At 44.9% G+C, this 72089-nt stretch overlaps 1 protein-coding gene and 2 pseudogenes across 1 annotated transcript; 2 read left to right on the forward strand and 1 right to left on the reverse strand.

Annotated features, from left to right (window-relative positions):
• Window positions 1–17063: 17063 nt before the first annotated feature.
• LOC123123852 (uncharacterized) lies at window positions 17064–20283 on the reverse strand (annotated as a pseudogene).
• Window positions 20284–27660: 7377 nt separating this feature from the next.
• Window positions 27661–31573, forward strand: LOC123121219 (uncharacterized; annotated as a pseudogene).
• A 10835-nt stretch (window positions 31574–42408) lies between these two features.
• On the forward strand, window positions 42409–47388 carry LOC123123853 (U2 small nuclear ribonucleoprotein A'). Its single transcript, XM_044544487.1, has 8 exons — window positions 42409–42646; window positions 42755–42795; window positions 44621–44750; window positions 44842–45047; window positions 46103–46270; window positions 46592–46642; window positions 46740–46913; window positions 47020–47388. Exons 1-8 carry the CDS (start codon window positions 42565–42567, stop codon window positions 47023–47025), a joined length of 858 nt encoding a protein of 285 aa, XP_044400422.1. The 5' UTR covers window positions 42409–42564; the 3' UTR covers window positions 47026–47388.
• The last annotated feature ends 24701 nt before the right edge of the window (window positions 47389–72089 follow it).

A 72089-nucleotide genomic window follows, 5' to 3' on the forward strand; every position in this document is an offset into this window, starting at 1 on the left:
TTTGTGTAGATTTGGAAGATATAAACCAGATAAGTACATCAGTGGGCAAAAAAAGATTTAAATAAATTGGTGGTATAGTAAAAATTGGTGGTGGAGGTTTAAATAGAATGGTGGCGACGCTGTCAACTCACAATGGAGTATAGGTCTGTGCCGATTCCGATAGTATGCCAATCACAAAATAGTAGGTTAGTCATAGAAATACTGAATAAAAAGGAAAACAAGAAACGTTACTTAGAATAAAAAGAAGAATAAAAACGCATGCACCCGTCAAATGGGCTGGCAAACTTTGATTATAGTTGACGTTTTGCTAAGATTTGATTTGATTTGGATATGAGTAGTGGAAGGCAAGGAAAGTTTCGTATTAGTTGAGATTTTGTTAAGATTTCATTTGATTAAGGTAATGCATGACATTGTTTTGGGAAAGTGTTGATTTGTTTGGATTTTGTTTTCAAAAAGTGTCGATTTTAATAGTATGCCGAGCATAAAATAATATGTTGGTCATAGAAAAAAATAAAACATAAAAAAGAAACCAGAAAACAAAACATAGAAGAAAAAAATACGCGCGCACGTGTCAAATGGGCTGGTCAATTTTGACTATAGTTGATGTTTTGGTAAAATTTGATTTGATTTGGGTATAAGTAGTGAAAGACAAGGAAAGTTTGGATCTTATTGAGATTTTATTAAGATTTGATTTGAATGAGTTAATGCATGACATAGTTTTGGGAAACTGTCGCTTTGATTGAGTTAATGCACACGTCAAATGGGCTGGCCCAACTTGGTTGCGCTTTAGCAAAAGGTCGTGTGTACGATGCTCGCGGGCGTAATATAGGGTTTGCGGAGGGGGTGGTGGGAGTGACACGAGACTACTAACTCCCTGTTAGGAGTAGTGATTTGATTTGATTAACTTAATGCATGGCATTGTTTTGGGAAACTATTTATTTGTCTGGTTCTTGTTTTAAGAAAGTGTCAATTCTAATAGTATGCCAAGTACAAAATAATATGTTGGTCGTAGAAAAAATAAAACATAAAAAAGGAAACCAAAAGCAAAACATAGAAGAAAAAGAAAAGAATACGTGCACACGTGTCAAACGGACCGGTCAATTTTGACTATAGTTGATGTTTTAGTAAATTTTGATTTGATTTGGGTATGAGTAGTGAAAGGCAAGGAAAGTTTGATTTTGATGAGATTTCATTAAGATTTGATTTGAATGAGTTAATGCATGACGTTGTTTTGAGAAACTGTCAATTTAATTGAGTTAATGCATGTGTCGAATGGGCCGGCCCAACTTGGTTGCGCTTTAGCAAAAGGCCATGTGTATGATGCTGGCGGGTGTAATATAGGGTTTGCGGAGGGGTTGGTGGAAATGAGACGAGACTACCAGCTCCTATTAGGAGTAGAAACCAGTACTCTCAAGGAAACTAACCTACTAGTACTAACTTGACTAGGACACCAAGAGCTAGCAACACATACTAATTAAAATGGAAAGCGACTTTGTTTTTTGCAAGGATAACTTCCGATCTACTCATCAATTGTCAAGGTAGTACGAAGAACACTACAAGTAAAAACTACATCTAGGTCCCTAGACCACTTAGCGACGACTACTAGCACTGGATAGAGCAAAGGCGTGCGGCCGTCTTCGCCCCTACCTCATCGGAGCCGGACAACCCGTATTGTAGTAGACAGTCGAGAAGTCGTCGCGCTAAGGCCCCATAGGACTAGCCCACTAGAACAACAAGCACTGCCGGTGAAGAAAAGCGTAGATCGGAAGGATCCAACCTGTAGACATACAAACAAAGACGAAGATCCACATGGATCCACCGAAGAAAAATGTTGACCGACTCCCACGGGATCCGCTGGAGACAAACCTCGACACGCCCTCCGTCAATGATAGAAACACCACTGGGATAGGGACTAGGAGGGGAGAAGCTTATTCCATCTTTCGAAGGCCGCCGCTGCCTTGCCTCTCTGAGCAGGACACAAACCGTAATAAACTCAAAAGAGCATGAAAAAACTAAGCCCTCCTATCGCAAGGGTCGGGATCCACCATGCCGCCTTAACCCTAAGACCACAGGGGACAAGGTAGACAAGTGACGACACGGGCGCGAGGCAGGAAAAACCATAGCCAAAGGGTCCACCGGAAGACAGGAAACGATCAACATGGAAACTAACCTTGTACCAACCTTGCAGTAAACTAGTACTATCCGGTCTCCAAGCTGAACCTAAACCGTATCAACTAAAACTCGGTTAACTTACACTATGTATGCACGCAAACAAACTCAAGATTACACTAACAATCTCCCTCTAATCTTGACATATCGTCTTCTTGTGTTTCTCTTGATCTTGACTTGTCATCTCGTTGTGCTCCTTCTGATCTTCGCTGGTTTTAGATTGGTGACTTGACGATCCATCTCAACATATGATCCAGACTCCCAGTCATGTTGTAATTGGACTACACCACCCACACCTAGCACAATACATGTCGACTATCTTGTGGACTACACCATCCACCCATAGCCTCATGTAGAGGCATGTCCACAATGAAGAGGCTCACCTTCACTGGTTCTCGTCCCACTACACGCGTGAGCTTGCTCTCTTCCTCTTCACGTCTTCTCCCTTAGTGCTACAACACACCGAACAACCCTTCGACTGTGACCCACTTCATTTGAACCAGACCTCACAAAGACTACTGGAGTTCATGGCGACTGCATGTGAGTATATATGGTGGCAGCGCATGCATCTGGTCCGAGGCAAAGCTGTGCAATCTCCAGAACGTATTGCACCTATAATTCATGTGTTGCCTCTCAACTTTGTCCATGCAGCTGGAAAATCTACCGCTAGTTGGAGAGTAAACAAATGGTCTAGAGGTTTAGCTGGTCAGCAGGTATACTGAATGTTGATGCATATTTCTGTGATGAAGATTACTCAGGGTCTCGCGAAGCAGTTACTAGAGGGCATCGAGGGGTTTGTATTAGAGCTTCTATAACGCGTATGTTTCTTCTGTTGAAGCCACTGCATTACATGAAGGTCTGAAGCTGGCCCAAAGCATGGGGTGCCACAATATTCTCGTGAGAATGGACAACCCAATTGTGCTGGAAGCTTTACAACTATTGAAGGGCACTCGATGGTGGTGGCTCCTGTTTTATATGATTTTTGTAGGGTCTTGAGAGAGTTCGGGGAGCTGTTGTTGAGGATTGTAATAGAGAGTCTAATTTTGTAGCTATTATGCTAGCTCAATGGGGTCGTCAACACTTCATCTTTCTGGGTAAAGGCACCTCCCAATTTTTATTACTAAATTTTAGATGACAATGTAAGAGTAATTTGTGTTTTACTAAAGCTATCCACCAAAGCCTTCCCATAAAAAAAACATAAATCCTTAAAGAGAAGTTATTTCTCTTACAATATGGATAGTGGATCTTTATGGAGAATATGATGATCAAGATGGGTTTTGATATGACACTGGTAAACTTGATGATGGCATGCATTCGCTCAGTGAAATATTTTTGTGAGGGTGAATGACAGTGAGACTGAGTGTTTTACCCCCATCAAGTGGACTTCGACAAGGGGATCCACTACCCCTTGCTTTTTTTATTGTGTGCAGAAGTGCTCTCTAGTTCTTTGTTTTATGTGGAGGAAGTTGGTGGCATGGATGGGATCAAAGTGTGTAGAAATGCACCATTAGTTCGCCACCTTTTTTCGTTGACGATTCTTTGATTCTCATGATAACATATATGAACAATGCAACTTCGCTACAACAAGATGTAAATATATATTGCAATAATTCTGGACAATTGGTGAGTTTTAACAAGATTAGCATATTTTTAGTCCAAATACTCATGTTGACTTGAAAGCGGGCATTTGTGGTATACTTAATATCAATACGGAGGCTCTCTCAGATAGATATCTTGATCTCCTAGCTCTAGTTTGGGCTTGACAAAGTGATTGCTTCCTCTAGGGCTCTAACTTGAATTGGAAGTGACCACACACTCCCATTATGTGGGATTCTGGGGTTGAGATTACTCCTAGATCTATTACTTTTAGGTTTGAAAGGTGGTGGTTCATGACAGAGGATTTTAAACCTCTTGTAGAGAAAATTTGGTTTGAACTAGCCCAAGTATTTCTGTCGTTGAAAGGTTTCAATTTAATATTAGAAAGCTTAGAAAAATAACTAGGGGTGGACTGGGAATATTGAAGCTGGACTTAGGAACCTTTAAAATGACATGATGTTAGAATATGATGTTTTGGATATTAAAGCTGAAAGTGTAGAGCTCTCTACCGAGGAGCAAAACAGATTGAAGCAGATCCAAGTAGAAATGCAACAGATTTCTCTTAGAGAGAAATGGCCAAACAAAGGTCTAGGGATAGAGACATTTTTTTGAAGGTGATAGGAACAATGTGTACTTATATGGTGTAGTTTTTTATATTAAGAGCATGCTAGAGATAGCATGTAATTTCAGCAAAAATCTCTTCAAACTAGAGGACAGAGAGGGTTTCTCTCTCAATAGAGTTTTTTAGTACTAAAGAAAAAGTCATAGCCGAAGAGAATGTCTTGCTTCAAAATGCCTTTACCCACCTGGCCACCTCCTGTCACGCTTTCATGGCAGGCTGGATATTTTATCTTTTCTCGACACGCTATTTCCTCATCCCTTCATAAGCAGCTGGTCATTCTATTCCACATGCTTTTTTCCCACCCACCTTCTCTTTTATTTGTTGATGTTCTACCCCCACTCCAATGGATGTGCTCTTTCCTTACCTTCCATGTCTATCCAACTACCTTGATTTCGGTTACCTCCTCCTTAGTACTCCCCCAGTTCTTTCTGTCGGTGCAGATTCTTCTCTCTCTAGCCCCTCAGATGACTGATGCCTTAGGATCCTTCCCCTTTTCTGGGCATATGTTAGTGTATGCTCATAGATGAGAATGCTTTAATGTTTAGTGGTAGCATAACTAAACACATCCTCTTTCATGTGCTTTATGGAGCTCTCTACTATTTAACTTGTACCATTTGCTAACATTGCCTTTGATTAGTTTTCTTGAATATGGATCTTTTGTTCCCTCTCATTTACTTTACACTTTCTTTATTTATACGGGCTCATAGCTATGCCATTTTCTCAACATATCCCTGGATTCTGTCTAATTTGCCTATGTAACTGCCAAATTATCCATGAATAACTTGTGTGGTCCAAACTATGTGTAGGCATCTAGCTATGTTTTGTGGGCAGTCTATTTTCTCCACATTTGGTCATGTTAGATGTTCAACACTTCATATTGAACAGATGATCAAAATGACATGGCTAGATTCACCCTAAATATTGTTTCGATCATGAATTGAATCTTTGACAAATATATTATCATTAAAAGTGGTGGGGAATGTTTTTTTCTGCTGTACAAAGTAAAAAAAGATGAGATATTTGTAGATTGAAGGAAGTGTACACACTAATAGGATGATGTGTGATCATTTACTTGAGGCGTATACTGCATGTATTTTGTTAAATTTGGTTCGTTAGCAACTAGCTATCTCGTACATATCTGAAAAGTACGACTATGAGCTCAAATCCAAATGTTTCTCTTTGCTACTCAATGAACCCCTTGTATGCCCATGATAACACATAATGTTTCAAAATGATTTGATAAGCTAGCCTGTTCAGAATTCCCCTCTAATGGACTTATTTTAACCACTAATATTTAACCTCTACTAAGATCAAATGTAGCCAAAAACTTGATGGTGGCATTAGAATTTCCTGGCATGCCACTATTCTACAAACCACGTATCGCTTCTTTATGTCTGTATTGTTAGCATTGTGTTAATGCTGAGGGGATCCAAAACTGGAGCTTTGTGTACAAGTCCATAATACTAGTGAAGTGAATTTTCACTGTTTGAGTCGTAAAAAAATTGTGAGATATAACTTTAACGGCTTTTGCGTCAATGGCTCCTACAAATTGGTTTGACTGATGAAACTGATTGCTCCACAGGTGCCTAGAATTACATGTGGTGGCTGATCTACGAAAGTGGTTTTTGTTCTCGAGGTCCTTCCATTCTGCGTGTTGTGCATGTGGGGTCTTGTGTAAACACTAGTCAACTGGCTTGAAGACATAGTATTGGCCCTGTCAGCTAATCTCGTCGATCATTATTTTATTCTTGTAATGACGTTTTGTGGCAGGCAGCCGAAGTGTTGGCTGCGTCATTGTTTGCTTATGTGCCCGTTGTGCCAGGTCGAGATTTAAAATTTAAATCACTTCTTGTGTTGGTCCCATGACGCCCTTTGTGGCGTGTGTGTGTACATGCGTGTTGTTGTATTCTTATTCGATAAAACTTTGTGTCGAAAAGGTATCATTGCTGCAGTGATGCAAATTATGACTTCAATCTGTATTATGACTAGGCAGGTGTCTGAAACTCGGAATCACATTGCTGTTTTAACGGTATGCTGCTGCATGTGCTTCTTTTTCATAGCCCTTGATTATGATGCTGCTGCTGCGTAATATCCAACACATGATCAAAATTGATATGGATCGGAGGTAGTATTATTCATAGCTATGCTTTATGTGAAGTCTAATTTCTTCAGTTTTGGCCAGACCACTATGGAGAACACATGATCAAAATTGGAGGAGAAATGCAGTGTTCGCGTCATGGCAGCATCAGTGTAGTAGGACGAGAGAGAGGAGGCCGAGATGACCGACGCCGGTGATGACTCCAGTGTAGTAGGATGCGGGCAAGGAGGTCAAGAGGATCGGCGCCGGCGTCGATAGGGACGAATAGGAGGGCTCTAAGACAGAGGACGGAGGAGAAGAAATACAGTGTGCGCGTAATTGCAGCGTCGGTGTAGTAGGATCGTTGAAATAGAAAACTTGCAACACGAATATCGTGTGAAACTGTGTGATGAAGCTGTCGTCAAAGGAAATTTTGAACGGTCGACTGTATGCGATGAAATTGAAAAAATTCGTTCAAAATAGCTTCGAACATGAACACAAAATTGAGCATTTACGATCGACGAAACTATGAACCGATCACAAAAATGGAACCGTAACATCGATGTGCATCTATTTTTTGTAGAGCTTAACTCAAATCGAAGCATCATTATGTAGATTAGAAGGGAGAGGAGATTAGTGGAGGTGGAAGAAGAAGCACGTACACAGCTCGCCCTCCAGCCTCCTCTCCTGCGCTTGCTGTGGCTCAGCTCAACCTGACTCGCAAGAAATTGTCGATCTGAGTGTACCCAGCGAGCCAGCCCAGAGACGCTTTAAGTTCCGTGCGATGCAGGCCCAACAACAAACGCAGGTAACCAAACAACCCAGTTTTTTCCCGCGTCGGCCTGGTTGGGCCTTATCGGGCAACCAAACGCGTCAATTGTGTATATAAGTATTGCATTAAGTGAATGAGAAAAAGAAGCCGACAGGGCTGAAGGAAACCATGTAGTATATGTGTTCTCACCAGGAGCGAAGGCAAAACTAAACTTTCTCCCTGGTGAATGTGTGTGCGCGTGTGTGTTTTCTGCCCCTTGTGTGTGTCCTTGTTTTCTTGGGAGAAGAAGAGGAACTCAAGAGAGAGTTGTGAGGTAGAAGAAGAAGAGGTGATGCGAGAGGCGGCGCCAACAAGAACTAGTGAAGCAAATTACCATGGGTGTGGCTTGAGCCGCCTCGCCAAGGCCACTGTCACGGTGTTCATCCTCATGACAGACCGACCCATGAACGTCAGATGTCACTGTGCTTCAATCGGGGATGACTTACCTAAATGGCAGCGCGCTCAACACCAACTGAATGCACCTCATCGCATCATCTACCGACCCGTGCAAGCTGCTAAGACACTTAGTCAAAGGGGTTAATGTAGGCACATATAAGACATTTACCGGCTTGCAAGGCTATCCAGATAACGGGAGGCCTAACAGGAAATGAGGCTATTGGGCAGTGTTGCACCGTGAGAAGAATGAGTTGCCCTTTGGTCGCGATAGTCATTTTCTAGCTGTGAGGATTGATGTCGATGGGAAGATAGATGAGGAGATGAGATGACGAAAGAGCGTGAGACCGACTAAGATAATGGAGAGAGACGATGGCAAACTCTACTTGAATTTGGTGGAGCTTCCTTAAGCTGGTGCCGAGCATAACAGATATATGATGACTTTTTTTCTTAATCTTACGACTTAATGTATTTTTTTATTTTCTTTTCCATCAGACAACCTATTCTTATTTGATTTCCAACAACAAATAAATATCGTTGTGTAAAACTCTTTTTTAGTCACACGAGATAAGCAAGCACATCGATATCCAGTATCATTAGGTCGATAGTCGTTGGTACTCACACATCAAAAGAGAGGATGGATTTCACTAAAGGAGGGGGAAAATGCGTCGCCGGGCAGCCCATCATGTAAAAAAGAAGAATGAAAAAAAAGGAAACACGTACAAACAAAACATCTCCGTGATGAAAGCTTTTTTTGTTGAAATAATTATTTATATCGATATAATGAGAGTATTATTTATTGGACTGAGGTAGGATGCTTGTGTTTGTAGTGATTTCACATGTTAGCCCCCTTTTTTCCTGATGAGACATAAGAAAAGCCATTTTTTCCTGAGAAGAAAGAAAAGCCTTTTTTCTAGAGAAAGCAAAGGGGAATGAAAAAAAAAAGGATAAAGCGAACGGCGAGGGCCTTGAAATACGAAGGAGGTAATTGGGCCAGCCACCCACCTGTCGCTCAGCTTGGGCTTTTTGTATGGCTGAAAAAGGAAAATAGAAAAAGACAAGCGACTTACCACGCGCGAGATCCTCAAAAAAAAACATGCGCGAGGCAGGGGGAAACAACATATATGCACGTATGTATATACACTCATACTTATATACACACACGCACACCCTATCCCTATGAACACCTTCGAGAGACTGAATCGGCACATCATCTTGAGATTGATGGAATCGCAACTGACGCCTTTGAAGTCGATGGAAATGTCTCCTCCCACCCTGGTACTCCCATGGCTTTAACCGGAGTACCAAACAGATCTAGTCGTCCATACTGAAGGGTAACTTGGGCATTTTACAAAGGGTATTTTGGGATTTTCCACAACAGAGGTCAATTGTTTAGTTCGTAGAAAAAGGCTGTCGATCGATCCTGCATCCAGCCGTAAGGCCAGATTCAAGATTTCTGTTCACTCCATCAGAATTGTTATTGTCGCCCATGGCAATCTACACGCTCGGCTCTTGCCCTCGATGTCTACTTTGACTCTCGGCTTCCTCCAGGTTCAGGATGCGCTACTGGGCTTCACAAATCCGTCCATTATGTTCAGAGATTAGAACGTGCCGGCGTCCGGCCTGATTGGGGAGGACACAAGCATGGCGGCGGCAGCAGGCGAAGCAGCTCGCGGTGGCGGAGGTGTTTGCGGAAGAAAACGAGTGCAGCGCCGCGTTCGTAAGAACCAGTGGTAACAGGCGAGAAATATCAAAATACCATCAAGACAAATCTTTATCTTTATCTTTACCTAATATTAAAGGGAGGATTGTTCGTTGCAAATCCTCTCGCATGAGATCGCTTTTTGTCCGGTGGAAAAACAAGAATAAAAAAAGGTGCCCAAGTGGGAATCGAACCGGCAACCAGCGGGTGCTACGACCGTGCTCCTGGCCAGTACAACATGCTAACTTTAGTGGGATATTTGTAGCACAGGAGTTAAAAGAAAAAACTGGCAAAACATAAAAGGCAACATATCAAGTGAAAGCAGTTGTTCAGTGAAATCTGGAAACTTTACCTCATAACCATCAGGTCTAAAATGAAGGGATTACGTGAGAGGTGGGATTCCCCTTGGCCACTTAAACGCCTTTCACATAAACCCCCCTCACATGGCTTAATCTGCTTGTATGACTTCATCCCCTACCTCCCGTCCGATCTAATCCCTCGTAACACAAATCACCGAGCTAACGGGAGAGGCTAGCTATATTTCCTTTCAACTGACATGCGTCCTTTCCTCAGGAGCTCGCAGCTGCTAATTGTACTGAAACTGAAATTGATAGTAAGAAGATCTTCAAGGGCTCTGATTGGAAAAAGCTGACTGCCTAGGACGGATTCCAAACAAAGTATCATCTGCAATCCGAGCAATAGTGGTCCAATCCCACTTTCCTACCAACCATATTTGCATAAGTCCAAATCAGCTCCGCGTGTTGGCTGTCTCACGCTGAAGCTGTTGTCCGTAGCCACGGTCACCCCCCCCCCCCCCCCCCCCCCCCCCCCGGCGCGCTCGCAGAAAGTGCTGGTCGCGAGCGTCTGGTATCCGACGAGGTCTGCGGTGATTTGTGTAGATCGGTAGGGGATGAAGCCATACAAGTAGATTAAGACATGTGAGGGGGTTTCGGTGAAAGACGTTTAAGTGGCTTAGGGGAATCCCACCTCTCACGTAATCCGTCCATTTTAGATCTGATGGCTAGGAGGTAAAGTTTCCAGATTTTCACTGAACAACCGTTTTCACGTGATATGTTGCCAGTATAAAAACAGTTAGCAAAAAGTTGTGCGTGAGTGGGACCAATCACGTGACCTCCCGTGAGTTAAGAACGTCCCTAGCCATTGTAGTTCTTTAAAAAAAAATTGTAGAAATTGCAGCGGAAGATTTAAACTTTTTTGAAAAGAAGTGATTTTTTTTGGAATACTAAACTATTTTCTAATTTTTGGACAAAATTTGAAAAAATGTATCCATTTCTAAAATATGAACTAATTCTTAAAAATGCAAACATTTTTTAAGATTCTGAACATTTGTTGAAAAAGAAAAAACCTTGAGTGAGTAAATTGAGCTAGCTCGTACTTCTGTTTGTTACCTCCATCCATCATTATTAAGTCAGGTGCAATGAGTATGTCTGTTATTTTTGGGTCATTCATGAAAAATGCTTGATTTAATCTCCCCAGCAGATCGTTATAAAACACAAGCCAATGCATGCGATGGGTTTTCTTTCCTCCAATTGGTGCATTGTATGCGAGCCCGAATTATCCCACGTGGCAGCCAAAATATAATATTTACGTGGAAACGGATTTATCACGTGGTCACTGGCTATAGTTAGATGCATTTAATCTTCGCGTGAGGTCGTCTCTTGGTCGTAGAGTTTTGGCCCTCGGGCCCTTTAAATCCAAATGAGAGGGTTTGTTTACTTATCAAATTAAACAACCGCTTCTTATTTTCTTACACTAAATTTCATCAATTTATATACGTTTGCAAGTTGTATGGAAAACAATAAACCGCTCCAGGAATCGAATGAGTGTGAGGAGTGGGTCTGATTATCCCTCGAGAAACGAACACACAATTACTTTGTTACAGTTGAGTAGGAAGCATTTAACTCACATATCCCAAAAACAAAAAATTAACTCCCAATACTCTGGATGCTTTGTACACAGGATTGTCGGTGAACATGAGATAGATGGTATATTATGAGACTACGGGAGTATTGATATAACTTAATTTATAATTGCAATCCGACAATGTTTAACTTGGTCGTGTTGTAAGTTCATCGGCTGCACATTCACAACCTAGATTTAGGGTTAAATACAAATGATTATAAGTTCAAATATAGTAGGGAGTTCCCTTAGGGCAATTGAGTTTGTCAGTTAAACTACTTAATGAGTTGATATGTTGTGCTTGCGCATCCAATGTTTCCTAAATTGAAGTACATATCAATTTTCATTCCCGTTGCAACGCACAGGCATATGTGCTAGTAACCATAAAATGATTGATGCGATTACTGTTTTGCCCTTAGATCAAGGTACTCCGTGACTCATAGACTCAGTACTCTGTGGAACAAAAGATGGAGTACCGGATCATACTGGCCATTGGATTGCCAGAAATAGACAGCTTATATTAATTTAAGGGTACTGTAATAGAGCTCCGCCGAAAGACCTAAAATAAATTCAGAAAAATTGCGAGCACCAGAGTAAGTCTAGGACTTGAACTCTGATGGGCTGGGAATATCAATGGCTTTCTAATCATCCAACCACAAATTGGTTCACGATCAACTGCCGTTGACACGTACGTGGACGATGCGTTTATTTGATATTCCGGTACCTCCATACATATGTGTTTTCTTAGGGGTCTCCATACATATAGGTGAACATAACGATTTTTTATCCGTCCCCCACCCGCATATTATTTTCTGATCGACGAGGTAGTAGCAAAAGATACTTTAACCGTTTATATAGATCCATGAATTGCAAACAACAATCGACCATGAACATGAACAAATAAAGAGTGAGCTATGGGTCCCGTATATCCTACTAGGGCTGCAAATGAGTCAACTTCGAGCGAGTTGTAGTTGGCTCAGTTCGACTCATAACAAAAGTGGGCGAGCTGAAATTGAGTAAAGCTCAAGGCCGAGCTGTAGAACATGACTCGTGCTCAGCTTGTAACAATCTCGAGTCGATCTCGATCTAGTTTCGAGCTAAATGAGATGTTAATATTCATAAATCTATGATGATTACTCCAACTAGATAAGTCTCAACACGACATAAGAAAGCACTAAAAAATATTATTCCAATCAAGACAATAGTACTATAAATTTCTGAAAGTATTTTGACTTATTCTCTCACAACCGAAAGTCTTGTATCTATACCAATATAAAAAGACCCAAAGGGGCATATCCAACTGATCTCGGCCATCGAACTAAGTCAATCTATTGACCTAGACTGCTTCAATGGCGAGCGTTAAACATGTTTAACGTGCAACTAATGTCATACCAAATATTGCACTAATAACAGGATTAACACATAAATAATAGCATAACTAATATTCACGTGCAATTAATATATTGCCTAAATATTAACGTGTGTTGCACGTGCGCATTTACTAGTCGAAATAAGATAATGATTCACGACAGACATATAATTGGAAAACAAAGTATTGGCCAAATACCATAATAATTAAGGCCTAAATCTTCTTTGCATTTAATTAAGCTTCCATGTTTTCTTGTAAATAAAATGGAGAAAAATCATGGGTAGCATATATATGGTAATAAATGATCTTATTTCCATTATATATATGGCATGAACATTTAACATAATGATATTATGCCGAGCTATCGAGCTAAAATCGAGCGAGCTGGTATGGCTCAAGATCGGCTCGTTCCACAGTCGAGCTATATAAAGTGTTCAAACTCAGCTCCTTTATTTTCGAGTCAATCTCAAGTCGAGCTAAAAAACGAGTCGATCTTGAGCGGCTCACGAGCCTCGAGCTTTTCTTGTAGCCCTATATCCTACGGATGGACAAAGGAGATAACTCCATAAATTGTGCCGGTGTTGGTTGGCTAAGACAGGATAAACAAGGACATGCATGCTGCTGCCGCATTTCAATAGACGGGTGAAATTCATGCAAACCAGCTGATTTTCATATAAACTAGACGAAATTTATTACATATTAGACAGTTTTTAACTAAGCTCTACTCTAAATGATCGTCGGCGCCCATTCCCCATATCCGGCCATGAACCCTGAGAACTGAAGCTCCGCCTCTTGTCTTTGCCTTCTCCAATTCCGCCTCAGCACTCTCCAGCTCTGCCTCTGCCACCGCAGCCTGAGCGGCTAATCGACAGCCGATGATCAGCCCACCAAGCTTACCTTCAGCAGGAGGGAATGAGCGGTGCCCTTCTCGGGACCCGAGCGGCGGTGACCTACCATGCACTACTCTTTCTTGCTACTAGTGGTGCCTGCGAACGTGCCGACTTCGTGGTCGTGGTGGCGGCGCGCGGCATGGCGGAGCTGGCAATGTCCTCCTCTTCATCGCTCTTGCTGAATACCTCTTCCATCGCCTAGTCAATCTCCCTGTGGGCGACCTGTAATTCCGCCTGATGGAGGTTGTACTGCCAGCAGTCGCGGCGGATGTCACGGGCGGAGCGGTAGAGCCATCAATGAGGGGCCCTCCGCCATCAATGGCTCACCCAAGCAGGGCGGCGGTTTCGGGTGGTGGTGCGGCTCTGGTTGTGTGGTTTCCAATAGCAGACGTCACCCATCTCATAATATTGCTCCAAAGGATCAGTAGGATGTACAGCTGTAGAAGCAATGCAGGACTAATAATTACTCCATCCGTCTCATAATATAAGAGTGTTTTTGTTTTTGACACTACACACTAGTGTCAAAAACACTCTTATATTATGGGACGGAGGGAGTAAATCTTCATGAGGTAAATCTTTGTCATGATGTTGTATGGAGAACTTCCAAAATTAAGTTCACGAGCTTCTTCACCAAACTTAACAGTAACTTTTTCCTTATTGCAATCTATAATAGCCCTAGTAGCATTTAAGAAGGGTCTACCAAAAATATATGACAAAGTTTATCTTGTTTAGACCCAAGTACCAAGAAATCAGTAGGGTACTTAGTCTTACCACAGAGAACTTCAACATCCCTTACAATCCTTAAAGGTGAAATAGTAGCCCTATTTGCAAGTTTAATAGTAACATCAACCTCTTCTATCTCACAAGGTGAAATATCATGCATAACCTCTTAATAGAGAGAAAAGGAAATAACACTTATACTAGCACCCATGTCACATAAATCATGATAGCAATGATCACCAATCTTAACAGAAACAACAGACATGCCAACAACCCTAGTGGATACATCATCCCTAGGAATATTAGAAGATTGCTCACGTAATTGAGCATGCCCATCAACATTTTCATCTACAAGATCTTATACCATGGCTATTTGATGTTCAACTTTTTTTTTCAGAGTGTTTAGGTGCTCTAATATAACTTTTATTGTCCAATGTTGTTGCCATAGAGTGTTCCTTACCTCTAACAGGAAAAGGTAGCTTCTTAATATAAGTAGTTGCTAAAACAGGATTAAGGTGTGAACTTGTAATTCCCTATTAGCAATGATAGTTTCTTTACAAGCATTTTTAATGGGTTCATGATATTTAAATCATTTCTCCTTAGGGAGATCAACATGGCAACAAAAGATTTACAAAAGATGACAAATATTTCAGAATCAAGTTCATATTTAGCACTAAGTTCCTTGAAAACATCAATTTCAACAAGAGACTTAACACAATCATATTCGAACTAGATGTTAGCACCGAGTAGCCTAAAAGGAAAAACATGTAATGGTCGTTTGCGGCCTGGGTGGTGCTGTTAAATAAGCTTATTCGTATGATTCGGACTTGAATTAGTTCATTGTCTTTAGATAATTTAGTATAAAGACCAAGCGTATTATACAACCTGGGGCATCGTTTGATTTGTTGGGGCACGGCGCAACCAGAAGTTATTCAGCCTCCGGCTTCCCGCGGTTGTGCTCTTTTGGAAGGACCACCAGTTTGTGTTTCTTATGTCGATGCAGCCCCATGGTCCTCGCACCGGGAGGTCCGTAAGGACGAAGCAGCCTCTGGGTCCGGACGAAATAGAGGGAACGTACGATGCAGCCTCTGTGTGGACTCTAGGGAAGTCCACTATGCGTGATGCAGCCCCGGAGTCCGACAAGCAAAGGGATACGTTGTTTCTACCTCCAGGTCTATCCCAGGGTGTTTGTTTTATCCGAAATTTTTTAGTACATGAGATGCTATAAATCATTATGGGAACATGGAATATTTACTTTATTCGTATGTTGGGGTGCAACTAAAACATTGTGACTAAAAACATAAGAAAGAGCCTTACGCTAGGTAAATAGAAATTATGCATAGAAAAGACGTAGCTAGGCAGCGTTCCACACACGCTTCGTGATCTGGCTTGTCTTTCGGCTGCGGAGGTAGTAGGCCCCGTCCTGAGGACCTCATGAATGATGCAAGGACCTTCCCATGGGGGAAGAGAGCTTATTCTTTTGCTGCTTCTGTTTGAGGCGGAGGACGAGGTCATCGGTGTTGAACTCACGAGCCCGGACGCGTCTGCCTTGATACTGCCATACCTTTTGCTGGTAGATAGTTGTGCGTTCAAGGGCGAGGAACCGAGCTTTCTCCTTGGCGTCGACGTCATCTATCCTGGATTCCTCCGTGGCCTCCTCCTCGTATCCCCGAACTCGTGGGGAGTCAGACACCACAGCTATGTCAGAGGGGAACACCGCATCTACCCCCCGTACACCATGAAGAGTGGTGTATATAGACAATGGACCTGTTTGGGGTGGTCCGTAGGCTCCAGTGGATGAATGGGAACTCGTCAACCCATTTTCATTTTGCTCAGATCTAGAGGACGGATGAGTTCTCGTCAACCCATTTTGATTTTGCTTGGACCAACGGGGATATGAGACGGGGCTTCAAACCCTGCATGATCGACCCATTGGCGCACTCCACACGACACCAAGGAGTAATCAATTTGGATTCTTCTTTTGCGGCAGAACTCCTTGCGCATCTGCTGTAAAATTGAAGGCATTGTCGGTGATGATGTTGTGGACCTAGAACATGTGCATTATTCATCTAAAATTTTACGGCTGTGTTGGCCTTCGTGTTTGTGACGGGATGACGAGAAAAAAATTGACGGTTCTATTAGACACAACATAATGCACTGGGAAATAGATCATAAAGCCATCTTACGATGAAAATAAAGGATGAGCCACTTGATTTCCTGGAACAATTTCAAGGAGATATTTATGGTCCAATACAACCATTATCTGGACCATTCGGATATTTTATGCTGCTAATTGATGCATCAACGAGATGGTCCAATGCGTGCCTACTTTCCACGAGAAACCATGCTTTTGCAAAGCTGATCGTTTAGATCATTAAATTGAGATAAAATCACCTAAGCACAAGATAAAATCCATCAGAATGGATACATTTAATGATTATTACTGCCTACCTTTGGGCATTTATGTGAAGCATTCAATACCTTATGTACACAGACACACACAATACCTACTGTAGATAGCAAACTTCAGCTCCATGCTCAGCAGGCAAGAAAGGAGAAAGGTGTAGCAACAAGTCGGTCGAACATGAGGTGGCGGGCTTGCTGACGTCCAAACAGGTTAGGGCCCACCAACCTGGCGGAATCATCAGCTAGATCCAAGCGAGGAGGAGGCAAGTGGCAATGAAGTGGTCAATGGCGCCCGCAAGGAAGACAAATTACGAAGCATCTCAAGAAACCAAACACAAACCAATAGGTAAAATTCACATACTCTGTTTACTTGGACATCCCTACCCTGTAAGCAAATGTCAAGAGCAAATATCACATTATATGCCAACACAACAACATTCTTGAGGTATCCATCCCATATCCACGCTACTAGAGTCCATTTATTACTCACCGCAGTACATATTTTCGCAAAGCCAAGACGCAAACCACAATAGGAAATGTCACTAGCGGATATTGGAAAATATTCAGTTGAGAGTCAGGTCTCCATCCAACATTCAGTTGAGACTCGGGCCTCCATCCAACGACACATTTCTTAAGTTCATCCATCTACTCCATGCGATGGATATTCTCGCAAAAGGCGAGCAAGTGAATATACACCAGAGAAGACTGGTCACACAAGCCAGCGCTACCCAGCAGGCTCCAAGTGCTACATCACTAGTCGCTGTCGCTATCGCCGTCCGAACCAGGATGCTCAATACAAGTACTACTACCGCCGCCGTATGCTTGGCTGCTTGGGTGAACAACAGGCTGGTAGTTTTCACAGCCATAGCAACGCCCTGCAACATAGATAGAACAAATAAAGAGTTAGACAAATATCAAATATGAGGTTGCGACGGCATGTGTGTGAACAACACAGCTAACTGCACCTCACGCAAACCTCATGAACAACAAGGAAACATGGCAAAAGTCAGGAAAGAAGCAATAGGAACAAGTGTCAAGAAAACCAACAAGGTACCTGCGTCATTTTCCCCAACTATACAGCACATAATCACATCATTCTCGCTCCGAAAATAGAGGTCAACTTCAGAGAAGAAAAGCTTGGTACTGTCGGCATCCGCATTCTGCTGGTCCTCAGGCTGCTTAGCTGTGAAGTTATAATGGGCTCCGGCCCCTCCAAACTCGTAAAATATAGATATCACTTTTACCTCCACCAGCTCAAACTGAAAAAAAAAACAAAATGAAAAGACATGTTTTAAATGGATAATCAGGCTGAAAAGCCATCCCGACTGTCACAAGCTGACCTTAGTGTTGTTCGCTCTGTTGTATTTACGTAGGGCCACTTCCGCGTGGTAGCGTGCATCCTTTTGTTTGGCCGCAACTCTTCTTTCGCGGAGAGCGTTCCTCACCTCCGGAGGTTTCCTCTTTTGCATTACAGGTGTAATTCCGATGGAAGCCCGGTCAAAGCCACGCGTCTTGGGTCGGGGCAGAGGCCGAAACCTCAAAGCATGTTCCTCCATGTTGATACCTTCAGGAGTGCTCCTCTCCTGGGACATCCAACCATCTCGATTCCTGATTCATTATTGTGAACTGATTGTTATGCCCCAAAAAGAATCCACATATACCATGCTGTAATTTGAGAAATGTTAAGTGCATCATTTACCCAGATGCTTTTCTTTCATGATGAAGGTGCATGCAGAGTTCTCAAAACATGATTAAAACTCGTCGACTTTGTTCAGAATTAAAATTTGACAGATTTACCCATTTGATTTTTTTTATGATGAAGGTGCATGCAGAGTTCTTGAAACATGTTTAAAAACTTGTCAAGATTGATTAGAATTAAAATTTGACATGATGAATTGAACAGCTGTCAGGTGGGGATGCAGGATAGAAACTGCTGCATCGCAGAAACGGGCCGAGAACTACATGACACAACACAATGAGAGCAAAACATGAGGTTGCGATAATTTATTTTTAACGGATTGCTGAGTGTTTCAGCACAGTTCTAAGCCCGTCACAGATGCAGCTTGCAGTGTAGAATGTTAACGGGAGGGTTTGTGTTAACCAATTTCCTGGAAAAACCGTTTGTAATATAAGCAAAAAATGGACGACTTAATACTGAGAACCAGAGGATTTGGGTTATTGATCTTGCAATGACATTTCAGAATGCCAAGTGAAGATGCACAATGGTGTTGACAAAGAGCAATCCAAAAAAAAAAAGTAAGAGGTTAGGAGTGTTCAACTTGCATACCTCCCTTTTGAAGCGGCGCATGAGACAGCAACTTGATGGTGGTGTTGCTTCGTCTCCTGTGGCTTGGCATTCAAATTCTCTTTAAACCTGAACCAGAACACATGTGTTAAATAGAATATAGTGAAGGGAACAGAGTTATCGACACATTCTGTATATTTTATTCTAATTTCAGTAAATTTTAGAATTAGGGAATGTTTTTGGAATGAATAGACTGCTCTATTTTCAGTACTGTTCTTAGCCCATCACTGATGCACCCTGCAGTGTAGAATGTTTACTTTTTAAGAACAAAATCAGGCTAACCATATGGGAACAGGAGAATTGATGATACCCATTTTTCAGGGAAAAAACAGTTTGGAATATAAACAAAAACGGACAAGTTAACACTGGGAACCAGAGTATTTGAGCTATAGATCTGGAAATCACATTTCAGAATGCAAAATGACCATGCACAGTGGTGTTGAACATAGAGCAACCCAGAAAAAAAAACTGAAGATGCTAGGAGTTTTACCTCGCATATCTCCCCTTAGAAGCGGCGCGTGAAACTGCGACTTGGTGTTGCTTTGGCTCCTCCTCTGGGAAGGCATGCAGCGAATTCCCCTTATACCTTGAATTCAGCATCACAGTAAAATGAAGCAGAGTCGTCAACACAGTCTATTAATATTCTAATTTCAGCAACCCCAAGAATTCTATTAATAATCTGTTCTCAGACACATTTGCAATTTCAGCAAATTCAGAACCACAAGAATTTGTTCCGGTATACATTTATAATTTCAGCCCTAAGCATGTGTTCTTTGATTCATTTGCAATTTCAGCACATTTTGGAACGGAAACAATTTGTTCTTCAAAACAGACACACCTAGTGGCCTAGTTTAGAAACGAATCGAACTGAACTAGAGCAAATTGATAGATCAGAACAGCTAGACGGAACAGGGAGACATCGCAAGTTAGGGCTCCTTGACGTACGTAGGCAGCGGATCGTGGGGAGGAGAAGGGGGGCGCCTCGGGGGGGGCGGCGAGTGGGCGGTTAGGGCTCCGCAGGATGCGTCTGGGGACGCCATGCGAGGCGGCTCCCTCGCCCGCCGTGCCAGAACCGGCGGCCGCGCGCTCGTCCAGATCTAGCTGGGACAGGCAGGGGTGAGAGCCCCTCCGCCACCGGTCATGGAGTGGGGACGGGAGCGGGATGAAGCAGTCGTCCATGGACATGGTTGGTCACGGCGTGCCGGCGAGGCGACGCCGGAGGCGGAGGAGGGCGGCGAGCGAGGGTTTAATTTGGGGAATTTGGAGGAGCTCTGTTTTATCTGCGAGGGTTTAATTTGGGGAATATATTTGTTCCTTTTTTTTACTTGGACATTTCTTTTTATGAAAAAATGCAACCGTGCACCCAGCACCATGCACACTTTCTTTCTTTTTGAATTTTTGGAGTATCACGCTAGAAAGAGGGTACAGTTTTTTTAGGTTCTAAAAATAAATCAGTAATAGTAAGGAGTATATAGTACTCCTATCTCAAGATCGACCCCTCTTTGGTAATTGTGAAATCTGGAGGAGGCAAAGACGGTAAGGAGTGCGGAAGTGGGGTTATGGGCAAAAATGGTGACAAAATCAGAGCAAGACTGGAGCCAAGGGGCTGAGTTGGATAGATGGAGTGAGGTTAGCTGAGGAGTACAATAAAGAAAAATAGAGTGCACATAAACTGAGCCAAGGGGCTGAGTTGGATAGATGGAGTGATGAGTTGGCTGAGGAGTACAATAAAGAGGAATGGAGTGCACATAAATTGAGCCAAGGGACCGAGTTGGATAGATGAAGTGATGAGTTAGCAATAAAGAGGAATGGAGCTCAAGGTGTGCATGGTCGTCATATTGCGAAGGAGGAGATATGGAACGAGCATCGTGCTAGATTATACATTACGGCACGACCGGTCATACCTAGTCTTCTTTCCCCTCCACCGCATCCCCCTTCACCCCCTCACATACATTCGATCATGAGTTCATTGTGTTTGTTTATGACCTTTTATCTTTCAAATGTTTTTCTAATTCAGTTGTGTTAAGAGGTATTGGGTTCGGCGTGATCTCTCTGCATTGCACTATGCAGGGCACTCTATCGGTGTGGGAGCTTCTAGCACTGGGATTGACACTTTGACAGGGGCACACAGCTGCGGGGGCATATGCATCTGCCTAGCCGCACAATTGTTTCATGATTCTTAAACTAGTTGTATTCTCTGCATGTTTTTAAGTTTTAGTTTCTGAAATTTAATGAATTCCTACCAAGTTTTAGTAATTGAATCTTACTAAAGTTTTTAAAACCTGACAAAGCATGTTCAAAGTGACCTTATTTCAAAATCCTCGTTACAACAAACACGAATATGATGCAAACAAAATTTAAACTGGACTTTCGGTTCAAAGATATAATAGATTCAAATTTAGAAGCCAAGAAAATGGTATCAGTGCTCCCGCACCTGCTACCCCAAATCCTCTCATGTTTTCCTATCATACGTTTTAGAAGGATTGTTCATGTTTTTTAACTCACATCGGTACAACTTAAGGCTTTAGATCGCTCCAGACTTGTATGATATCTTCTAGAACAACACCATTGCGTCAGGCATGTCCCTCACGAATTAAAAAAAATTGCAAGAGTTGGACGTCATATCTTTTGAATTTAGACAGAAGCTAAAAACAAAAGAATGCATAGTTGTTTGGATGATTCACACAAATTTGCGAAAAAATACCATTATGGAGAGAAAGAGAGAAAGAAGAAAGATACATGTTGTCAAAAGAGGATGAAAAGTGAGTGTGAGCACATTTCTAAAATCCTCCAGAAAATAGAGACCAATCCTACACTAAAAAAAAGGTAGGAAGAAAATCTCATTAGTTTTTTTTTTGCATGGAAAATCCATTAGGTTCCGCAGTCGAAATTTCAATTGAAAAGTAGGCAAGCCTAAGGATTACAGCAGCAATTACGGTAGGGGATAAACAGTCCAGATTACAGATGTGGGAGAGACTACGTATACGACAGGCACGGCGGAGATGAAATTTGCAGGAGCAGAAAACTTACGAGTCGTCCTCCTGGTCAGTAGGGCCATGATCCGCCATGGCCGGCTGCGTGCTTTGATCTGCAGCAGTCCTATCGAATCCGCGCGCGCCAAGGGGTGAGGTCGCAGTGCGTCGACTGCAGGGTTCGTATATGATTTAGTATATATCAGCAATCGAGAGAGAGACAAGGACGGCCAACGCGTTCCCGATTGGTGCGGTGGACGGATTGACCCTCCTAATGTTCTTCGGATTTTAATCCGACTGCCGTTCCAGAACAAGCCATTGCTAAGGAAAGAAACGCACATATCGGGTGTCAGCTTCTAACTGTCACAAGTATAAACGTGTGGATCAGTAGAGATCAGACATAAGATGAGATTCCCGCAAAAAAAAAAGACATAAGATGAGATAGAGGGGGTGTTTGGTTCAGGGACTTTTTAGTCCCAGAGACTAGAAAAAGTCCCTAAAAAGTTCCTAGGAACCAAACAGGAGGGACTTTTTCTACAGGGACTAGAAAAAGACTCTACTGGAGAGTCTTTTTTGATTAGTCCCTGGGACTAGAAAAAGTCCTAGGACTTCTGAACCAAACACCCCCAGAGATTGAATAGGTTTAAATCATGTTGCCTTGTTGTGTACTCTAATTTTTACCTTTATACTTCTACACTATATACACCAAACAAGGGTCACATCAATAAACACAACGGAAATATTTTGGCGGCCGCTCTGTCCCAAGGACCAGTCATGTCGCCAGCCGTCCGATCCTGTGATGGTTTGATTGTAACAACAGAGTTTCCTACTCGCCTTGCCACCTATTCTCACCTGTGTTCCTCCTCCCCATGTCCCCCACGTGTTTGGTTTGGGGGAATTCGAGATGGGGAATGGGAGTTGAGGGATGAGGAGATTAAAAGTCCACTGTTTGATTGGAGGGAATGGGAGTTTAAGTGAGAAGGGGAATGGGAGTTGAGGAAGCCAATTCCCACCTATTTCTTCCCAGGGGGTACCCTGTTAATTCACGAGCAGAGTTTTATCCCACGCTAATTCCCACCGTATACCAAACAAGGGAATGGGAGTAAAAATCTACTTCCCATGACTAATCCCTCCATAAACATCCTTGTGCAAACTCGCATTCCCCTGCCCAAGCGTTTACCAAACAGGCTGGACTTGTCGTCCCATGTCTCCCCTGCAGCTCTCCCTGATGACCTCCTGCCAATATCGGTGAAGCGCTGGCGGCGACCCTTTTGCAGCACCATGCCATCTGAGCCGATGCTGCGAAGAGCGGGTGACATCGTTGTTGCGAAGTGATCGACATTTATTGCAACTGCTGCTGGCAACGATGCAACGGTCACACGGCGAAGACTGCCTGTCAAGATGGTGCAGGGTGTTGCTGCTGCAAGCAATGCTGCGAGACAGAGTTGGACCTTCATCGCGTCGTACGCTTGCAAAACCGGCATCGCCGATGGCGACCCCTTGTTGTAGCAGCCGGCATCTCTCCCTTGCGGCGCAACCGACGACCTCTTGTGGCACGATAACGGCTCCCCTTTGAAACGTCGGTGATATCTGTTACAACTCTAGTGATTGGGTGGTCAGAGCAACGGGGATGGCAAAAGCGGTAGCAACAACATCAATTGGGCTGCGGCTGCGAGGTGGGATTGCAGTACCGATGGTGGGCGCACGACTTGCAACATCCCTTGAAGCAACGACGAGACGCATGGTTGCAACATCCCTTGTGGCGACGTGGGTGGTGCTTCTTTGCAATGGGGGCAGCAAAAAGAGTACAACGGCACCTACATGTGAGAAAGATGAGCGGGAGAAAGAGAGGTGAGTTAGGGAATGAGATGCGGATGTGGGAGATATTTCTGGAATGGGCACGTTGTAGGGACCCACGCTAACGCGTGGCGAAAGCTAGAGGCCACCGAAGCTCATGAATTATCAATCGCTTGAATCTAAGAGTTTCCCCAAAAAATCAGGCTTCTGTAATTTTCCACACTACCCCTCTGACCCCAAATGAGCCACCACTTTATTCTCTGGCGCATGTGCCACTCCCCAATCCTAGGCATCTCCAAGGGGGTCCCTCCCTCTACCCCCATATGTCTGGATGGACAGTCCAAAAATGTCTGAACACAAAAACGGACGCCCAAGGTGTTCTCCCAAACTCAGCTCATATGTCGGGACTCTCCCAGAACCAGCCATATGTGGGAGAGATATGAGGTTGTCCGGACTGTCCAACACGTCAGTTCGGACATGCGGCCCCTACCCCAAATCCCACCCCCGCGCAACAGCCCCTCTCCTCTGTTGCTCCCACTGCCTGCGCCCGACATGGTCCTACATCTACCTAGAGCACCCACCCCCGACACGATAGTTATTCTATGTCTTGCACGGCTAGACATGGTCACTACCAGTCTACTTGGGTTATTTGCTCTCGAGAAATGCATTGTTGATATGAGGATGATCTGCATATGGTAGAACTGTACGTGTCTTTGATGAGTATATCCGGATGGCAAAGAGCACGCACATTGAAGCAATTATCAGAATTTTCCATTCCACTGGTGAAGGTTTTTGGCAAAGAGTACTTGAGAGAACCAAATGTCCTGGATGCTACCAAGAGAACCAGATGTTAAGATCAATATTAATAGGCACCATAGAGGATTTACTGTAGTTGGTAAACAATCCAATAAAGAGATATATATTGAAGACAGATATTGTCGGCAAGGTAGTATTTCATGGTGTAGTTGTGCTCATTGATGGTGTAGTTGAACTTTGGAGCCTTCCCATCATGAAGTCGCGCACATTGATATTGTTGCAAAACACTGGCATGCCAAAGAAAAGCTGTCAAATCCACATGTCTTGTGATGCAGTTAATTCCATTACATATGATGGTTCGCTCTCGGCATGACCTTGGCAGTGCCCTCACTAGCAATTTGGACAATTCTTCAATTCCCAGTTCATGCCATTGGCGGAACCGAGCATACCGGAAAACCTGTTGCTTCTCCAAGTGCCAAAAGTTGTTTCCACGACATTTGATTCTCTCAAATTCTCTTTGCCAAACACCTTCACCATTGCAGTGGAAAATTCCGACCATTGCTTCAACGTGTGCGCTCTCTGCCACCCGGACATACTCATCGATGACGCCTACAATTATACCATATAACCTAAGTAGACCGCACGGCGACCGTGTCCAAGGGCGATGCAGGGTCGGGGACGACGACCATGTCCTGAGGGTGGTGCTCTAGGTGGGCGCAGGACAGCGTCAGGCACATGTAGTGAAAGGAACATAGGAGAAGTTGTGGCGCGGGGTGGGGTTTGGGGTAGGGACGCATGTCCAAACTGACATGCGGACAACCCCATCTCCCCTCCAACACAAACATATGGGTTGGGTTCAGGGGAGTCCGGAGATATGAGCTGGGTGAACTTGTCTGGAGTCCATTTTTGTGTCTGGACTATTCGTGTAGACATATGAGGGCACTAGGACGTCCTTGGAGATGTATAGGATTGGGGAGCGGCATGTGTGCCAAAGGAGAAAGTCATGGCCCATAGGGTATTGGATGTGCTACACGTCGGCCGACTGATCCTTTTAAAGACCAGCAGGCTCGCGAGTCGCCGGATCTGGCCCCATCGAGCGGTTGAGCACCAGTTATGTCTTTGTAACAGAGGAGTTGTTGCAGAGATGCAATAGAGGTGTTGTTGCAGAGCCTTCGCAAAACAGATATTGTGCATATACCTTTTGCAACAGATATGATGTTGCAGAGGTGTTGTGTCAGCATGTCCCCTCATGCATCTGAATCGCCTTCTACAATAGATGTGTTGTTGCATAGACTTTTGCAACAGAGGTGGTGTTGCAGAGCCGTTGTGTCAGCATTTTCGCTCATGCATTTTAATCGTCTTTGCAACAGAGGTGATGTTGCAGAGACCATTGCAACAGAGGTGTTGTTGCAGAGCGTTCGTATCAGTGTTCTCTCATGGATCTAAAGCCCCTGCCGTCGAGGAGCTCTAACGCTTGTCGTGTTGGCCGGCGGAGCAGCACGCCACCGCGCCTTTCTCCTTCCTCCCCTCCTTCCCCCCTCTCTCTCACCCCGCTCCATCTCGCTCTCGCAGGCCCAGTCGGTCGTCGTTGCTCCATCGCCGGCTTCCCATCAAAGCATCACCGCGCTCCAGCGGCGTAGCACTGATGCGGTCGCGCAGTCACAACAAGATCAGGTGTAGACAACGACGGCTCAACAGAACGAAGAGATGCAACGAGGTCGGTAGGTGAGAGATGACGAAGGAGACGAGGCAGTTGCGTACGGGACAAAAATGTGAGGCTAAGGAAGAGATAAGACGAGGGAGAGAGACATGGGTGGTCCACTTGGCCATGTGTCGAGCAAGGGAGGCGGCGGATGCGGAAATCAATTGGTTGAACAGAAGCGTTTTGGATAAGGTATTGGGGTTTGAGACTTAATTAGTGGCTAGACAAAAAAATAAAAATGATAATGTGGCAGGTTGTATGTACTGAGTTGACATGTGTGATTAGGTGGATGAGTTACATGTGCAATACTTAGAGCACATCTAGATATGCTTTAGCGAAATTGTATAGATATATATGGGATGTGTCTTGTTGTGTTTTTGATTGATGTTACCTTTCTAACGAGGGTAAGAATTAGAGTAGTACAAGTCAAGGCAACATGATTTAAACCAAATCATTCTCTATCGCTCCTTGTCTCTAACTCACGGGTTTATATATTACTCCCTCCCTCATATAATATAAGAGCGTGTAGTGTTAAAAAATGCTTTTATATTGTGGGACGGAGCAAATATCTACCACGAATAATAGCGGAGTTAGATGGTGCAGGAGATCAAAGCGCAGGATCAGAGGGAATTCATAGTCGAGCAAGTTAGGAGAGAACAAAACATTGTTAGTCACTTTTTAGCAAATTATGGTAGAATAAAGAAGCGCACTGCAATGTGGCTTCGTTCAGGACCGGATGAGGTACCCAACCTTTGTAATGCAGACTTTGCTGCCGCTTGATGAATGAATTTCCTTTTCCTCATAAAAAAAAAGAAGTTTGAAGTTGGTACCCGATCTCTGCGTTTCTTTCCTTAGCAGTGACGAACGGCAGTCGAATAAAAATCCGCAGAACATTAGGAAGGCCAAACCGTAGACAGCACCAATCGGAAACGCGTTGGCCGTCTCCCTCTCTTGGTCGAACCGTAACGAATCATATACGAACCCAGCAGACGACGCGCTGCAACCTCACCCCTTCGCGCGCGCGGATTAGAAACTGCAGATCAAACCATTAACCACGCAGCCGGCCATGGAGGATTCGTAAGTTTTCTACTCGAGTACTCGTGCAATTTATCTCTTACGTGTCCGTCGTATGCGTAGTAGCTAGATCTGGACGAGCAAGGCGAGCGAGTGAGGCAGAGCCCTAGCTGCCCTCGACCCGCTGCCTGTTATGTACGTCATCTCTGGCGATGGCTCCCGTTCTGCCTACCTGTTCGGATATATATAAATTTCCAATAGCTACATGTAAGTCGCCTCACTTTTGAATTTGGGTCAATCGATTTTAGATTGATGAAGAAACAAACAGCCGGAGGGGAGGAAGAAGCTCGCCGGAGAAGCTCCACCATTATCTATCTTAGAGTGGCAGGGTCCACCATGTCTATCTTAGAGGTGTTAGGAGAGGGGGAGAAAATTCTTCATGCCGGGGTTAGAGGGATGGACGGTGGAGGGCGGCAGCACCGCGGTGGGAGGATGTTTTGTGGAGGGCGTGGCGGCGAGGCTGCGCGAGTGCCGGCGGTTCGGCCGGTGGTACGTTCGGAGAAGGAGGAAGAAGAAGGGCCACGCGCCATTGGACATACATCCGACATCCCAGAACGAATGGACTTACCTGTAGCCACGCCCATATAAATTCCTCTTATTCTGTTCGGTTCGGTTCGAAACTAGGGCACTACGTATGTCTGTTTTGAAGTTTTGAACAACATATTATTTCCGTTGTAAAATGTGCTTAGATTAAAGTTTGTCTTCTTAGCACTGAAGTTAGAATGTAGAGTATACGGGACATATTCTTATATGGTCCTAATTCCTAAAGTTTGCTCAAAGTACAAATGTAACCGAGAACAAAGTCATATGATCCTAAAATTTTCCGGAAAGTAGAAATGTTCCGAGAATAAAATAAATTAGAATATTAAGATTCTAAAAATGTATTCTTACGGTTGTAAGAATTTGCTGAAACTACTAGTAAGTATTGTGTTGATGAAAGTTGCTGAAACTATAAGGTAAAAACAAGTTATTAAGAATCTGAAATTAGAATATTATTAATAGACTCTGCTTCCTTTTACTGTGATGCTGAATAAATCATATGTTATGGTTCAAGGTATAAGGGGAATTCGCTGCCTGTCTTCCCACAGGAGGAGCCAAAGCAACAACAAGTCGCAGTTTCACGCGCCGCTTCAAAGGGGAGATATGCAAGGTAAAACTCGTAACATCTTCACTTTTTTTCTGGGTTGCTCTCTGTTCAACTCCACTATGCATGGTCATTCTTCATTCTGAAATGTAAATACTCTGGTTCCCATTGTTAACTTGTCCATTTTTGTTTATATGCCAAACTGTGTTTTACCTACAAAATGGGCAGCATAATTCCTCCCGTTCCAGATGGTTAGCCGAATTTCATTTTTTAAAAGAAAAGAAACTAACATTTTACACTGCTGGGTGTATCAGTGATGGGCTAAGAATTGTACTGAAAAGTGCAGCAATGCTATCGGTTCCAAAAATATTTTCTAGTTCTAAAATTTACTGAAATTGGAATAGTAATAGATAGATTATGTCGACGACTTAGCTTCATTTTACTTTAATTCTATTTAAGTCATATGTTCTGGTTCAGGTTTAAAGAGAATTTGAATGCCAAGCCACAGGAGACAAAGCAACATCACCATCAAGTTGCCGTCTCATGCGCCGCTTAAAAGGGAGGTATGCCACTAGTAGAAAACAGGGCTTTCGTCACAGCCGGATCGGAGCAATAGTCCCGGTTGCGTTACGAACCGGGACTAATGTGAGCATTAGTCCCGGTTCGAGCGGCTAGGGCGTTGGGAAGGCATTAGTCCCGGTTTGAGACACGAACCGGGACTAAAGTGTGCGAGCCCTTTAGTCCCGGTTCGTGTTACAAACCGGGACTAAAGGGGTTCTGAAATTTGTTTTTTGTTTTTCTATTTTTTTGTTTTTAGTTTCTGTTTCAATTTGCTTATATCTTTTAGGATATTTGATGTTTTTGAGTGATCCTTTTTGCATTAGATTCAAAATTTTGTCTAGTTTCTGTTTGTGCCATTAGTTTCAAATTTGAATGATTTAAATATAAATTTGTTCAAATTTTCTTCAAACACTAGATTGTGAATAATTTGAGTTTAAAAATTGTTTTTAATTTAAACTTTTTTGCTCCTAGTCACATGTCAGATTGTTGTCATAGTAAGAATTATTTGGTTATTTTTAGAATAATATAAATTAGGATTTTAATTAAAACAGTACTGCTTTGCTTATATAGTTGTTTTACTCCTTTAATTGTTGTTTTCAATTATTTTTAGTTAGTTCTTTCTGTAGATTTTAACATGTTGTAGTAGGCTTCTGTTAGACAACAGTAGATAAATTTTTATAATTAATTAATATTAATTTTGCTACTGTTTTGTATTAATAGTTGTTTAGCCTATATAATAGTTGATAGAATTAGTTTTGCTATATTAAAAAGTAATTCTAAAAGGAAAAAAGTTATGCTCAAATTTCAGTTTTTTTGAATTTTGGTTAAATCTGATCAAACTGTGGTCAAACTACTTATTCAAGAAATATTAGTGTTACTGAATAATTATTCAAGAGTATTAATGTTACTAAATAATTATTTCAGTTTTTTTGAATTTTGATCAAATCTAGTCAAACTGTGGTCAAACTACTTATTCAAGAAATATTAGTGTTACTAAATAATTATTGGTTTTAAGAATACTAGTTTCAAACTCAAACAGTGTAACGTGTGACTTCATGCTCAACTTCAACTCCTAAGGGTTAATAGGATTGACAGCTTACTATTGTCATGAAAACAACAAGTGTAGACTTGGAAACAAGGGGGATTCTATCTGTTTAACACCACTGTGCATGTTCATTTGGCATTCTCAAATCCTCTGGTTCCCAGTATTAAGTCGTCCATTTTTTGTTTATGTTACAAACTGTTTTCCCTGGAAAATGGTTAACACAACTCCTCCCGTTAACAATCTACACTGCAAGCTGCGTCTGTGACGGGCTTAGAAATGTTCTGAAACACTCAGCAATCCGTTCAATAAAATTAATATTGCAACCGCATGTTTTGCTCTCATTGTGTTATGTCAAGTAGTTCTACTTCTACCCCGTTTCTGCCATGCAGCTGTTTATATCCAGCATCCCCACCTGACAGCTGTTCAATTCATCATGTCAAATTTTGATTCCAAACAATCTTGTCAACTTCTTAAAACATGTTTCAAGAACTCTGCATGCACCTTCATCATCATAAAAGAAAATCAAATGGGTAAATCTGTCAAATTTTAATTCTGAACAAATTCGACAAGTTTTTAATCATGTTTCTAGAACTCTGCATACACCTTCATCATGAAAGAAAAGCAACTGGGTAAATGATACAGTTACTATTTCTCACATTACGGCATGGTACTTGTGAATTATTTTTTATAACAATCAGTTCACATTACTGAATCAGGAGTCGAGCTGGTTGGATGTCCATAGAGAGGAGCACTCCTGAAGGTATCAACATGGAGGAACATGCTTCGAGGTTTCAGCCTTTGCCCCTACCCAGATTTACGGGTGACTTTGACCGGGCTACCGTCGGAATTCCAGTTGTAATGCGAAAGAGGAAGCCTCCGGAGGTGAGGAACGCGCTCCGCGAAAGAAGAGTCGCGACCAAACAAAAGGACGCACGCTACCATGCGGAGGTGGCCTTGCGTAAATACAACAGAGACAACAACACCAAGGTCTTCCTCTCTCTTTCTCTCTTATCTCCGAGTATGTGAGGTCATGACAATTGGGATGGCTTTTCAGCCTGATTGTCCATTTTAAACATGTCTTTACATTTTGATTTTTTTTTTCAGTTTGAGCTGGTGGAGGTAAAAGTGATATCTATATTTTACGAGTTTGGAGGGGCCGGCGCCCATTATAACTTCACAGCTAAGCAGCCTGAGAACCAACATTCTGCTGATGCTGACAGTACCAAGCTATTCTTCTCTGAAGTCCACCTCAATTTTCGCTTTTCGGAGTGAGAATGATGTGATTATGTGCTGTATAGTTGGGCAAAATGATGCAGGTACCTTGTTGGTTTTCTTGACAGTTGTTCCTATTGTTTCTTTCCTGATTCTGGCCATGTTTCCTTATTGTTCGTGAGTTTTGCATCAGGTGCAATCAGTTGTGTTGTTCACAATCTCATATTGATATTTGTCTAACTCTTTATTTGTTCTATCGACGTTGCAGGGCGTTGCTATGGCTGTGAAAACTACCAGCCTGTTATTCACCCAAGCAGCCAAGCATACGGCGGCGGTAGTAGTACTTGTATCGACTATCCTTGCTCAGACGGCGATAGCGACAGCGACTAGTAACATAGCACTTGAATCCTGGTGCCTAGCATTGGCTTGTGTGGCTAGTCTTCTCTGGTTTATATTGACCCGCTTGCCTTTTGCGAGAATATCCATCGCATGGAGTAGATAGATGAACTTGACAAATCTGTCAGTTGGATGGAGACGCGTGTCGCAACTGAATGTTAGCGTGTGTTACTAATCAGATAATGACATTTGCTATTGTGGTTTGCGTCACGGTGAGTAAATGGACTCGAGTGATGTGGACATGGGATGAAAACCTCAAGAATGTTGTTGTGTTAACATGTAATGTCATATCTGATCTTGCCATTTGCTTACAGCGTAGGGATGTCTAAGTAAAATAGTATGGGAATTTTAAATATTGGTTTGTGTTTCGCCTCCTCCTCCTCGCTTGGATCTAGCCAATGATTCTGCCAGGTTGGTGGGCCGTCATGCCCCATATATTCTGTTCGGGCATCATGCTAGCCCATCACCTCATTATAAACTAGGGGGATTCTCCTGCCACACATCTGGCTAATAGATCGACGCAGACCTAGCAAACTCATGAGCCACGACATATGCCACTCTCAGACAATGCTCGAAGATAATCTCTTCAAAATCCTTCAGAAGATCAATACAATATTTGTAGACAGGCCCCAGTGGGAAGCCGTGAGTATCGAGGCAGACATAACGATGATGTTTATATGATCAAGCATACATGTCGATCAAGAGTTGATGAAGAAAGAAGTAGGAGGGTTGGCTTTTTGTAGGGATGTGTGCAACATGGTGGTATGTAGCTGGATCAAGACCGTTGTCACGCAGCATGCCAGCATCACCTTTTTTTTAGTAATAGCATCACCCTTTGTAGTGTGAATAAACACACAAAACAAAAATGTACTCTCACCTACATAGTGCCAGTTCATGCCCGGCGAAGCTTGGTGGCCATTTCTTATGGAGCCAACCATGCCGAGAGGATAGCATTGGTTCCTGTTGTACCACCTTGCTATCTTTGTTTAATAAACCTATCCATGTAATTTATTTTTGTTGGTTGATCCCAGTGCGTCCTAATTGTGCTTGAAGAGTAGCAACCCAAGCATCCAAAAGAGCGCATGTATATATCTAAAAAAAAATATTACAGTGGACCTTTAACCATACAAACACCTAACAAACAAGTTGTTAAAATATTTTTCACTACAAACTCAAGGAAAACGCATATGGTCAATCTAAATAGTTTTTCACACAGGTACTAAAACGGCCGTTTGTTCAGTGAGCCAGCTAATCCAAATAAAAAAGGTTTAGTTTCATCCTCTTTATATTTATTCGAGTAAGATTGATGTATTTCTTTATACAGCTTCTTGCTAATACATGATGTAATCGCTAGCTTATATATTGATGAACAATGCATAAACGATGGTGATATTTTTGGTGAAATTTAGATACATGACAATACTCACCTTCAGTTTCGTCCTAATACCTAATGAATTAATGTTCAAACAACTACATATACTATTACCATCTCCATATTTGCTCTTGATCTGTTTGAACTCTTGTTCCTGTAAATGCAATAGACTAAAATAGACACTTTACACAGGTGAAGCATATGGAACACATCATGAGCGCTTCGAGAAAAAAGATGTTACAGAGCCATAATTCAGTACACTTGGAAGCATAACTTATTACAGTGGAGTGATTTGGTGAGTTGAGTCCATCTCATTCAGGGTCCGGGATTTCCCTAAGCAAACTACGACTACTCTGCTGTAACATCTTCAACATCACTGAAGGGATCCATCCATCTCTGGGATTTTCTTTCTCCAACAAGCGCTCATATAGCTTTAGGGCTCATCAGCAGATGGACCTAATTCCAGTTGAATAAGACAATCATCGTACTTTGAGACGTCTTTGCCTTTCGACAAAAGTAATTTGACCTTTTCTCTTTTCTTTATGAAAATGGCTACTTTAACTGGATCTGAAGGAACACCAGTGTTCCATTGGTACACCGACAGCGCGAAATCTCTGAAAACATCGAATCGGCGAGCCATCTCGTCATGGTCATACTTCTTGTTATGAGCCTTGCACCAGCGCTGATAATACGCCCACTGGGCTTCATCCGACTAAAGGTCCTTTTCCGTCGGGGTATCAACATCACCATCATCTATGGCAGTTTTATAAGCGTTAATTAGTAGCGTCAAGCAGACAGACACAGCGAATTGCATGCAATTTGGTTCGCCGCGAGCACAAAGAAGTTATGAGATTGGTTTACCTGGCGAGGAGAGCTCGTAATCGGCGCTGGACAAGTTCTTCTTCTTCTTCGCTGCCGGGGCGCGAGATGTGGCGCGAGATAGGAGGGATTCCTCACGGCCACACGCTGAGCGGGAGCGCATCGAAGCGGCGCTAGATGGGGCTGCCGCAGCGGCGCCAGCGCGGGATGCCACCGGCGGGAGCTTCGATGCCATGGCGAGAGACGAGGCGTGGCTTATCATCTGTTGCATGTTTGTGTTCCTACCTTTCAGTGTTCTTGTAGATTTCAGGATCACAAAACCCTAGACGGCCCCAACCCCGGGTTAAATATATAGCTTGTAAACCCTAGCCTCAACCCCAGGGAAGGAAGTACGTGCCTGCTAATGGGCTGGGCTAGAATCGGGCTAAATAGCTTGGATATATATATTCTATTCTGCATGACCTTCGATGAACTCTAAATGAGCCGGCCCATGGAAAGCGTCGATACATTATGCATGTATCGTTAAGCTTAAGTTGATAGAATCCCCTATAAAGAGATATGGGTTGTGTAGTATTGTTAGGCTTAAGTTGATAGAATTATTCCATAGAAAGATAATATAAGATGGAAAGAAGTACATTTATTGCCATCATGTGTGCTCCATGATGATGAACATAGAAATCCACGTTTATACATACGTAGAAACATTGCCGTAGAAAGATGAGATGGAGACACATCATGCATGCTGCATTCTGCTACACACATGGAAATACACGCTGATACAATTCTAATAAGACCTGCTTATTGTAGCCGCGTATAGTGCATTCTACAGTACGAACACTCATGATGATACTACTGGATAATATGTGTATACACCCTAGCACGGCTTGAGGGAAGATGACGTGCGTTGCAAGGCTTGAGGGCAACACGCGCTTCAGGTGCGAGTTTGTGCCAGATCTCGGGGGATCGCGGCTGGATTTCCGGCCAGGAGTCCTTCTCTGGCGAGCGCACCGGCTGGCCCTCCTCGACCTTGACGGCAGGGCGGTGGACGAGCGGTGGCGGCGAGCCGACGATGACCTTGAGGCAGGTCAGCTGATCCGCTTTCCATCTCACCTGGCCAGGATCGCCCCCTACGACGGGAAGAGGCGATCGGTAGTGAGACTTGACCGCGACGAGCTCGCCGGCGACCTACTGGGGCTACCCTCGCCGGAGCAGAGAAGATGACCTGCGTTGTATAGATCGCAGCTGTCGGAGGCATGTTTTCTACCTTACAAGAGAGGTACCATTGTCGAGTCGGGGATCAGAGCGCTGCTGCTCGACGACACCGAGCGGGTCGTGGACAGCCGTGGACTCCGGCCCGGCGAGGTGATTGCGGTACATCGCGTTTTCGACTTCCCGTGTCATGTGGTACACGTTGATTGCGATCTGGTGGTAGGTGCGGTGGTGCCCGGGGGGGGGGGGATTTGAGGCGTGCGGCCGCCATGAATGCGGGGGGAAGGTGGAGAATAAATCCCCTCACCCCGGGGTTGGGCCGACGCACTTGGAAACCGACTCCACAAACCATCCCACCCCTACCTCGTCAGATCCAGTAGAGAAGAAGGTGAGGGAGGTGACAAATGGCGGATTGGAGGATGAGGATGGAGAGGGCCATTGTCAAACTGGCCAACAGAGACGAGGAGAGGATGGAGAAGGCCAAGGAGATCGTATCCTGGTTCCCGTCTCAGAAGGAGATGCGCCGCGCAGCAAAAAGAGTGTTCAGAAACCTGACGGTGGAGGAGGACATGCGGCTCACCCCGAACGGCTTCACCACACCGTTGGGCGGTCCGGTGAGCTCGCTGGCTGCTCTGGTGTGGGCAATGGAGGAGACAAAAGGAGAAGATCTGGAGCAGAAGAGGAAGTGGTGGGCGTTCCGCTCGCGCCGCCGCTTCCCCGCGGGTCCAGAGGAGTTTGTGGTGGGCGGAGTCATGTCGTTTCCGGCGCCGGGGACTCGCTGGGTTCCAATCTAGATTGAATCCAGCGAGGGGGAAATGGAGCAGGACTCCGAGGATGCAGAGATGGTGGTGGCCGAGGAGCTGGAGATCCCGAAGCGCAAGGGGGAAAATATGTTTCAGAGTTACCACGCAGGTCGCCGCGTTTTCTCCGTCGATCGCCGCGCATCCGCGACCTCGCCTCCCGCCCGGCGGAGGATTAGGCTACTCCCCTGCCGGCAATCGCTTCTGGTTCCTGGCCGGGGAGGAGTCTGATGAGGAGAATGGGTACTCATCAGAGGATTCAGGTATGTTTCGATGCAAATCTGATAAATATTTGCACTCCGTTTCTGAAGATTATATTCAGACTAGAGTGAAGGGCAGTAGAGGAAAAAATATGCAAAGAGGGGACAATAAGAAACTGGTTGGAGATAAATCTATTAAAACCAATGATAGAGAAAATCTTGATGTTGATGTTCTTGTGAGAAATGATAAAAAAGCCAATGAGGCTCTGATGAAAAAAAAATGCTATGAGTGGAGAAGATGTTAAATCTAGAATGAATTCGATTATACCCATCCCAGATTTTTGGTCGGAGATTGGGTTGGATTCAGACATTTTGGTGGTTAAAGCTGATATACACAGCAGTAAACCATGGGGGGAGAGAAATGACATTAAGAAAATGAATAAGATTGGAGATGGGATTGTTGAGGACTGGCCCTTGACCTAGGCCCAACAGGGGTGACGAGCTATTCTCTTTTTTTGGGGGGGGGGAGCGGAGAGGTCCAGTGGGCCATCCAGCTCTCCTTAGAATATATATATACCCACCCCCCTAGCAGAGAGCGAGAGAAGAGGAGAGGGATCCAAATTAGGGTTTGTAGGGGAGTGATACATCTATTTTTGCATCATGTTTTCCTGCTGTTATTTATGATGTTTTTATGCATAATAATGCTTTTTGGAGTAATTCTAATGCCTTTTCTCCCATAATATGCAAGGTACACACAAAGAGGGAGAATTCCGGCAGCTGGAAATATGGACATGGAAAAGCTACGTCAGGCTACCTATTCTGCACAACACCAAACAAGGTGAAACTTCACGGAGAATTTTTATGGAATATGTGAAGAATATTGGAGCAAATAAGTACCAGAGGGGGCCCACCAGGTGGGCACAACCCACCTGGGCGCTCCAAGGAGCCTAGGCGCGCCCTTGTGGGTTGTGCTCACCCAGGCCCACCTCGGTGCCCATCTTCTGGTATATAGGTCATTTTGACCTAGAAAAAATAAGGAGAGGACCTTCGGGACTGAGCGCCGCCGTCTCGAGGCGGAACTTGGGCAGGAGCACTTTTGCCCTCCGGCGGAGCGATTCCGCTGGGGGAACTTCCCTCCCAAAAGGGGAAATCATCGTCCTCATCATCACCAACAACTCTCCCATCTTGGGGAGGGCAATCTCCATCAACATCTTCAACAACACCATCTCATCTCAAACCCTAGTTCATCTCTTGCGCTCAATCTTGTTGCCGGAACTATAGATTGGTGCTTGTGGGTGAGTAGTAGTGTTGATTACATCTTGTAGTTGATTACTATATGGTTTATTTGATGGAAGATTATATGTTCAGATCCAATATGCTATTTAATACCCCTCTGATCTTGAGCATGATTATCATTTGTGAGAAGTTACTTTTGTTCTTGAGGTCACGGGAGAAATCATGTTGCAAGTAATCATGTGAACTTGATATGTGTTTGATATTTTGATAATATGTATGTTGTGATTCCCATAGTGGTGTCATGTGAACGTCGACTACATGACACTTCACCATATTTGGGCCTAAGGGAATGCATTGTGGACTAGTTATTAGATGATGGGTTGCGAGAGTAACAGAAGCTTAAACCTTAGTTTATGCGCTATTCCATAAGGGATCGATTGGATCCAAATTTTTAATGCTATGGTTAGAATTTATTCTTAATACTTTTCTCTTAGTTGCGGATGCTTGCGAGAGGGTTAATCATAAGTAGGAGGTTTGTTCAAGTAAGAACAGCACCTGAGTACCGGTCCGGTCCACCCACATATCAAATTACCAAAGTAGCGAACATGAATCGAACCAACATGATGAAAGTGACTAGATGAAATTCCCGTGTACCCTCAAGAACGCTTTGCCTATTATCAGAGACTGTTTTGGCCTGTCCTTTGCCTCAACAGGATTGGGCTATGTCATGGACTTAACACGGCAAATGCACTAGCAAAAGGATTTAGGTGTGGAGCCATCATAGCTAGGTTAGCTTGAAGGGGTTAAACGGGACAAATGACACAGAGAGATTGCACGTGAATTAAAACTCACAACCGGAAGCCTGGAAAATTTTGAAATCTCGACAATTCACAAGAAAATCTTACCATGGAAGAAAACTCAGCAAGTGACCGCATATATGTCGAAAGTTTAAGGTTCAGATGGATTTTCCTTTTTCTCCGTAGAAACTCTCAACCTTTCTCTAAACAAATGACCAGGTAAAACTGGTTTTCGAAACCCCATAAGATCAGTAGCTAACGTGAGTAACAGAACAACAGAAGACAATGTTGATGTGTCAAACCATAACTAAACATGTGTTTTGAGTAGTAGCTAGAGGTATGCTACACGTCGGCTGGCGGATCTTTTTGAAGTTCCGTCGGATTGCAAGCCGTCAGATCCGGCGTAATCTCTTGGTGAGCACTGTTCTCACTTTTGTAATATAGAAGTTGAGTTGCGACACCCCTTTTGCAACACAAGTCTTGCTACAGAAACATTTGCAACAAAGGTTGTGATGTAGTTTTTTTTTGCAACAAAGGTCTTGTTGCCACATTTTGTTGCAACAAAGGTCTTGTTGCAGAACAGAGGTCTTGTTGCTGACCTTTTTATAATTTGTTTGCAACGGAGGTTTTGCTGCAGATTTTTCTTGCAACTGATGCCTTGCGGCAGAAACTCTCTGCATCCCCGCCTGTTCACCTTCTTCAACCTTCGCTCAGGGGAGGTGGGATGACGATGAACCTAGTGATTTCCACCTTATCGGTGTCGAACCTAATGAATTTGCCCTTATCCTTTAATGTCGAGCAGTGTGTTCTATGCTTTGCATGTCAATGGAGTACGGGTCCGCCGATCTCGAAGAAGAGTAAAGTTGTTGTTTGTTTTATCTTTTTTTTAGAATTACTTGTAATTTTATTCATACACATAACAATTACAGATATGCTGATTTAGATCTAAAATCCAAAAAAAATGAAAGTAACTCCTATGACTAAGTTTTTTTGCCAGGTCCTATGACTAAGAATTACAATAAAATCTTTTGGAAACACCTTCCTCGTGGTAACAATCTCTGCTACTTCCTTTGTTCCTAAATATAAGTCTTTTTAGAGATTTCATTATGGACTACATACAGAGCAAAATGAGTGAATTTACACTAAAATATGTTTATATACATTCATATGTACTCCCTCCGTTCCTTTATATAAGGTGTATTTGTTTTTTTGATAAAATTCCAGAATGTAAGGTGCATTTCTTCTAATTCCTCGTAATTCCCTTGTTAGCCCTCCAGAAAAGGGAAAGTATCTCTGTCCTGATTGTTTGTATCTCTTCTTGTAGCAAAAGAAAAAAATATCTCTCTGTCGATTGCATGTGTATCTCATACTTTCCTGGACTAATTGATTTACTTGCCACTAACCAATAAATTTTCCAAGGGTAATTTCATCCTAATATGTCTATAATTATGTTCCTTGGTCACCGTGTCAAAAATAATACACCTTACATAAAAGAATGGAGGGAGTAGTTTGTAGTGGAATCTGTAAAAAGACTTATATTTAGGAACGGAGGGAGTAAAAAAAATACTTCAAAGACTTCGCTAATTGATTCGCTGCCAAAGTTTGGCATTGCCAAAACTAGAAGTTGCCAATTTTTTGAGAGATGGGTAAGAACCAATTGGTAGCCAACCAATTGAGAGATAAATTTTTAGACTTGCCAACAATTGGCGTGCCAATTATTGGCACCAAACCAATTAGGCTCTGGAGGCCCTTATTTTGGCGGGTTTTTTTCTTAGTAGGGGCGGCGTTTGGCAAAATCACTAATTAAGAAGTAATCCTTCAAAAGATCTCCTCAGGTTGAGACAAGTGGCAGTTTTTTTTGTAGATCCATTTATTCAAAATGTTTTATCTCATAAACCGCGCGTCCAAATCTCGAACCATTTTCACCATTGGATTCCTCGCATCGTGATCTTCAAAACTAGATCCCATGTTGATAGATTTTGATGAACATTTTTGTTCATGAAAAAACGAACGAAAAACCGCAGTGGGAGCATCTTTTTTTCCATTTCTGAAAGCCGTTCCCGAGAGGCACGACCATGCCTCTCGCGAAAGCAAAACAGTGCCTCTCGTGGAAAAAAACACGTTAAGCCAAACCGTGACTCAAACGGAAGATACCGTTTCAACTGTGCTTCCAATAGTAAAACACATTTTTCTATTTGCTGACGATTCTCTAATTCTCATGAAAGCAGATGTGTTAAATGCAACTTCCTTACATCAAACACTAGATACCTATTGTCAAAGCTCAGGACAGATGGTGAGTTTAGCCAAGTCAAGCATTTTCTTTAGCCCGAATACAAGTGTAGTTTCAAAGGCAGAGATTTGTCAAATCTTACACACTGATACAGAAGCGCTCTCTGATAAGTACCTTGGTCTCCCAGCCTTAGTGGGTGCAGACAGAAATGATTGCTTCAGGCACTTTGTAGAGAGAATTAAAGTTAGACTGATGGGATGGATGGAAAAGATATTGTCTGTTGGGGGTAAGGAGATTTTGTTAAAAGCGGTTGCTCAAGCTATACATGTTTTTGCCATGTCCGTGTTCAGCCTACCTAAAGGAATATGTAAAGAGATCACAGATATAATTGCACAGTTTTGGTGGGGTGATGATGGCATGGTGGAAGCTTTGTATCCCAAAAGGTGAGGGAGGTATGGGTTTTCGGGATCTTTATTCTTTTAATCTGGCGATGTTGGCTAAACAATGTTGGAGGTTAATTACTGACCCAGACTCACTGGTTGCAAGAGTTCTGAAGGCTAAATATTTTCCAAATGGCAGTATCCTAGATGCTACACCAAAAAATGGATCCTCGTTTACATGGCAAAGTATTCTGAAGGGGTTAGATACCTTCAAAAAAGGTTATATTTGGAGAATTGGGTCTGGAGAGCATGTGAACATTTGGTCGGATCCGTGGATACCTTCTAGCCCGGATAGAAAGGTAATCACGCCACGGGGCCAGATAATATTAACTAGAGTTTGTGAACTAATTGATCCTACGAGTGGAACATGGGATGAGATTTTGATCTCAAATTTATTCAACCCGGTTGATTCACGTAGGATACTCCAAATACCTATTCACTTACAAGGATTTGATGATTTTATAGCATGGCACCCAAACAGAACTGGGATTTTTTCAGTTCGAAGTGCTTATCATATGCAGTGGATGCATACTTTTCGGGTGCATGCAAATATGATGGGGCGCCCAAGTGGATCCACCCCTTTGACTGTATGGAGTACTCTCTGGAAGCTGCAATGTCCACGTAAAGTGTAAAGTTCAGATTTTTGCGAGGAATTATTCCGCTTCGTGCTATCCTTACTAATAGGCATGTTGGTTCAAATGGTGCATGCCCCATCTGTCATCAAGGCGCCGAGGACATCCGACATCTGCTATTCTTGTGCACTAATGCATGGTCCTTGTGGTCCCATCTTGGGTTAACTCATAGCATTGACCAAGCGATACATGTTGACAGATCAGGTTCGGCCATCTTTGAATATATACTCTCACTGCCGGATCAACAAGTAGCTATGCATCCATCTTTGAACTTCAATCAGGTTATAGCCGTGGGAGGTTGGTACCTATGGTGAATCAGAAGACAAATAACGCATAATGAATCGGTTCCACCACAGTGGAGATGGGCGTTGTCAGTGCTATCCATTGCGAGCAATCATCAGAGGGCGTCATCGCTCACCCCTAGTTTCCCTAAAGCAAAATGGAGTAAGCCAGACCCTCAATTTATTAAATTGAATGTTGATGCAGCTTTTTATCCAGATGAAGGTGCGGGGGCTACAGCGGCCATACTACGGGATGTTAGAGGAAACTTTGTGGCGGCACAATGCAAATTTATCCCTTTCGCTGCAGATGTGATCACTACAGAAGCTTTGGCAATGAGAGACTGTCTAGTTTTTGCTAATTCTCTTGGATTCAATCGGTTGGAAGCGGAATCAGACTCCCTACAGGTTATTAACTTCTGTAATGGTCAAACTAGATGGTGGGACTCAGCGGCTGCAATCTTTGCGAAATGTGTGGATACTAGTTCCTTGATCGGGAGGGTCATTTTTAAGCATTGTTATCGTTCTTGTAATCAAGCAGCTCATGCGCTAGCTAATTTTTTGTTTCTGTAATAAATCTTCTTTTAGTTGGTTGGATGAGCCTCTGGCTGTGTTGTCAGTAAGCTCGTAGACGATGTAAACATTGTTTAATTTTAATAAAGCTAGCCATGATGGCCTTCCCTAAAAGAACACATTTTTTTTTCGTTTCCAAAGGCTCACATCCAGCTCGTGGGGTGGGCTTAAAATCACAGCAGCCCGCCAGTCCGTGAGCTTTTTCTTTCCGTGGGTTTAAAGGTCTCGCGGACGACCCGCAACGCAAGCCCAGGCCCAGCCCATCTCCATAGCGAGAAGCCGCCCGCCGCCTCTCCCTCCCCTCGGCTTCCGCTGCTAGGGTTCTTCTTCTCCCCCTCGCCGACTGCCACGCCTCTCTTGGCCACCCGCTCCCCGCTCCAAACCGCCGCCGCCGCCGCCATGGTGAGGCTCAACGCCGACCTGATATGGAAGAGCCCGCACTTCTTCAACGCCATCAAGGAGCGCGAGCTCGACCTCCGAGGTTCCTTTCCCCTTATCCCCTTCCTCTCGCCCGTCAGATAGATCTAGGGCTCTGCCTTCATTTTCTCCCCTGTCTAACCGGTGGTTCGTTTGGTCTTCGCGGCGGCAGGCAACAAGATCGCCATCATCGAGAACATCGGCGCCACCGAGGTGAGCTCCGCCACCTACCCGTCCTTCCTCTCATTGTAAGCTGTAATAGGGTGCGGGCTCCTCGACCCAACCTCCCCGGCCGGCGGAATCTGCTTCTAGGAAAATTCGTACTACTTCCTTAGAACGGGTCCAGAGGCAGAAGCTGTTTGAGCTAGGTAGCAAGTGACGCGGGAGAATTTAGTATGCGGCCTATCGATTTGCTTGGCGTCCCTTTTCCAGTTAGTGATGCGGCAGTTGAAGAGGCTAGAGAGGCCGGGAGGGGTAATGCTGCACTGTATTTCAAGTTACCCCATGTTGCTGACGGTTTCGGTGCTAGCCAAGTGACATTTCTTCTCATGGATTTGTAATCCCTGACCATGTAATAAGCAGGACATTTAACCTTTATGAGTGGGTATTGTGCTGGAGTTGCTATCTGTGTTGTGAGTACTGTTTGAGCTTTTTAGCTTAGTGTGTGCGCCCGAGAGTGGTGATTTTGTTGTCACTGTTCAGACTACTGCTTTTTATTACTGCTATACCAGCTACGGTTGAGAGGAATGACTGGTACTGGAATGCATCGTGTAGTAATTGTACAAGAGGTACACATTATATGCGTGCTACTGCTATGCAATGTTATGCTGGGCTTGCAAGGCGTGATATAGGTACTGTTTGAGCATTTTACTGTATTCTTCTCCTAAGAGTGGTGATTTTGTTGTTACAGTTCAGAATAGTGTTTTTTATGCACTGCTATACCAGCTAAAGGTTGAGAGGAGTGAAGCATTAAACTGGCATTGTGTAGTAATTTTACAAGTGGTACATATATTAGGATTGGTGCATGCACAAGTTGCTGCTAGGACTGTTTATATACTTGATCACCACACCTTTTAGAGTTCTGGCTATCGATTTGCTTGGCTGCAATTGAAGTGGCTACAGAGGCTTGGGGAGGTAATGCGGTAGTGCTTTTCAGGTGAGTGGATGTTAGTGCTGGGATTATCTCTGTTGGTACCCAGATGCTAGCCGAGTAACATATCTGCTGGTGGATTCGTAATCCTTGGCCATGTAGTAAGCATTGAGTTTACCTTTATCAGTGTGTGCTATGCAGTGTTATGCTGGTGTTGCAAGGTTTGATATTGGTAATTGGGTACTCTTTGAGCACTTTTGCGTAGTGTCGACCAAAGAGTAGTGATCTTTCTGTTACAGTTCAGAATAGTGGGTTTTATACAACAACTATACCAGCTAAGGTTGAGAGGAATTAAGTATTGGACTGCATCGTCTAGTAGTATTTGAGCATATTTTGCGTAGTGTCCACCAAAGAGTGCTGATCTTGCTGTTACGGTTCAGAATAGTATTTTTTATGCACTGCTATACCAGCTAAGGTTTGAAGGAATGAAATATTGGAGTGCATTGTGTAGTAATTTTATAAGAGGTCCATATTGTAGGGGTGGTGAAGCTGGATGCTTTTCCTCCCCAACAAAATAATTTACTCTTCACTATGAGCGGTGCAATTATAGAATTTGCTGCTAGGAATGTTTACTGTTTATATACTTGATCACCACACCTGTGTTCTGGTTACTTTTGCTTTCTTGTATGTAGTTGTCCAGGACACGACAGTTCTCTATATGAGGCTTGTTATTGTGTTACCAGCCTACTTTCTTGTACTGACTCTACCATCAGTGACACCTCTTGGCGATTTTTTGTATTACCGATGGCTTAATATTTAAAATGTTTAGCTTGATTTGAAATTGAAATCATAGGGTTTTCTTTATCTCATTTTGAATTGTTTGCAGTTGCTCCAGTTCCTTCTCTAGCTGTGTTTATATAACTGTCTTTGTTCCTTTTCTGATAACAGGACCAGTTTGACACGATTGACTTGTCAGACAACGAGATTGTCAAGCTTGAGAACTTCCCTTTCATGAATCGCCTTGGCACTCTGTTAATCAACAACAACAGAATTACACGTATCAATCCGAACCTTGGTGGTAAGAGGAACAATATCTTGTCTTGTTGCCATGTACTTTTGCTCCATACCTTGTCTGTTTCTTCAATTCTCTTTGCTTTGCTGTCATGTAGAGTTTTTACCCAAGATGCATACTTTGGTGCTGACGAACAATCGCCTCACAAGTCTTGCGGAGATTGACCCCCTGGCCTCTCTTCCAAAGCTGCAATTTCTCAGCTTACTGGATAATACCGTAACTAAGCAACCAGATTACCGGTTATATGTGATCCACAAACTGAAGCATCTGCGTTTGCTGGACTTCAAGAAAGTGAAACAACAGGTTAGCAACCACCAAATTCTGATAACACTATTATGTTTGATATTTGAATCATCTGTAGTCAGGCTTGATTTCTTGGTTCTCATGTTGTCCAAATATACTTCTGCACAGTGCCAATGATTTTGTTCTGAATGACATCTGTTTAATTTCGCTGCAGTTTTCTCTCATTTGATAGCTAATCATAGTTTCTAAAGTCAACATCCTATGTTTGCATTTTCTTTAATGGTGAAACATCATTTACCATTTGTGTGCCACTGTGCTGCATTGAACTTTGCTTGGTTCTTCATATACGGGAAACCAACTGGTCATGATTTCTTCAATGAACCCAGAAATCTAGCGATATAATGTCCGGACATAATATATTGCATGTATCTACGGCCCACATACATCTGCCCATATATGTTTTACTTATCTAAGATATGAGTTAGTTCAAACGAGCTCAAAATTTAGCAGCATTGCAGGCTTATGTTGTTTATGGCTTTATGGTAATCAATAGACTATGTCTGCTCTAAGTCATGTTTATTTTAATTGAAGAAGTATCAGTTGAGAACACCATCTAGATGCATTCGTGCTAGCCCTTTAGAGCATCAAGTCAAGATAATTCTTGGGACTTCTAAAAGAAAAAGAGTAACTGTCATTAATTGACAGTTTATGAGTTCTGTCAGCAGCTAATACTCTTTTCTTCTAATCGTTTTCTTCATTTCTTTTTTAATGGAGCTAGGAGTTGTTGATTTATACCATGCCATAATCGTTTTATCATGAAGTTTTTTAGAAGTTGTAGATATGCACAGAAATCCTGTCGCTGCTTGATTTGTTGATTTATTCCCCACAGGTTGATTCATTTCCTTCGGAATGATTTCCAAAATGATTTTGGAATTGACCGCAGAAGTGCTGGCAGCAAAAGGGGGAAAAGAGCAACTCTTTTAACTGATTATCTGTGAATTAGATGCATGAATGCCATTGAATGTTTTTTGGTTGGCATGTTCACTAGCATTTTTTGCCGTGCCTGGTTTTGTGTATGTTTCTGAAATTTTGTATGAGATTTTGTGTTTGTGTAGGAGAGAGCTGACGCAGCACAAAAGTTCCACTCAAAGGAGGCAGAGGAGGCGGCAAAGAAGGTTGCTGCCAAAGCTTATACTCCAGTAGTGATGGATGCTCAAGGTACCACAAAAGACCAGGGCCCTAAAGTAGTCGCTCCAACGCCTGCACAAATCACAGCTATCAAGGTACTTGACTCCCTCTTTCTGTTTCGTACACAGGCTGTTCATGTCATTATTGGAAGTTGAGTAGAATCCCTATTACTTCTGCATTCAGGGGGAAAATTATGGTCTGGTCTTTTACCCGCATATGTTTGGTATGGGCTTGATATTTACTTTCATATGTTTTAGTCTTACCATGATGTCCATGTCCGTCCCAGGTATTGAGACATCATTTGTTCTCAGTTACCGTATATATGTCGTCGTTAAAATGCCAGTATCTTCTATTTTTCCTTTGTAATACATCTGGCCGTGAATTCGTGTTTAAACAACTCTTTTATCTGTATGTAGGCTGCTATCATTAACTCGCAGACGCTTGACGAAGTTACAAGGCTTGAGAAGGTAACATGCCGTGTGTCATTTAGCTCCAGCGCTTTGTGCAGTTTGAAGCACCCTATGCTATGTACTGACACGCACTCGTTCGTCACCATGATATCAGGCGCTGAGCACTGGCCAAGTTCCTGCTGAGTTTGCGCTCCCCAAGCCTGACACCAACATGGCTGAGGCGTCAGAGGAAGCTGAAGCTGAGAAGATGGAGACAGATGGTCAGGACCAGGAGGAGGATGGGGCTGATGAGCAGAAGCAAGCAGATGAAAGCACCCCAATTCAGGAGGTACTGATATTTGCAGTGTGTTTTCTGCCTTTTACCTCACACATGGTACCTGTTGGTTCAACTGGCTGCTTCTTACCTGCTTGTGTTTGTTTAACCTTTGCCGCAGGATTGATGTCACGCGCATACATCTTAATCGGCCAGTTCTCGTGGGGGGGATGAAACCATGTGTGGTGACTCGGCGCCTAATCTCACAGAATTCTTGGTGAACGCTCTCCTAGTGTCGGTATTGCTGTATCTTGTGGATGCTAACAACGATTTTCAGTACATGGTACTGTTGTCCGAGTTGAGGAAGGTTTACGCCCAGCGGACCTAGATGTGTTGGGGTGTTTTAGACTGTAGAAGATGATGCGTTGCGTGCTGAATGAATGTTGCTGAGACTCTACTCCCGCAATGTGTTGACGAGGCCAACTTGCTTGGGCTCCATTGTTGTTAAATTTGTTGCGCTACCTATTGATAGATGGTTTTTCCTGTTGAATTTGGATCTTGCTGGGGTTGTAATTTCATCAGGAGAGGTAATATCTGCATCAGTTTTTCAGGCCTTTTTGCTAGCGCATGTCCGAACCAACCTTGACACACAACTTGACGAAATTAACTCAGTTATTTGGAAGCATCATAATTGTTTTTTTCTTCTTTGGGCCCAACCTGCTCGTTGATCTTGTACTCCCTCTGTTCTGTGGAGAGATTTCATTGTGGACCATATATGGATGTATGTAGATTCATTTTGGAGTGTAGATTCACTTATTTTGCGTCGTATGTAGTCCATAGTGAAATGTCTACAAAGACTTTGTATTTAGGAACGGAGGAAGTAGTTAAGTCACTAGCACGATCAATACTCTCTGTTCAATTCAGTTGGGTTTAGGGTTTAGGGTCCGGTCTACCGCGCTTGGTTCCGACGCCCTCTCCTCCGTCAGCCCGCGCTGGACTGGAAGAGCCGCCACCAGGTCAGCTTCTGCCTTCCTCCTTGCACGCCAGGTGCTTGCGTTTATTCCCACCCGCTCCACTTGGTCCTTCCTAGCAAGCTAGCCACCGCTCACATCACTTATTGGAGGCATCATCATGTGGAAACATCCGCAGAAAGCACGTAAATATGCCAAGTGAAGTCCACACACACAAATATTACTCCATTAGGCAGCATCAAGCGACCCAACTTGCAGCGCGTCGCTGTATGTAGCCGCAAACGCCATTTCCTTAGTTACCCTTTTAAAGGAGAAAACTCATATATCAATGCGCCCATGTATGGACGAGCTTGGAATGACACAAGTTGGGTCCTCGGTCAGGTCAAGTAGAACATGATTTGATTTCGCAAAAAAAAAAGGTCAAGTAGAATATATAAGCTGATAAGCATGAATGTATATAAGCAAGTAGCTAGATTTAGATCATACATTTAAGGCAAGTGCACCGAGCTATTTAACTTGGCCAAGGCAAGCAAGTAGGAGTGTAGTATCCTGGCAGGCATCACCTACAAATCAAGTCAAGGCCATTATAACACACCCCCTCTGTCGCAGGAGTAGCTGTAGTTCAACTACTACAGCGACATATATTTCGGTTGATACTACTCCCTCCATCGCATAACATATAAGACAATAACGAAGTGATTAAACTGGGCGAATAAGGACAAGACTCGTGTATATTGATGTGCCTATGGACGACGAGCTTGGGACGACTCAAGCTGGGTCTTCAGCCAAGTTAAATATAATATGAGCAAGTTCCGCCTACCGACACTTGTGGTGGTAGTGGTATACATATATAAGCAACTAGCTAGAGGCTGACCATACGTTTAAGGCAACTGCACTGAACTATGCATCTGGTCAGGTCAGGCAATTATATGATTAAGCCAGACCCTCGACACTTGTGGTGGTATACACTCGATGTAAGCACCTATGACAACAGCGCAGTTACCCAGCTTCAAAGGACCCAACCTCTCACTTCTGACTTCTGAGTGCAGTGTGTTGGATCGGCTGTAGGTGTGAGGGAGCAAGAGCCATAGGCAGAGATCGATGGGCATCTCAGGTGCTGTGGAGTGGTGGGAGGAGTGGCAGCTGCGCATCCTCGTCCTCGCCAGCCTCTTCCTCCAGTGGATCCTGTTTATCTCATCTACCCTGCGTAAGCTTGCTCTTCCTTCCTGGTTCAGGTCCTTAATCTGGCTAACGTACCTAGGCAGCGATGCTCTAGCCATATACGCCCTGGCTACCCTCTTTAGCCGCCAGCGGAAGCAGGATTATGGTTCTGCAAACAGCGATAGCATCCTCGAGGTGGTTTGGGCGCCCGTTCTCCTGGTCCACCTTGGTGGACAGGACGGCATAACCGCCTACAACATCGAGGACAACGAGCTGTGGACTCGGCATGTCCTCACTGCTGTGTCCCAAATCACCGTAGCCATCTATGTGTTTTGCAAATCATGGCCTGGTGGCGACAAGAGGTTATTGCAGGCGTCAATCTTGTTCTTCGTCCTGGGGATACTCAAATGCATAGAGAAGCCCTGGGCTCTCAAGAGCGCTAGCTTCAGTAGCCTAGTCAGCTTAGCCGACCCTTATCTCAATCATCGAAGGATGGCGAGAAGGGCAGCAATCAAAGCTGCTCGACCTCCTTGGTTGGTGCGGTATCAGCAAAGGCTGAACTCCCTCTTCCCGGAGGCGACGATCAAGGCTGATTCGCTTTCGAGGATGGTAAGCAGGATAGGCAAGGACATTTTGCTTGAAGACTATGTGCAAAAAGCAAGGGCTTTTGTCCTGGCCGACTGTCGTTCTCAAGCCAGAGTAGAAGGTGGCGGAATTGACCATCAGCACAGCCATGTTCCTCTAGCGCAAGGAGAAGCCAATGAAGTGGACCTTGAGGGCAACCATCATCGTCAAGCCCAAGGAAAGGACAATGAGGCTGACGGTGAGCCTGACCATGTTCCTCAATCACAAGAAGAACATGGCGAAGCTGACCTTGAGCTCAACCATGTTCCTCGAGCACAAAAAGAAGGTGGCGTGGCTGACCCGCCCAACCATGTTCCTGAAGCCCAGGGAGAAGGCGATAGAGTAAACCGCCTAATCCAATTAGGGAGATTGGACCTTGACACCCGTAAGTTATTTGTAGACCTTGCATCATCGAATTCTGATCGGCTAACTGTCCTAGAATTCTTCCTGGCGCATGAAGCATATGCTTCTTTGCAAGGAGAGCTATTCAAGATGTTTGATCTTCTCTACACAAAAGCGAAGATGATAACCATGTTTGCAGAAACACCCACAACAGACGGCATTACATCAATGAGTTTTTTTTCTGGCTGCGTACGTTTAGCAGCTATATTTCTGCCATTAGCAGCCATTGGCCTCTTCCACAAGAGTCGCAGAGACGCTTATAACATTAACGATGTCCAGGTTACATATACATTGTTCTGTTGTACTGCTGTGCTGGAGTATATTTCCATGTCCACTGTAATGTTCGTGTCTGCGCTGATGGATGCGATAATCCCGTCCGGTATGGTTGCCCAATATAGCCTCGTAGGTTTCTTAATCCGCAACAAAAGACACAGCAAGAAAATGTGCATCCTTAGTTCCCTCAATTGCAAGGATTTCCTTGACCAGCGTTTGTGCACGAAGTCATGTTCCTCATCTTCCAGAATTACAAAGTTGGTTCTTCAGCATGTGAAAGGTTGGTGGAAGGAACACATAATAGATGCTGCCAGTTACAGGAGGTTCAGTGATCACAGGGGGCAATGGACTATTCAGCGTAAAGAATGCGACGAAAGCCAGGAATGGGGGCTAAACAGGTCGTTCGACGAGAGTGTCCTTCTCTGGCACATCGCAACGGACTTGTGCTTCTACCAAAAGGGCGACACATCAGCCAGTCACGGAAATGCCACGGAATGCCGAGAAATTTCCAGTTACATGATATACCTACTGTTTGTCAAGCCTGAGATGCTGTTGCCCGGCGCGAGACGGAGTCTGTTCAAGACTGCTAATGCTGAACTGGAGGAGTTCCTCAAGGACGACGAGGCATCAGTGATGGAGATCCTCAAGGGAAAAGGGACATTGCCTGAGGAGACTGAAAAAAGACTTGTGGACAGGATAGTTGTCAAGTTGCAGCGCACAGAATGCAGAGAAGAAGTCACAGGATGCACAGAATTGCCACCGGATGCAGAGAAATATCCAGCGCTACGGCAAGGTTTGATTATCCACGACGCCTGGAAGATTTCTAAAATGTTGTTGGCTCTGGGTGATGAGAAGAAGATGTGGGAGGTAATTGAAGGCGTGTGGGTGGAGATGCTCTGCTTCTCTGCTAGTAGGTGCCGAGGGTTCCTACACGCCAGGAGTTTGGGCACTGGCGGGGAGCTGCTCACATACATCTGGCTCCTGCTGTCACACATGGGGATGGAGACCTTGCCGGAGAGGGTGCAGAGGAGGGACCTTTCAAGTGGAGGAGGAAACACCGACACCACTCCATCAACTTCCCAGGTCAGCACCCGCCGGGAAAGCCATTGTTTTCACTGTGATGTTTCATTTGTCGTTGTGGTTTTCTAAGTGTTATTGTTCTTCACTGGTGCCAAGTTTAGAGATATTATAACTACGTGATGATGTGATCTACCAGATACCTGGGAGCGAAGATGCACGACCCTTGAAACGCCAGAGGCCTCATGAAGCTGCTGGTGCTGGCGCATCTACCTCTCGACCTGAAGAAATACAACCAGCTGAATAGTCTGAGAAATCATTATCTCTGTGGTGTTCATACAGGGAAATAATCATGTGTCTGTATCACCCATCTGTCGTTCGTTTCCTTGGAGTCGTTGCTTGCAGCTGCTCCGTTATGCAGAGCTTGATGCACCAGCCCAGTTTGATGCCTGTCAGTCTGTGTGTGTGTGTGATGTTAGAGCTGCCAGATGATGTCATATTAGTCCGCTGATGCGTGTCCCGTGTTGGATTCTGTAGCATCAGTGGGTTTGTTAGAGTGAATTTGGTTTTTTTTTTGAGGGGTGAAAAACAGTTTATTCCTCACCATAATCCACATGAAGTGGGATACATGAAGGGTCATGGGGGTTTCCAAGCCACATATGGCGTCCCGGACCCTGCGAAAGAGCAAATTTAGCTAATCTATGTGCCTCATAGTTTACGGCACGACCCTCCCAAGTAAAATTGCAATTAAACGTCGTAGCACTGAGTTTTATTTCGCTGATGATAGTACCATATCGGCCTCTGGTCCCCTTTTGAATGTCTGAGACAACTTGTTTGCAGTCTGAGGCAATGATGAACTGTTGCAGGTTGAGGTCCTCCGCCAAGGCTAAGGCCTCCCGGCAGGCAATTGCCTCCAACACAGCAGGATCGCAAATACCATAAGTGACGAGTGCAGAGCTCCCAAGATAGAATCCTTGGTCATCCCTACAGATAGCAGCAGCAGAGCCTCCCCGCTCGAACCTGACTCCTGCGTCCACATGAATTTTTGCATATCCCATAGGAGGTGCCTTAGGTCTAGCAGCAGGCGACGCATGCAATACCGGTCCCTGGACGGCCCGCGGATTGCTAGTACCAACGATATCCAAATCTGATATATACCTGTTTACAAACGCATGTGTGGACTGAGGGCTCTGAAAAATACCTTCATGTATCGCCTTTCGTCGTGCCGACCAGATAGCCCACAAAGTGACCGCAAACAACGTGAATTTCTGCTGCGATAGAGTTTCTATGAGAGTAAACATCCATTGCTTGGCAGAGGGTTCAGAGATTTCCATGATTTGCTGCACAAGATCACTGTCGCTGAGAGCCCAAGTGCACCTTGAAGCAGTGCAATCGATGAGAGAGTGCCGCCAAGAGTCAGGCGCGCCACACAGCCCACAGCTGGCTGAATCTGCCATGCGACGATGCATGCGTACATCATTCGTTGGTAGCGAGTGTCTGGAAAGACGCCACAAGAACATCCTCACCTTAGCCGGAACACTCGTCTTCCACAGTCGTTTCCAGCTGTTCTGCTCTGCGTTTGAACTCGAGGTGCCCGCGGTTCCCTCCAACCATGCTTCTCTTCGCTGCTTCGTTGCTACGAGCATGTTGTAGGCTGATTTCACAGTAAAAAGGCCATGCTTATCGTAGTGCCAACTCCAAAAGTCAGGAATATTGCGTGTGCAGAGAGGAATCCCAAGAATAACGGTGGCGTCCATTGGCATGAAAGTTGCATCCACTACCGTTCTGTTCCATGTTGCGGATGTATGGTCAATTAGTTCTGAGACCAAAGCCGGCGGGTTCTGTACTCGGCTGCCGTATGGGCGAAGCATCTCATCCCTGGGAAGCCAGTTATCGTTCCAGATGTGTGTTGTGGCACCATTACCCACCCTTCTTATTAAACCCTGCTTTAAGGTGTCTCTTCCTTCGATGATTGCCCTCCATATCTGACTAGGGTGGCCCCCGAGGCTAGCCTGCAAGATATCTGAATTTGGAAAGTAAATGCTCTTCAAAAGCCTTGCACTCAAAGTCTCAGGGTTCTGTAACAACCTCCATGCTTGCCTTGCCAACATAGCAAGATTAAACAGCTCGAAATCTTTAAAACCCAGACCACCCATACCTTTCGGTTGGGTCATAGTTTGCCATGAGACCCAATGAGGTTTGCGTTTGCCTTCCTTGCTTCCCCACCAGAATTTTCTTATTAGCATATTGAGGTGTTCACACAATCCTCTTGGGAGCTTGAAGCAAGACATAGAGAAAACTGGCACTGCCTGAGCTACAGATTTGACAAGGACTTCCTTACCTGCTGCTGACATTGTGCTTGCAATCCACCCCTGGACTTTGCTCCACAACCGATCCTTAAGATATTTGAAGGCACCGTTCTTTGAGTTACCAATGTCAGACGGCATCCCCAAATACTTCTCGTTTAAAGTCTCGGTTGGAACATTGAGCAGCTCTTTGATCTCATTCCTCACAGCCTCAGGCACTCCTTTGCTGAAGAAGACTGATGACTTTGCAAAATTTATACGTTGACCAGTTGCCTGACAGTATGTGTCCAGAACCTGGGTTACCTCATTAGCACCCACACTATTAGCCTTGAAGAACAGCAGGCTGTCATCAGCAAATAATAGATGATTAACTGGTGGAGCCGAGGGGGCTACCTGCAAACCACTTAAATTGGATGACTCATTTCTGGATTTAAGGAGGCACGAAAGGCCCTCTGCTACTAACAAGAACAAGTATGGGGAGATGGGGTCCCCCTATCTGATTCCACGAGTTGGTGTGAACTCCTGCAATTTATTGCCATTGAACATTACGGAGAACTTGACTGTGGTGACAAGATTCATCACTATATCCACCCACCGCACTGTGAAGCCCAGCTTTAGCATTATAGCTCTCAAATATTCCCACTCGACCCTATCATATGCCTTCATCATATCAAGTTTCAGTGCACACGATTGGTGCTTCTTCGCCTTATTTCGCTTCATAAAATGCAGGCATTCATAAGCAGTTATAATGTTGTCGGTGATCAGTCTGCCTGGGACAAAAGCTGACTGCTCCTCAGAAATAATGTCAGGTAAAACTAACTTTAGGCGGTTGGATATTACCTTTGATGCAATCTTGTACAGTACATTGCATAGGCTGGTCGGTCGAAACTGGGTTAAAAGTGTGGGATTCTTTACCTTAGGTATTAGGACTAACACAGTCTCATTGATACTCGCCGCCGTCTCAGTACCCTCAACAATTTTCAGCACCACTTTGGTGACTTCCTCACCACATATCTCCCAATGACGTTGAAAAAAATGTGCAGGGTATCCATCCGGGCCAGGTGCTTTGAGTGGGAACATTTGGAATAAAGCATCCTTGACCTCCTGTTGGGTATACGGCGCGTTAAGCGAATCATTCATTGCCTGGGTGACCTTACAAGGCACAGTGTCCAGGACTTGATTCATATTTTGAACCCCCTCCGATGTGTACAAGTTCTCATAGAAAGCTGTAGTCAGCGACTCCATCTCACTTTTATCAGTGGTCATTTGCCCGTCCGATCTCTGTAAGGATTTGATCTGATTTTTTCTTCTCCTTCTGCTAGCTCTAAGGTGGAAAAAATACGTGTTTCTGTCCCCATGTGCCAGCCACTCCAATCTTGCCCTTTGTCTCCATAGCATTTCTTCTCTGTGATACAATTCCGTGAGGCGATCAACAATTTTAATCTCCAAATGATTGGGACCTGATCTACCTTGGGAGTCGCGTAACTCCTGTAGCTGTCTCCTTAACCGAGAGATCTCCTGCCGAACATTGCCGAAATGAGTGCGATCCCACCTCGATAGGTCCCCTGCCAGCACCTGCATTTTGTCCTTTAGCTCTCGGACCGAGGAAGCCCCTGTCGCTGTCCATGCAGTCGCGACCACAGCCGGCAGCGCTGGGTCTCTCTCCCAGCATGTTTCGTATTTAAAAGGCCTTGGCCCAGAGCTGCATGCATGCACCTCGCTGTAGCTTACGTAAACTGGTACGTGATCGGATGTAGCTGCTGTTTTGTGCTCCACCGTAGCTCCCGGATAAGCAATTGACCAGGCAGGATTTGCAACGCCTCTGTCCAGCCTGACTCTAGTAAAGGTTCCTCCGGTGACCTTCTTTTCGAAAGTCCAGTTGTTCCCAATATATCCTATATCTGAGAGGCCACACGTATCCAAAGCATCTCGGAACAGATCCATCTGTGCCTGACTCCTCCTGCCGACGCCGTCGTGTTCGTGCGCATGGAGGACCTCATTGAAATCCCCCACGACTAGCCAAGGCAAGTCACTCGATCCGACAATACCCCTCAACGTATCCCAGGTTTTATACCGTTCATTGACTTGTGCCTCCCCGTACACAAAAGTAACTCTTGTCCTGTGATCAACCATTGCATCAACAATAGCATCAATGTGGTAATCAGAGTACCCGACAACTTCAAGCTTTATTTCATCATTCCAAAAAATACATAGTCCTCCACTCCTTCCACGACTACTAACAGCAAAACTTTTATTGAAACCTAAAGTGCCCGCTAGATTCTCTACTCGAGAGCCCTCTATTTGAGTTTCGACGATACATGCGATAGAGGGGGCAAGTTGCCTCGTGAGATCACGAAGCTCACGAACTGTCGCGGGTTTGCCAGCCCCGCGACAGTTCCAGCATAGAAGACTCATTGCGCTCGGCGCGACTCCTCAAGGGAGCCCGCCAAACGCGCATCAGAAAGGTTGTTGCTGCTTGTTGCATTCAGGTTTCCTTGTTCAAACATCAACACAGTAGCTTTCGTCCTCTTTGGTTCTTGCTTAGATGTTGGGCTAGGGGGTACCACCGCAGGGGGTAAAGCCAGAGGAGCTCGACCCGAACTGTTTTTTGCAACATATTCTGGCACAACCGGTCCCCCAGAGCTGGCTTGTGTTGCTCCACGCTTTCTGTTGCCTTCAGCCCCTACCATGTCTATATCATCATTAAGACTGGGGTCATCCCGTCCCCTGTATTCTGTACTTTCATGCTGGCCTGCGCCCCTTTGACTGGCACCGCGGCCTGTTCCACGGCCAGCTCTGCCTCGACCTCTACCACCACCTGATGCCCTGTCAGCTCCAGGTCCTCGCCCTGGCCCCTTAAACCAATCAGCTCAAAGATTTTTAAAAACTAGAGCAGATGGAGGATGTATCCCGTTGCCACATTCTTTATATAAGTGACCTAACATACCACAGACGGCGCACCAGTCGGGCAGTCGTTCATATTTGACCCTGAAGATCTCCCTCTTCTTCTTAATCACCAAAGAAACAGCGTTCCTGAGAGGTTTTGTGACATCCACCTTGACACGCACCCTGAAAAAATTGCCTTCAAAATCTTGGGATTTGGGTTCAGCATAGATGAAGTCTCCTACTGTGCTAGCAAGGGATTTGATCAGGCCAAAAAACAGTTCCGGGAGGTCATGGATCTGAATCCACATCTCAATCTTGTTCAAGCTAATCGATGTCGGTCTGGTGATTCCATCATAAGGCTCGATGACGACCGCCTTGCCTTTGAAGGTCCATGGCCCGTCTTCAATTACTCGCTCCCAATCCCCGAGGCAAGAGAACTTCAGGGTGTATAGGTTATCCTCCAGGGGACGAAATTTAACTTCCTGAGCAAGATCCCAGGCAACCCTCATGTTGCGAAAGAACCAATACTGACTATACGGCCTGTCGCTGTGCACGCGAGCAATTGCCATCCAACGAGCAGCTTCCTCCGGCAAGTCACCGTCCTCCACAACTATGTCCACCAAGTCATCCTCCTTCAACCCTAGCTCCTTCATCATTGATTCCATGTCGCTCATCGTCGTTCCAGAAGCCGACGTCGAGCCCTCCATCGTATCTCTTGCCCGAGAAAAACTGCGAGTTCCGCGGGCGGGATGTTCCCAAAACCGGTCTCCAGACTGCCACAGCGCCAGCCACCACTCAGGCGTCGGCGTTCGGTAGCAGGGGAGCGGTGGGGATCGCGATCTCCACGTCGGGGCGCGCCGCCGTCGGGAGGAAGAAAACCCTAACTAGAGGGGAATTTGGTGCGATTAGAAACATTTGAGCCGATGGTTTTACCCGGTTGTTGTAATAAATGTACTGCTACCCCAAGGTCAGAAATTGCAGTCATTTTTAAAATTTTATTTCCCTCAATCTCCATGATTTTTTTCCTTTTCGAAATGGCAGAATTTCTGCAGAAAAAAGTTGCTCGGTTAATTAGGGAAGGTTTACCCGGTTGTTGTAATTAATGTATCCCTACCCCAAGGTCAGAAATTGCAGTTTTTTTTTATTTTCTTCAATCTCCATGATTTTATAGGTTTGTGAATTGTGAGCATGTGACCTACCATATAGACCAGCTGAATAACCTGTGAAACTATTGCTCTTTATTTACGCGTGGAAATAATCCCGTGGGTCCTGATTTGCTGTTGCGCCATTGTGCAGAAGTTAATACACTGCAGTTGTTGTGTGTCTGCACTACCAGCTGTTCGACTCTGATTTGCTGTTGCGCCATTATGCAGAAGTTAATACACTACAGTTGTTGGTAACTGACGATGAATTTTCTGTATGCAAATCGATGTACATATGCTATTAGTGATTTAGTGTGACATGCACACTAGTAGAAAACCCACCATTTGTCCCGGTTCCAAAGGCCCATTAGCCCCGGTTCAGGAACCGGGACTAAAGGGTCGGGAGTAAAGCCCAACACTTTTAGTCCCGGTTCAGTTACGAACCGAGACAGATGGTGGTCCACGTGGCCGCTGCGGCGAGCCCAGGTAGGAGGGCCTTTAGTCCCGGTTGATAACATCAACCGGGACCAAAAAGCATCCACGCGTCAGCAACTCAGGAGCTGGTTTTTTTGTTTATTTAGGGGGGGGGGGGGGTTAGGGGGTTTTGGAGGGTTAATTTAGGGGTTTCATATATTGTGTTAGCTAGCTAATAGAGAGAAGTGACCTCTCTTATCTCCGTGCTTGGTCGACGCTAACTACTATACGTATAGAAAGAACTCGACACGCTAGCTAGTAAGAAAATGAAGGAACCATTAAATACACAAGATCGTCATGAACATATACAGAGAGGCCGGAGTGCACCTCTCTTTCTCCGAGAGATTTGTCGAACAACAAGTTTCCGTATATCTAGCCGACGCTACTAGCTACATAAATAAAATATAAGATCTCTTACAATCCCTAACATCTCATCTCTATATCAATTTCCACATGGTATTCTCCGGCTTTATTGATGACGTGGTCAAGAAAGAATCCCGCCAATTCCTCTTGAATTGCTCGTATGCGATCTTGTGGTAGGAGTTCATCCCGCATCTGCCAGATTTAATTTAAAGAAGGGGGTCAATACATATATATGAATGAAACTCAACACAAAATGATGGTAATAAAATAAAATTGTGAATATTATTGCTTACGCACTTGATATTGTTTTTCAGTGTAGCCCTTGCTCACAGGTCGAGTGGCGGATGAACTCGCAAACGTAGTATCCACAAAAATCATTCCCGCCTTCCTGCCACAAGTACTTTACGAGAAATAGAGTTCAATCAAACTGATAATCAAGCATGATAGATGGTATTGATGAAACTAGCTAAAATCAATGGGAGATGCACGGAACTAGCTAGTAGTACTTACTTTCGGGTGTGTAAATCACAGCTCCCTCGGTAGTCCCGGAGCTATTGCGGTGAACTCTTTCCAAACCCTGCCAGACAAAAATAATAATTACTTGATATCAGGAAATGAACAAAGTTGCCGATATGGTACGGTAATGATCGATTGAACTTACTTCTGAAGCATTTCAGTCATGTCCGCATACTCCTGGGGATCTTTTCGTCTCGAGTCTAAGACAGTTACTACTCCCTACTCAAGCTTAATCTCTAGCAGAATAAAGTGAAAGCTGCGCACGCATGCATAACTAAGCAATTACATTACCATAACCTCGAGTAATAAGGGAAACCAAATATGCACAAGACAGTAACACTCACTTGAAGTTGTAAGGAAAGAGTATTTTATCTTTGTTTTGATTTTTGAGCAACGATTGTAGCACGTTGTCCTCGGTTTCTGTGATATTCTTTTTAACCGTCCATTCATGTATGACATTTGGGTTAATGAAGCCAATGTCCCAGATTTGTGCTTTTCTGCATTCAACGATCTTCAATCGGCATAATATAATGAGGATAGTTATATATACATGCAATGAAAGAGCTGAGCTATATATAGAGACTTAATTACAGAAGTAGTACTTACAGACAGTAGCAAGTCAAGATTGTTTTGTCGAGGGCCTTTTGATTGTATAACTGAAATAACTCTTCAAATGCAACAGAAAACAGACCAGTTCCAATGAGGTCATGCTCCTCTTTAATTCTCATCGTCAAAACATCCTTCCCAGACTCGCTGCAGGTTTTCAGGTACCATTGAATGGAATCTTCGCATCATCGTTGTTAGAGGAGGATGATCAGGTTTGACGAGAGGCTTCTCATACTGGTATCTGAATTCGTCCACCTCCATTGTTTCAAACACCATATCATCGCTCAGGTAATCAGCAGAATTGGTACCGGGCATCATCCCCGGCAGATTAGCGACGATATCGCTAGACACCTTGAGCGGGGGGCACGATTGGTTCGCCTGTTCGCCGAGCTGGGGAATTTTTTCCCACTTCTTCGTTCTGCTAACCCTTTATCACTGGAAGTAGTTCCCGACCGCCGTGCATCTTGATATGTACTTTGAAGAGCGCGGAAATAGTTGGAATCCGGCGGAGGCGGTGGTGGTCGCTTCAGGGCATCGATAGTGCGCTTCAATTTCACCGGATCTATCATCTCCTTCGGAGGTGGAGGTTTCTTTGCAAAATGGTCCCTCACTTGGGCATGACAGATGTCCTCGTTTTCCTTCTCGGTCCTCTCATATGGTAACTTTTCCAGAGGCTTGAGAGATGGACCGTATCTGTATTGCCTCTCGCCTCTGGCTGTACTGCTAGCCGCCAGAGCGGCGGCGTCTCTCTTCCGTTGTTGCTTACGAGGCGGAGAAGGAGGCGGAGTGCTCCGACGCACCGGAGCAGCCAGAGCGGCGGCGTCTGTCTTCCGCCGTTGCTGACGAGGTGGAGGAGGAGGCGGACTGCTCGGACGCGCCGGAGGAGGCGAAGGAGGAGGCGGAGTGCCGACCTCACGCGCCGGAGCAGCTGGAGAAGGAGGCGGAGTGCCCTGATCACTCACCGGAGGAGGAGGAGGAGGAGGAGGCGGAGGCGTCCAGTTCGGAAACTTGATATGCTCCTTCCGCCATAGACATGGAGTCTTCAGAGCAAGACCCAACTAAGTCTCCCCTTCACCTGTAGGGTGGTCAAGCTCGAGCTCCTCAAATCCCTCCGTTACTTCATCCACCATCACAACAGCATAGCCATGTGGAATTGTACGACAGTGAAAAGTTCCGTCAGGTTGAGGAGGTGCAACAGAGCCGACAGCTGCCTTGACTTTGAGGTTCTGCCATTGCGTCATAAGCTGGCAATGTTGAGCCTCCATGATAGCATCCACGGGGTAGCTAGGAGCCGTGAAGTCAGGCTGCTGAACGAGCTCGGTGGAAGCCACGCTGCTTCTCCGCTGAGATGACGGGGTAGCTTCTAGGGTAGCTCCGGCAGCTCGCTGGCTCTCAACTTGTTCCTCTAGCTTTTGTACTCTTGCATTCAGCTTCTGCATTTCATTGATCTCCAGTTTCCTCATCCTCTCCCGGGTTTTGTAACCGCCTGCGTTGGGAAACCTAACCTTCCATGCAATGGAGCCTGGCGTGCCTCGTGTTCGTCCAGGGTGCTCAGGATTCCCGAGGGCCTCGGTCAGCTTGTCATTCTCTCTGTCGGGAATTAACGTCCCTTGCTGCGCTGCGGCGATACACTTCTAAAGCTTCTTGACGGGTATTGCAAGTTGCTCGTCCGTCCAAATGCACTTCCCTGTTTCAGGGTCCAAGGTTCCCCCAGCCCCGAAGAACCAAGTCCTTGAACGGTTTGGCCAGTTCAATGTCTCTGGTTCGACCACTTTAGCAAGAAGGTCATTCTCAGCTTTGTCCCATAGCGGCCGGGATTTGAGTTAGCCACCTGACCCCGTGCGATGGTGAAACTTCTTCTTTGCAGCATTTATCTTATTCGTCTCTGAGATCTTCTTACTCTTGTCCGATGTCTTGCAGGACACAAATGCGGGCCAGTGATTTCTTATCTTCTCAAATCGGCCGGTGAATTCTGGAGTCTTCCCTTTGTCGACAAACGTTGATTTCAACTCATTCTTCCACCTCCTGAATAGATCTGCCATCTTCTTAAGAGCACACGCCTTGACCAATGGCTCTATAACTGGCTTATCCGGATCCTCCTCTGGCGGTAGGGTGAAATTCGCCTTCAGCGAGGTCCAAATATCTTCTTTCTGTCTATCCTGGACATAAGGAACTTGAGGGTCTTTGTTCTTAGGCTTATTCCATAGCTGGATGCTGATCGGGATCATGTCCCTAACAATAGCCCCGCATTGAGCATAAAATGCTTCCTTGGTCCGCCTGGGTTCAATCGGTTAGCCATTGTCCGAGATTGCCGTGATCATGAACCTTTCATCCGGGCGCAACCTTTTCTTCGGGCTCGTCTCGTTACCGAAGTTTGGCTCGATCCGGAGGGCTATAAAAGAAGAAAGAAGAGTTAATATATGTACATACCATAACAATTAATGCATCAATTAGCTAGTCAGCACAAGCTTAATTAATATATATACCTCGCCAGACTTTGCAACAGCTCCCTCCTCCGTTCGGTCACCGGAGCCGTCATCACGGTCTCCTTCTTCCACCGGCATTCGGTCACCGGAGCCATCATGATCATGTCCTTCCTCCTCCATTCTTCGATCAACGGAGCCTTCACCCTCTCCTTCCAGACCATCGGTGTCGTTGCGATACAACAAGACATCACCTCCGCCGAGGATTATGTCCCCCAACAACTGTTCTGTTTCCAAGTCTCTTTGCTCCATAGTTTCTGCAAATATTACAACATGGTAATTAATATACAAACATGAGAGATGGATATATTAGTGGCAAACATAGACCTAGCTAGCTAATCACAACAAGGAATATTAATTAGTGGCCTCGACGCTTCTACGGTTTGGGGTGGCCTCGACAACGCTTCTAGGCTTTGGGTTGGCCTCGACAACGCTTCTAGGGTTTGGGGTGGCCTTGACAACGCTCTTTTAACTTGGTAAATTTGGGTGGCCTCGACGCTTCTAGGGTTTGGGGTGGCCTCGGCAACGCTTCTAGGGTTTGGCCCGGACCGCCTCTCTCATATAATGTCCGACGTCCGGACCGCCTCTCTCAGGAATGTCAAACAAGGGATTTAATAAAATGGCGCCATTCTGGATGTGCAGAAAATGGTCCCTATTTTTCCCGATCTCATCTACCCTTCTATATGTCACGTTGTCTAGTGTCAAAGGATTCAAGAAAACCATGGCTTCATCATTAGCCGGAAGTAACAGGCGCATGATGGTATGAAGCTCTCCAAAGTTATTTTGGAACGGAGTCCTGATAGGATAATTCGCTTTTTGGTACGAAGTTCAGCAAGAGCCTTTCGAATATCGCTATTTGGAAGGCCTTTGCTGAACTTCGTACCAAAAAGAGAATTATCCTATCAGGACTCCTTTCCAAAATAACTTTGGAGAGCTTCATACCATCATGCGCCTGTTACTTCCGGCTAATTATGAAACCATGGATTTCTTCAATACTTTGACACAAGAGAACGTGCACATATAGAAGCGTAGATGAGATCAGGAAAAATATGGATCAACTTAATTATGCACATCCATAATGGGGGCATTCTTGATAAATCTCTTATAAATCTCGAGAGAGTTTGTCGGGTAGGGGCGGGAGGGGGTAGGAGATCGACAACCTTTTTTTTCTAGGGTTTGGGTGTCCTCGAGAGTTGGTCGAGCGAGAGGGGGTTGATCGACGTCCCCCTCTCGACCCCTTGGCGATCCTCGAACTCGACCCTCGACCCTCGACCCCTCGGCAAACCTCGACCCTCTACCCTAGTTCCCGACCCTCGACCCTCGACCCCTCGGCGATCCTCGAACCTCGACCCCTCGGTGACCCTCGACCCTCTACCCTTTCTCGACCCTCGAACGCTCGGCGATCCTCGACACCCTCGTTCCCGATAAAAAATAAGAAGAGGAAGAAGAAGAAAAAAAAGAGGAGAAGAAGAAGGAATAGAGGAGAAGAAGAAAAATAAATAGAATAATATATAAGAAGAAGGATAATATATTTTTCTTCTTCTCCTCTATTCCTTCTTCTTCTCCTCTTTTTTTTTCTTCTTCTTCCTCTTCTTATTTTTTCTCCTCTTCTTCTCCTTTTCTTCTCCTTCTTCCTCTTCTTATTCTTATTTTCCTTTTTCCTCTCCTTTTTCTTCTTCTTCCTTCTTCCTTCTTCTTTCTTCCCCTTTTCTTCTTTTTCCTTATTTCCCTTTTTCCTCTCCACTAACCTAAAATGCACTAACAGTACAACTAACCTAGAATGCACTAAATCAACTAACCTAAAATGCACTAAGCTAAAATCAATATCTACTAACAACCTAAATAAAAAAATTAATACATATATGAAAAAAATCATCATATGAACAAAAAAAAGCATACATCATCTATCATCAACACCATCATATCTATCATCAACATAATCTAACAAAATCTAATGAAAAAATGTATATGAACAAAGCAAGCTAGCTAAGGAAGGAGGATCGGACAAGGAGGAAGGGGGCCGGCCAGATCATAGCGCGGGGCAGCGCGGACCGGGGCGATGACGGGGCGGGGGCGGTGACGGCGCGGGGCAGGGGCGTCGGGGGCAGGGCGCGCGCGACGACGAGGGCTCGGGGCAGGGGCGCGGCGACGACGTCGGAGGCAGGGGCACGCGGCGACGGTGTCGGAGTCAGGGGCGACGACGGCGACGGCAGGGCAGCCTGGCGTCATCGTCAGAGGGATCGAAGACGGACTGAATGAAATTTTCACAAGTGCTGCTTATATAGACGAAGCATTGGTCTCGGTTCGGGGCACCAACCGGGACCAATGCACCCCTTTAGTCCCGGTTGGTGCCACAAACCGGGACCAAAGGTTAGTTTTTAGCAGCCCGAAGGGCGGGGAACAGAGACCTTTGGTCCCGATTGGTGGCACCAACCAGACTAAAGGGGGGCATTGGTCCCGGTTGGTGCCGCGAACCAGTACCAATGCACCCCTTTCATCCCGGTTGGTGCTACCAACCGGGACCAAAAGCCTTGCGCTGGCACGGTGCAGTGGGATGTTTAGTCCCAGCTCGCTAGTTGAGAGAGCTCGAGAGTGGTTTATAAGTTGAAAGGATCGATACGGTCGACTAGAGGGGGGGGGGGTGAATAGGAGACTACAAATTTTAATCTTTCTTGTCGTTTTTAAGGCTTAGCGGATAAAAGAGTTCACTAGATATGCAACTAGGTGAAAGCAAACTATATGACAAGCAAGCTCCAAGATAAATATGCTAGGCAACAAACTAAGTAGCAAGCCAACAAGCATACAACAACAAAGTAAGGTGCGGGAATGGATTAACCACAAGTGAGACGAGGACACGGATTTTAACCCGAAGTTCACTCTTCCTTGGGGAAGAGCTACTCTCCGTTTGGAGCGGTGCCGGAGCCAAAGCTTGCGGAACGCCACCAAAGGCTCACCGTATTCTCCTTCGAGTCACCCCTAACGGATGAGCCTCGAAACACTCGGGGTTGGTCTTGAAGGCGACCACCACACCTTTACAAACTTCTCCGGAGCACACCACAAGCAAGGAAGCTTCCGGAGGAACCTCTAGCCGCCTAGGAGCCCAAGCTCCAAGAGTAACAAGTCAATGGGGAAGAAATGTTGCGGGGAACGCGATTTGGTTTGGTTAAGTTGTAGATCGGGTCTTGCTCTCCCAATCCCCAAAGTTTCAACAAGTTTGGGTGGAGGGATTGAGAGTATTGAGCAAAATGGGGTGTAGCAATGGTGGAGCTCAACAAGACATTAGGGTTAGGGGTTGGAGGTGGAAGAAGGGCATATATATAGTGTTCTTGGCCGGTGGGGATTTCTGCCCGTTGGACCCCGTGCGCACGGGCTAAGTCAGCCCCGTGTGCACGGGGTACTCAGAGACTTTCACACCACCCCGTGCGCACGGGGTCTTTTGAGACCCCGTGCGCATGGGGTACTCAGAGAGTTACGCAGTACCCCGTGCGCACGGGGGTCAAAAGACCCCGTGCGCACGGGGTACCCAGTAACTTTTTGTTGCAAGCTTTCTGAGTACCACAGCACACACACTAGGCTCTTTAAGTGGTCGGAGTGGGAAGGATAAGAGAGTAAGGTTTGGCAATGGCATTCCCACACAACTTTCATCCACACAGACCCCTCTTAATAGTGCGGTCTTTCCTACGACTCGAAGCAAACCAAAACTAAAACCTTCGAAGCATCGAAAGACCACGCCTTTGCCCTTTTCGAAATGGGGGGGGGGTCGCACATCTCCATCGTGGGCACTTAGAACCAATATCCTGAGATAAACTTTAGCAACCGATATTAGTTCAACTAACCACATTGTCATCACACCAAAATATAGTATAAGTGCCACTTGCACTTTCAATCTCCCCCTTTTTGGTGCATTGATGACAACGTGGTTAGAGCATGGCATAGAGGATAAACAGATAAAAAGCCATGGGACAAATAATGATCATGATAGCTCCCCCTATATGTGTGCCCGAAAACAAGAATGCTTCTAGTACATACATAGGAGGCTCTACCAAGATCACTATTGTCAAGTCATGAGATTAATCATAATAAACCTATAACGGTGCCTAGATCTCATGACAAAGTGTGGTGAGAAAATAAAGTGAGACCCAATAGGCATAAGGAGATAATTGCAATAGGTCCAATGATAAAGCTAGAGTCTCACAACCATAACTGAGAGGCTCACACAACCACACAAACGGAAAGTAAATAAGAGTATCTCAAGCCAACTAAAACCAACCAACAGCAAGAAACACGAGGCTTGAGATCTCAACGCACACACAAAACACCCCACGAACACACCACTTCTCCCCCTTTGTCATCAAGACAACAAAAAGGAGACTAATGGCGACACCCAGACCCACTAGACAAGAGGAGGAGCACTCGAGGCATCATCATCATCATCAAAACGCCACCCGGCCATCGGGAAAGATCGAGCAGTGGCCTCACTGTCGTTGTCCTCTGAACCTGGACCGACCTCCTCACCAGCTGCAGCCCTTGCTGCCTTCTGCTCACGCCGAACAAGCTTCTCCTTGTTGATTTCCTTGATCTGACGGAGCTGAATTGACTGGCACATCTTGAACATGTTGCTCAAGGTCTTGAACAGAGACTTCTTCTCTCCCCTGGAAAAGACGGCCTCAGAACCAACAGACTTGGCCTTACCACGAGGGATCCGTGCAGTAGAGGACATGCCTCGAGTGTAAGTGGCACAATCCTCAGGCCTAGGGTTGCGCCCCTTCTTGATAGGCACATAAGGAGCAGGAGCAGCCGGGGTCCAGTTGGAGTTGCGCTTGGGAACAGAGGTCTTGAAGGAGGCAATGTACTTGGCAGGACAGACGGTATCAATCAAAGCCTGTATGAATGGAGCATAGATCAAGGACTTGTTCTCTTGCACACACTGACGAAGCTCATAGTACATGAAATCCAGAACATCCACTTTCTTCTTCTGATGAAGATACACAAAGACATCTAGCATGGAGCTCCGAATGTTATGAGAATCCCCGGCCTTTGGAGTGAGGGTATACCTCAGGATATGGCGCATGGTGTCATAGAGGGGCAAGAGATCTTTGATTGACCCAGTGACAAACGACTTCTCTTGTTTGTAAGCAAAGGCAATCTCATCCTTAGTGCGCTGCCCACTTTCCCTAACAATGCCAAACTCATCAGAAACAGCCTCTGCATCCATAAATGGGTAGGGAATGATCTCAGAGAACTTTGCCATAGGAGCCGAGCACCGATGCGTTCCAGACATCCAAGTGAGGGTGCGAGCAGAGTCATTGGAGAAAACAGAGTGGCAAAGAACTGCATCACTAGATCTTCATTATAGGGATGGTTGAAGGTGACAAACGGAATAAGACCCAATCTGCCAAGAGCGGAGTACACACCGGGATACAGATGATCATTGTCGCGCAAACTCTCAGTGTTGACTTGCTTGTGAGGAGCAAACTTCTTTGACTTGGTCATAAGAAGCTCATGATAGACCCTTTGCTGAAACTCGTTCTTGAAGCGGGGATCCACTCCCATACCAGTGGCAGCTGCATAAGGATGGCTCTGTCTCTCAGCCCAGAGCTCTGGCTTGGTCCACTTGGCAAGAGGCATATTCCGGAGGTCACACCTGCCCGGAATGGCTTGCTCGGGACTAGACACCTTTTCCTCTCCTCAACACGATCATCCTCTTCTTCTATCTCATCATCAACATTGGGGTTGTCATAGTAAGCATCATCTTGCGAGTCATATTCTTCCTCAGAATCATCGGAGGCCTCAACAACTGGCCGCTTTGAGGCTGCACGGCGAACACGGCCCTGACCAGACCCAGACTCCTGACCCATGCCTTCAGATGGCTGACGACGAGCAATGGTGAAGTCCTTTGATCCTCCTTTTGCGCGCTTGCGATGAAGCTCAGCCCTCTTGTCAGCGGAGTCTGAAACACACGCAAACACCCAACAACACAAAGCATGAAACACAAATGAGTACAAGTGCATGAAGGATGGCAAAGAGATAGACAGACGACAAGCAGATAGGTCCTGGATAGCCCGTGCGCACGGTACATGACCGTGGACACGGGGCCCCGTGCGCACGGGGGTCAAACACCTCGTGGACACGGGGGTCTCCCAGCGGCAGCCACTTCCAAAACAAACTTCGGGAGTGGGTGTAGCAGAGGGACCATAGGATCTATGCACTAGACATCTATCTACAAATTAGTTGAGGCCAAACAAATCTAGGAAGCAAGGAAACCCTAAGGCTAGAAAACTAGATAGGAACTCATGGAGAGAGAGCAAGGGGACAGGACCAACCGGAGGAGGACCCCATCTTGATGCAGATCCACGGAGGAAGAAGCCCGGCGAAGCCCGGAGGAGCTCCGGCGAGCGGAGGCGACGGCGGCGGCGCTGGAGGTTTCCAGGGGAGTGGAGAGGGCGAATGGGTGGGAATGAACACGAGCCCCCCACGCCCCACCTCTTCAGGGCCAGAAACCGCAGACCCCGTGCGCACGGGCTAAGTGAGCCCCGTGCGCATGGTACAGAGACCGTGGGCATGGGGGCCCCGTGCACACGGTACACAACCTGTGGGCACGGGGTATTCAGGAACTTTGACATGAGTGATTTTTTGAATACAGGGCTGAGTGTAGACTCTTACCCCTTCTTCACAAAACACTCGGTCTATATTTCTGAATACGCCGCGAGGAATGTCCTATTACTACGAGAAGGGTATATGTGGAGCACTTGTACCAAACGAGAAGCGAGAAACACCCACCAAGAAAAAGAGAGAAAAAGACACAAAAACAACACACCACACATAGGAAACAAACACGGACACAACCCTCAAGAGAGGGCGGTGGCCGAGGCCACCATGTTTGAGTTTATTTGGTATGGCACCGCGAAGATATGAACCTTGGGCCCAAGACCAATACTCATCTTTGAAGCACAAGTACCACCTAAAGTGGCTAATGTGAAAGATTGCGTTTGATTTATGCACTTCTAGGATAAGATAGCTCATGAGTTGAGCTAGCTTCCCCTAGACATGTGCCTACATCTAAGCAAGATAATACATGAGTATGTGTGTATGAGCAAGGATTTCATCCCAAGTTACTAATATCCACGATATTTAGCTCATGCCTTAACTCGCGGAATCTTGCTTCTTCAAGGGGCTTGGTGAAGATGTCGGCTAGTTGATTCTCGGTGTTGACATGGAGTAACTCAATGTTTCCCTTGGCCACATGATCTCTAATGAAATGATGGCGAATCTCAATATGCTTGGTCTTGCTATGTTGAACCGGATTCTTGGCGATCTTGATGGCACTTTCATTGTCACACCAAAGAGGCACTTTGTCACATTTGACACCATAATCCATCAAAGTTTGCCTCATCCATAATAATTGAGCACAACAACTTCCGGCGGCAATGTACTCGGCTTCGGCGGTGGAGAGAGATATACAATTTTGCTTCTTTGAAGACCAACTTACCAACGACCTCCCTAGGAATTGACATGAACCGGAAGTGGACTTGCGATCAACCTTGTCTCCGGCCCAATCCGAATCCGAGTAACCCATTAACTCAAATGATGATCCCTTGGGATACCAAAGGCCCAAGTTTGGGGTATGAACCAAATATCGAAGGATCCTTTTCACTGCCGAATAGTGGCTCTCCTTAGGAGCGGATTGAAATCTTGCACACATACACACACTCAACATAATATCTGGCCTAGATGCACAAAGGTAAAGCAAGGAACCGATCATAGAGCGATATACCTTTTGATCCACTTCTTTACCATTTGGATCAAGATGAAGTTGACCATTTGTGGGCATGGGTGTCTTCATTGGCTTGACATCTTGCATTTTGAATCTCTTGAGCATGTCTTGGATATAACGAGATTGATTGATGAAGGTTCCTCCTCTCAATTGCTTCACTTGAAAACCGAGAAAGAACTTCAACTCTCCCATCATGCTCATCGCAAATTCCTTAGTCATAAGATTCTCAAACTCAACGTTAATAGCATGGTTAGTGGACCCAAAGATAATATCATCAACATATATTTGGCAGACAAACAACTCTCCTTTTACCCTCTTCGTAAAGAGAGTGGAATCTATTACCCCAATCTGGAACCCCTTCTCGCTTAGGAACGCCGTAAGGTGATCATACCAAGCACGAGGTGCTTGTTTGAGTCCATAGAGTGCCTTATGGAGTTCATAAACGTGAGAGGGATGATCGGGGTCTTCAAAACCGGGAGGTTGCTTGACATACACCAACTCCTTAAGAGGACCATTAAGAAATGCACTCTTAACATCCATTTGATATAATTTGAAATCATGATGAGAGGCATAAGCAAGCAAGATGCGAATGGATTCGAGACGGGCAACGGGGGCAAAAGTTTCACCAAAGTCCAAACCTTCAACTTGGGTGAAACCTTGTGCCACTAACCTTGCCTTGTTCCTTATTACTTGTCCATGTTCATCTTGTTTGTTCTTGAAAATCCACTTTGTTCCAATGACATTATGAAATTCCTTGGGTCTTTCTACAAGGGTCCACACTTTGTTGCGGGTGAAGTTGTTGAGTTCTTCATGCATGGCATCTATCCAATCCGAATCGTCAAGTGCATCTTCCACCTTAAGGGGCTCAACACAAGAGACAAACGAGTGATGTTCACAAAAGTTTGCCAAATGTCTACGAGTAGTTACCCCCTTTTTGATGCTTCCGTAGATGTTCTCGGTGAGGTGTTGAAGATGTTTTAGCTTGGCGGCCACTTTTTGCTCTTTGAGGTCAAGCTCTTCTTCACTTGGTTTTGGACTTGATGAAGAAGCTTGCCCTTGGGATTGTTTTAGCCTTGGAGACACTCTTCTCTTTGCAACCACAAGTTCTTTCTCATTAGGAAGTGATAACGATGAAGACACATGTGGTTGGGGTTGATCTTGATCTTGATCATGACCTTGAGCTTGATCTTGAGCCTCAACGATTTGTTCTTCATTATTTGGAAGAGTTTGCTCTTGATCTTGCTCAGGAATATGAGGGACTTGATCTTGTTCTTGGATAGGTTCATGATCTCCCGAAGCATCTTGTACAAGTGGTGTCGGTGATGACTTCCCTTGTGGAGACTCCACAAGAGGGGCTCTTACTCCTTCTTCTTCTACTTGGACATGGGGTGTTTCTTGTGGAAGAATGTGGCCTATCCCCATTGTCCTTATAGCTTGTGAAGGAGCCTCATCACCTACAACACTAGGAACAATTTGCTCCATACGGGAGCCATTATCTTCATCAAACTCCACATTTACCGTTTCCTCAATGCACCCGGTGGATTTATTGAGAACTCGGTAAGCATGAGAGTTTGATGCATATCCAACAAATATGCCCTCATAAGTTCTAGACTCAAATTTAGCTAACCGGGATTTCTTGTTTAAAATGAAACACTTACAACCGAATACCCGAAAGTATTTGACGTTAGGCTTTCTCCCGATTAGGAGCTCATAAGGGGTCTTGTTCTTGAGCTTGCGAAGGTAAAGCCGGTTTGAAGCATGGCACGCGGTGTTGATGGCTTCCGCCCAAAGCTTGTATGGTGATTTGTACTCATCAAGCATGGTCCTAGCCATCTCAATCAGAGTCCGATTCTTCCTCTCCGCAACACCATTTTGTTGGGGAGTATATGGTGTGGCATATTGGTGCTTTATCCCCTCTTCACTCAAGAATTCATCCATTGTATAGTTTTTGAACTCGGTGCCATTGTCACTTCGATTGCCTTGATCTCACAGTTATGTTGACGTTGAGCTTCTTTGGCAAAGTTGATGAAGGTTTCTTGAGTTTCATCTTTAGTCTTGAGAAAGAACACCCAAGTATATCTTGTGAAGTCATCAACAATGACAAGGCAATACCTCCTCCCTCCCAAACTATCATATGTTGGAGGCCCAAATAGATCCAAATGGATAAGCTCAAGGGGCCTCAAGGTGGTGATGATAGTCTTCACTTTATGAGCTTTTTCATGAAGCTTTCCGGCAATGCAAGCACTACAAGGA

Source organism: Triticum aestivum, chromosome 5D (genome assembly GCF_018294505.1).
Source record: "Triticum aestivum cultivar Chinese Spring chromosome 5D, IWGSC CS RefSeq v2.1, whole genome shotgun sequence".
Classification (NCBI taxonomy): Eukaryota; Viridiplantae; Streptophyta; class Magnoliopsida; order Poales; family Poaceae; genus Triticum; species Triticum aestivum.

Coding starts and splice junctions, on each gene's coding strand:
- LOC123123853 (XM_044544487.1), top strand. CDS start 42,565: ATGGTGAGGCTCAACGCCGACCTGATATGGAAGAGCCCGCACTTCTTC. Junction 42,796..44,620: donor AGAACATCGGCGCCACCGAG/GTGAGCTCCGCC, acceptor TTCTGATAACAG/GACCAGTTTGACACGATTGA. Junction 44,751..44,841: donor TATCAATCCGAACCTTGGTG/GTAAGAGGAACA, acceptor GCTGTCATGTAG/AGTTTTTACCCAAGATGCAT.